A 67,528-nucleotide genomic window follows, 5' to 3' on the forward strand; every position below is an offset into this window, starting at 1 on the left:
TTAAGAAAATGAAATACAATTGATGAATGAGAGTTAGAAACAAATAAAAATAAGCGCCAATGTCTTGGCACAGATCTAGAATGGAGAATTGCTTGTCGGTGTCAATGGAGTGAATGGAAGGATGAGCTTCCCTCTCAGGCTTGTTCAACCGGTAGAAGGGATCTAATTACAGAGTTTTTCAGCGGGGATTTGGTAGAATTGCACTGAGACTCACCTCTCGACCTTGTCTCTTCTCTTCCCAGATTTCCTCCGATTAGCACTCTAATCAGCTCTCTCTCAATAGCCTCGTATCAATTACACCCCCATATCAAGTATGTTTTTCAGTGAATTCTCTAAGGGTATTTATAGGCTGAAGGCTTTGACTCCTTGACTTGTGGTCCCCACTTTATTGTTATGGAAAGTTCAAAAACGGTGAAATAAATATTCCTTCTGTTATGCAATCAATCCGTCGAATATGCACAATGGTTAGTTATATACATGTCACAATCCTCCGCGTTTGCGTTGCTCATTTGCATCTTTCGATCGTGTGTTCGCAAGCGGTGCTGTTTTTATTACCGCATGCAGTTGAAGTTCAGCTCTGTATAGACTATCACATTGCGCCGTCATTGCGTTAATCGTCTCTTCAGTATTGATTTGACAGGCACAAAGCAATGAAGATACATTGTTTAGTTTTTCTCTAAGCCTTGATCGCAAAACAGACTTGAAATATCCTTTTCTACCATCTTAATGGTCTTAATGGGTGTATTTGCGATAATTTATAATTATTGTATTTCTTAGCTAATTTTCATATAATCGACGCATATTTTTCTCTTTTGGCTGCAATATCTAAATAAGGCAGTATAAATAACTTGTATTTCTACAAGTTATCACGCAGGATTTTCGATTGCATGAATTGAATTATCTCTTAATTGAAAACGATTTTGACCTTGTTATCCCACTGGTTACCTTAATGCTCGCTGCCCACGTTCCCACGTTCAAACGTGAAATTGGTTAATTATTAAATAATTAATCAATTAATTAATTTAATAAATATAATCATATTATATTTATATCCTATAGTTTGATATCATATATCTATTATTGTATTTTTCCTATACTTGATATAAATCATATTTATATCTAATTTCCTCCAAAATAATGTATCTCATACATTTAGCCAATTATATCATATATAATTAGCCATTCCAATTATATCATATATAATTGTACTTCCTCTTGTCAATTTGAACATTTCAAATTAATCCAAACACTGGTTCTCGACTTTATCCAAGCTACCCAGGTGATCTAATGGACCTGTGGCTCGAAGCTCCAACGGTACGTGAATAGCTGACAAAACTCTTTAGCCACGAGATTCACCATTCGTTAACTGTCAGTGATTCCACTAAAGACTAACAACTGAACTCTTCTTACCACTATTTCTTTGTCCATTGGATATAACCAATCATGAGTACGATGACCCTTCATAGATGTTCATAAGTATAGCTGACCAATTTACCATTTTGTCCTTTGTAGTTACATCTCACTTCTTAAGTACCACTGATTCCTCTAATGAACAATACAACATGGCCCAACTATGTGGAAACACCTCTCCGGCCAAGAGAAGGTGTGTGGGCCACATTGTTCAAGCCCCGAAATCTGCCCTTAAGGGAGCCATCTATCTACTTACCCCTGGCTCGGGGAAGAAGTGAATTCCATCTTGTGTAGTTGAGTTCCCAGCTCCCAAATCAGACGTATCCTCAAAATGGTAAGTTTGAATCGGCGACTTGGCCACTTGCACCCATACAAATCAAATGACCGCCCTCAATGGCAGGAGTTCCCAACTCACTCAGGATTGAGGTCACATTACCTATGGTCATCCTAGTGAAGTGAAGTCTCTGTCATGAATGGTGTTATATAATGAGACGTTAACAGTTCGTGGTCAAGTCTTATACAAACTCTTTGTATAGGACGCCTCCACTCGCATGTCCCCAACATGAATGATCAGAATCAGATCATCTGTTGCAAGTCACAACACTTGTGACCATTCCACAAAGCAGGCCGCGTCCGTACCATTACCAGGATAAGGTTTCCCTCCTATATCCATATACTACATACTATTTTGGTTATCACTAAAGACATGATCTACTTGTATGTCACCACATACATGCTTGAGTTACATACAGATAACCAGGGATTTTATGTTTAGTGGTTTGTGGTAAAGTAACTAAAACAAGTAAATAAGCAAAACAATAAGATGTGAAGTAAATATCATATATTAACAATCACAAGTATTCATATATACTGTTTACAAACTACAGGACACGAGACTTTAGGGCATCAACCCCAACACAAACAACACTCGTCCCACGAATAGTAAGTAGACACCACCAGAAAGCTACCTTGGTATTCTCAGAGTGAGAATCCAGGAGATGTGGGCTCTGTATGAATTTGGTAGAGGGAAGAAGGAAGTATACGATCGAGTTACACGATCGAGTAAGTGGGAGAAATAGAAAGTATATCATATAGACAAAGGGTACTCGATCGTTTAGTAAACGAGGCACTCGTGTAGCTAACTTGCTCGTCGTTCACTCTTTCAAAAGGCTATCGTGTAGCTCTTTCGTTTCACTCAATCGATTGGTATGCAATAATGCGATTATTCAAAAAATGAAAACTCTTTTCATTTTATTCTTCAGTTATTAAAACTGAAAATAACCTCCCACTTCTACGGTTAATAAAGAAAAAAAAATAACCAACTAACAATTATCTCATAATTGTTTTTATTATAAATAAATATAATAACTAATTTATCATATTATATTTATAACCTATAGTTTTAATATCACATCATATGTAATATTTAAACCATAGTTCTTTTCTCTTTTATTTAACATAAATCATATTTATATTAATTCCTCCAATTAATGTATCTAATACATCAAATCAATTATATCACATATAATTGAACCAATTTAATTATATCATATATAATAATATTCCCTCTTGTTAATTTAAACGCTTCAAACTAACCTAAAAACTGATTCTCAACTTGAATCCATTGAGCTACCAGGGGGACCTTATGGACCTGTAGCTTGAAGCACCAACGGTACATGAATAACTTACCAAACTCTTTAATCACGATATCCACCATCCGATAACTGTCGGGCACTCCACTAAAGACCGACAGCTGCACTCTTCTCACAACAAATATATTTATGTGTCCATTAGATATAACCAATCAATAGTATGATAACCGTTCACAGATCACTCGTAAGTACAACTGGGTCAATTTACCATTTTGCCCCTGTAGTTACATCTAACTCCTTCAGTACCAATGAATTCTCTAATGAACAATACATCATAGTCCTACTATGAGTGAACACTTCTCAGGCCATGAGAAAGTGTATGGCACCACATTGTTCAAGTCCCGAAATCAACCCTTAAGGAAGAAATCTATCTACTTACCCCTGCTTCGGGGAAGGAGTGGATTACGTCTTGTATAATTGAGTTTCTAGCTCCCCAATCAGACGAATCCCCAAAATGGTAGGTTTGAATCGGCAATTTGACCACTCGCATCGATGTAAATCAAAGGATCGCCCTCATAGGCAGGAGTTTCCAACTCACTCAGGATTAAGGTCATGTTACCTATGGTCATCTTAGTGAAATGAAAGTCTCTGTTATGAACGGCGTTATATAACGAGACTAAAAATTTCGTGGTCCGGTATCATATAAACTTCTTTGTATAGGATACCCCCGCTCGCATGTCTCCACATGAATGATCAAAATCAGACCATTTGTAGCATTTTACAACACTTGTAATATCTACGAAGCGGGTCGTATCCGTAGTGTCGCCAGTATAAGGTTTCTCTCATTTATCCATATACTACAGACCATTTAGGTTATCACTTAAGGCATGATCCACTTATATGTCTCCACATACATGCTTAAGTTACAATGATAACCAGAGATCTTAGTTTATTGGTTTGTGGTTAATGCAACTAAAATATCTCATATTTTATAGACAATAGTGAAGAAAAAACTCATATTATTACATCACAAATGTTTGTTCATACACGTGTTTACAAACTACAGGACCCTACGAGATTTAGGGCATCAACCCCAACACCTTAGACAAATGAATTCCATTCCTAAAAGGTAATAAACCTCTCTTGAAATTTTTCATTTTATATCTAGACAACTTCTTGATTATATAAGATGCCTGAGATAAGGCTAGCGTTTTGTTCTTGCGATTTCGGACTATTTGTATTCCAAGAACATACTGTGCATCTCTCAAATCTTTCATTTGAAATTGTGATGCTATCCATTCCTTAACGTCAGCTAGAAATTCTACCTCATTCCCAATGAGTAAGATATCATCAACATACAATACCAGAAAAGCTACAGTCTTGTTGATAACTTTCTTGTAAACACAAGGTTTGTCAACGTTCTGTTCAAAGCCCTAAGATTTTATCGCAGTGTCAAATATTATATTCCAAGATTAAGATGCTTGTTTTAACCCATAAATGGATCTTGAAGCGATTAGACTCTTGCTTGATATTTCTTGCCTCTTGAAATTCAAACTTTCTCAAATGCATATAAAGAGTGTGTTCCTGAATGGATATCTAAAGAAGGAAGTGTATGTTGTTCAACCCAAAGGATTTGTAGAGCCTACACATCCTGACCATGTATATAAACTCAACAAGGCTCTTTATGGCCTCAAACAGGCACCCAGGGCCTGGTATGAACGATTAATCGAGTTTCTTGTGAATAACGACTACAATCGTGAAGGAGTTGATAAGACTCTTTTTGTGAAAAAAATCTCATGAAAATTTTGTGATTGTTCAAATTTATGTTGACGTTATTGTTTTTGGAGGGATGTCATAGAAGATAGTCAAGCTCTTTATGAGACAAATGCACGAAGAATTCGATATGAGCATGGTAGAAGAACTGTCCTATTTTTGGGGATTTCAAATAAAGCAACTAAATAAGGGAATCTTTATCTCTCAAAACAAATATGCCAAAAGTTTAGTGAAGAAATTCGGTTTGGAAAGTGCTAGGTCAAAATAACTCCAACATCAACTCATGCGAAAATGTCAAAAGATTCAGGTGGAGCTCTAGTCGATGAAAGCCTATACAAAAGCATCATTGGGAGCTTGCTCTATTTAATAGCCAACAGGCCAGACATTGCTTTTCTTGTTGATGTGTGTGCCATATATCAATCTTGTCCTAAAAACAGTCATTTTCTCAATGTAAAAAGATAATCAAGTATAAATGGCACAAGCGAATATGCTTTACTGTATATGTTTGACATAAGTAGCTCATTAGTTGGCTACTATAAGCTAATTGGGCAGGCAATTCAGAAGATAGAAAAAGTACTTCTGAAGATTGTTTCTTCTTGAGCAACAACTTGATTTCTTGGTTTAGTAAGAAACAAAATTGTGTTTTCGAGCAGAAGTTGAATACATTGCAGCTGGCAGTAGTTGTACTCAATTGATATGGATGAAGCAAATGTTACAAGAGTATGATATCCCACAAGATGTCATGACTCTTTATTATGACAACATGAGTGCGATCAATACAGCCAAAAATCCAGTTCAACACAGTCATATTAAACATATTGACATTAGACACCATTTTATTTGTGAGCTTCTGGAAAGTAAGCAGATCAAGTTAGATCATGTCAACATTTTTACCAAGACATTAGATGGTATCGTTTTAAGGCGTTGGGGGCAGTTTTGGGTCTTTGTGTCATGAAGGCATAACAATTAAACTCGTGGGCCGTTCAACTAAGGATCTCAGCCCATCAAGCTTGTAAGACCATGAAGACTAAGTGTTGAGACAATTAGAATTCAAATATGCATTCCTTAATAGAACTCTTTAGAAGAATATTTATATATATCAGCCGCAAGGGTATGTTGATTCAAATTTTTCAGATTATGTCTACAAACTCAATAAAGCTATTTATGGGCTCAAATAGGTGCCTAGAGCTTGAAACAACCCACTGAAAAGAAGCCTTAACCTCGTGGGTATTTAAAAATGCAAGATTTGATCTATATTTATTTATTTTTCGTAATGGGTTTTCATTAGTCCTATTACTTGAGTATATGGATGATGTGATAATAATAGGAAATGATGCCTCCCTGATAAATAAGTTAATTGAGGTGTAAAATTTTACATAAATTTCATGAGATATAAACTTAAAATTCTATATAAGGTTTATGAATAACTGCTTGTTTGATAATGAACCAGAAATACTCCGTCTTTGTTTTTTTTTTTTTTTTTTTGGCTAAACATGATGGTAATGAACTCATAATTAATTAAGAACGTTTTATGAATAATAAAGCATCAACCCAAGTAGGTGATAAAAAAAACTTTGTGAGAGACGCCGCCGCTTGCTGTAGACCTAGATGGGCTGCCGCTTGTTGTCTACGCATGTCGTTCGTCCTCACCGTGGGTAGGCATCGTTCGTTTAGGTCTCGCCAGGCTGAGGCGTCTACTATTTGTGTGAGGGAGCTTATGTTCATGCTGCTCGACCGAGGCTATCTTTTCGTGATAGACCGTCTTCATTGGGGGTTTCTTCTCCATCATTTCTCCCCATTGGTTCTTTACCGACTGACCGATGTTTTGTGCGGAAGTTTCGAGGTTTGTAGTAGACGGTGTATTCAGGTGCTGTTTGTGGGTGTTTTTTTTCGGATTTGGAGTTTTCTGTTGCGTGGTATTATGGTGTGGGTTCAACCATGGTGAGAGTTGGTGACAATGGTGCATAAGCGGTAGCCTTTAAGACTGAAGGAGAAGAATGGAGGTCGTGTTGCTCGACAACCCTTTCATCTACTTAGACTTGAAATCGAATCAGGTTTGGGTGCTCATCCTTCAAAGGTGGAGGATTTTGGGATGTCTAACAGTCGTTCTGAGGAGGATGAAGGGTCTGGTACGAGGAGAGTTTCCAGTGTTGGGATGGAGAGGCTGACAGTGGGTGATCCGGCGACGCTCGAAGGGTTGAAGAAGCCCCTGTCGTCTAACCTAGATTCGGTTGATCCGGGTGGAATGGGTTTTGGGTTAGTTGATGGGCAGAGGAGTTAAGGACAAGTTTGTGACAAGTGTGTCCGAGAGCCTTGAGGGTGTTGGGGGCCCGGAAGAAAACTAGGTTGTGAGGGGTGTTGAGGGAGCTGGGGAAAGAGTAGAAAGGCGTGAGGGCTTTGGTGGGTAGGTCATGTGGTGTTGGGCCAGAGATGGGAGGGCAGAAGTTAGGCCGTGAGGAGGTTTCACGAGCTGGGCCTTTTGGAAGCGAGGGACGTTTGGTAGACAAGCGGGATTTTCGTAAGCGAGAGAAGTCGTCTCTCAAAGCTAGTTCAGCTAAGGGGTTTAGTCCAAAGTCAGAACGATTGGAGGAACGGTGCGGTTCTGTTGGTTTCGGTTCCGACATGAAAGGGGAAAATTCGTTGGCGGCCCTTTTTGGGTCCAATTTAAGGGAAAATTTAGAGTTTATCCCCCCATTGGTTGAAAATGTTAAAGTTAGTTGGTGCATAACAAGGTGGTCGGTGTTTGTTTGTGGGAGAAATCTTTGATCGGATAGTTTGTGGATCTCAAACTCCCGTATTTTGTTATTTTTCGACTTATTCAGAGAAATTGGGATCGCGTGGAGATGCCAACTATTACCCTACTGGAGAACAGTTTGATTATCTTTAAATTTCAAAAGGCAGAGTCTCCAGATTGGGTGCTGGAGAATGGTCCGTGGCACTTGGGTGGCAAACCCATCTTATTACGTCAGTGGTCACCAAGTATTGTTCCTGAAACCTTTGTCTTTGACTCTGTTTCTATCTGGATAAAAATGGAGCGTGTTCCCCTGAAGTTGTGGATGAATAGAGGTTTAGTAGTGTTAGCTAGTGTCGTGGGTAAGTCTGTCTCATTTGATGTTGCAACTAGAGAGCGACGTCAGTTATCGTATGCGAGGTTTGTGTTCAGGTGGATGGTGATTCATTATTGCCTCCCTTCAGTCACTATTAGAATGCAAAGTTAGGAGTTTATTATTCCAGTAATGTATGAGTGGAAACCTCGTAGGTATACGTACTTTTGTTCTTTTGGGCATACTGAGGCTATGTGTGAGAAACAAGGTGTGGCAAAGGATCAGAAGTTGTGTATTGTGGAAGTTAATAAGGGGTGTTTGGGGGAGAATGGGGGTCTTCAGAATGTGAGGAAGGGGAAGGATTTGGTGTTGACGGGAAAGGAGTTAGCCTAGTGGTTGGGAATGGGGGTGCGGGGAGTATTGATGAGTTTACTATGGTTAGTCGTCGGCGGTGTGATAGAAGAGGTATAGGGCACAAAGGTGGCAGTGGGTCACCGGGTTCGGCTCCCTTGAGGAGTAGAGTAATTTATGGGTCCCCTGGAATTACCGGATTTGAAAAGCATGTTGATGAACATAATCAGTTTGTTGTGTGATGAGGAGGGAGACCCATTGGCACTGGCATTAGTGCAGGCAGGTCCTAATTCGTTGTCTGTTATAGATGGGATGTTCGGGAGTTCAGAAAAAAGCCCAGTGGGAGGTGGTAGGTGTGATGTATTACAAGGTTTATGATTTGGTGTTCCTTCAATGTTTGGGCAGGGGTGTACATAGTCCGGGTTGGGCCGGGTTGGAAGATTTTTGTAGACCAACCCAAAAATTCGGGTTGGCTAATAATGAACCCTATTAGTTCTTTTTTGAAGGGTCAACCCAACCCAAATTTCTAAGTTGGGCCGGGTTGGGTCACCGGTTCTGTTTTTTTTTTTAAAATTTGACTATTTTGTTTACTTTTATTTATATATATATATATATATATATATATATATATATATATATATATATTCGGGTTGGTTGGGTTACCGGGTTTTTGAACACCCCTATGTTCGAGAGTTGAATGACCCTGTCAACTGTAGGGTGGTGGCAGACTTTCTGGCTTCCTCCTCTGTTACATTCTGTTATTTGCTTGAGACGAGGGTTCGTCGTGAGAACTTTGGTATGGTGATGGGTAGGTTTGGTGATGTTTGAAGTTGTGTGTGTAACTACAGTGTGAAGGGAGTTGGGAGGATCTGGGTGATGTGGCGGAAGAGTGTCTATGCTTTTTTTATAGATGTCAGTGGAGATCAGTTCATTTATGGAACCTTGGTAGATATTGTATCTAAGGCTAGGGTATATATTGGTGTTGTGTATGCCTTTAATCACATGAGCAAGAGGAGGAACTTGTGGTCTTAGTTGATTGATGTGTGTGCCTCGTGGCAGCTTCCTGGAGTATTTTAGGGGGATTTTAATGCTATTCGTAGTAGTTTAGAGGATTTTGATGGTTGCTCTAGTTTGAGGGACATTGAAGAGTTTGATAGGGCATTATTGGAGGCGGATCTAGTGGAGTTGAGTGTGACGGTAACTGGTTTACTTAGACTAGTCAAATTTAGGGGAATGGTATCATGTGCCGGTTGGATCGCTGTTTATCTAATGAGGCGTGGAAGGTAGTGTTGCCGTATTCGGAGGTTAGGGTTGGTTAGTGGGGGATTTCTGACCATATCCCTCTTCTAGTTTCTACAGGGGAGACGAGGAGTAGGCCGCCTCCTACATTTCGCTATTTTTCTCATTGGGCGGAAGGTAATGGTTTTATTAATACTATCAGGTCAATGTCGAGAAGATCTGAGGATGTGTCTCCTATGGTTAGCTTTGTGCGAAATTTAAAGACAGTGAAGCGAGTTTTACGTGCTTCGTTTGGTAGGCGTATCTCTGTGTTATCTGATGAGGTGCGGGTGGCTAGACAGTTTATGGAGGCTGCTCAGGCTGAGGTAGAGAGGGTCCCTAACTCAGAATCGGTGTGTGCGGAGGCAGCTCGGGCCACTGAAGTGTTCTGATCAGTGGCTAGATTGGAGGAGGCGTTGCTCCGGCAGAAGGCCAGGGTGAGATGGTTAGAGTTAGGTGATATGAACACGACGTTTTTTCATCGTTGTGTTCACTCTCAATGCGGATGCAGTGGTTTATTTACGATTATGGATACTGAGGGGACTCGTCAGTTGGTGCATAACAAGGTGGCGGAGGTGGTGGTAGAGTTCTTTCGGGGTAGTTTGGGGTTTTAGCCTGTGGGGTATAAGGATCTTACGGCCCGGATTGGGGATATTGTGTAGTTTAGCTGGTTCCAGGAGGAGGTGGAGGCGCTTGGTCGCCTAGTGAGTTGGGATGAGATTCAGAAGGTTTTATTCTCGATGAAGTCTGGGAAGGCTCCTGGGCCTGATGAGTTTATGGTGGATTTTTACAACACTACTTGAAGTGTGGTTGGGGATGATTTATGTGATGTTGTTCTGAACTTTTTTTAGTCCTATTACCTGCCTGATGGAGTTAATTCTACTGTTATTACTCTTATCCCAAAGAGGCGAGGAGTTGAATGTATGGAGGAGTTTTGTCCTATTTTTTGTTGCAATGTTGTGTATAAATGTATCTTGAGGATTTTAGCTGAGAGATTGCGGTTGTGGTTGCCTTCTTTCATTAGTGGTAACCAATCTGCGTTTGTTTCTGGCAGGTCAATTTTCGATAACATTTTATTTTTTCGGGAGCTTGTGGGGGGCTATAAGGAGGGTAGAATGAAGTCGCATTGTGTGTTGAAGGTGGAACTTCAGAAGGCGTACGATTCGATCAATTGGGATTTTCTGTTTGGTGTGTTGTTGGGTTTAGGTACGCGCCTTTAGTTTATTAGTTGGGTAAGGGCATGTGTTACTTTGCCTACATTCTCTGTGATGATTAATGGTTCCCTTGAGGGGGTTTTTTTACTGGTAGGAAGGGGCTGAGGCAAGGGGACCCGTTGTTTTCTTTTTTGTTTGTGATGATGATGGAGGTCTTGTCCCATTTGTTAAATAAACGTCCTGTGTGGTTTAGGTTCCATAATCGGTGTGAGCATGTGGGCCTGACTCATTTGGTTTTTTCAGACGACTTGATGATCTTTTGTGTAGTTGAGAGAGATTCTAGGAGTTTGTGAGGCAAGTCCTGGCGAATTTTGTAGATCTGTCTGGGTTAGTTGCAAATGTTGGGAAGAGTTCCATGTTTGTTACAGGTGTGGAGTCAGATGAGGTAGAGGATCTAGCTGCGTTTATGGGATTCTCTCTTGGTTCGCTACCTGTTAGGTATCTGGGGTTACCTTTATTGGCTGGTCGATTGAGGGTTTTGGATTGTGTGTCTTTGATTTAGAGGATTACAGCTTGTATTAGAAGTTGGGCGACGAGGTCTCTCTCTTTTGCTGGGAGTTTACAGCTTATTAGGTCTATTTTACAGTCCTTTAAAAGTCTTTTAGTGTAGCATCTTCGTGTTGCCTGTGTGTGTAACTCATGAGGTTAATCGTCTGTTGCGTAGTTATTTATGGAAGGGCAATGCGATGAGTCGGGGTGGTGCGCGGGTGGCGTGGGACGAGGTGTGCTTGCTATTGGGAGATGGGGGGTTGGGTGTGAAATATGTGACTTCTTGGAACCAGGCTGCTATTATGAAGCTGTTATGGTTTCTCTTAATTAAATCAAAATCATTATGGGTGGCGTGAGTGGAGGCATATGTTTTGCGTGGGCGGTCTTTGTGGGCTGTTCGGAGTGAGGTTGGCAGGTCTTGGTGCTTAAGGGCTATCTTGCGTTGTAGAGATAGTTTAAAGCATTTGGTTCGTTTGAGGATCGACGATGGACGGTCTTGTTTTGGTGGGATTCTTGGCTGTCGAAGGGTGCGATCTTGGATTCATATGGGTCTACGATGGTTTATGATGCAGGGAGTAGTTTGGAGGTGCTGTTGTCAGAGTTCTTGGATGATGAGTAGGTTGGAGATGGCCTACAGTGTCTTGGGGTTGCTTAAGATCTGGGGTCTTATTCAGGCAGTGGTACCTAGGGTGAAGGGGGAGGATTAATTGGTTTGGGTTTCGGGTGCTAGTGGTTGGTTTATATCGATAGTGTGTGGGAAAGTATGCGACTTCGTTGTCCTGGGATATTTTGGGCTGGTATTTTGTGGGCGAGGGTTGGTATTCCGCGTCATTCCTTCTGTGCGTGGTTAGTTGTGAGGGACAGATTGGGTACGCGGATTGGTTAAGAAGCTGGGGTGTGTTGTTAGATGAGGGTGTCTTCTATGTGAGGGAGGTATGGAGTCATAGGATCATTTATTTTTTGAGTGTGGGTTTAGGAGAGAGATATGGTCTGATGTGTTGCGTTAGTTGGGTTCGTCGCATCGGGTGGCGGGTTGGGATGTCGAGTTAAGTTGGTTGTACCGAGTGAGGTCAGATAAGGGGGTGCGTAGTAAGTTGTTTCGTGTTTTCTAGTGTGCTTCCATCTACTACATCTGGCAGGAGCGTAATCGGCGGCTACTTAGAGGCCGACCGAGGACGGTGTCTACTCTGTTTCACCTTATGGTCTCTACGGTTCGTGCTCGAGCTGTTTCCTGGCGGATTAATCTTCTTGGTCTTATCTAGTGTGTTTACGAATGTTTTTCTTCTTTTTGAACTTGTCGTTGCTTTTTGTTTTGCTGTTGTCCCTAGTTGTGGGGTTTTGATTTCTTTTCTCTGGCTTTCTTCCTGATTGTTTGGGGGTTTATGCGTTTATGTTTTGATTGTGTTCTGGTCTTATCTTGTTGTCTTTGTTTGTGGTTTTGTTGTCTTGTCTTTGCTTGTGCTTTGTTGCTTTGATGCCTTGATCTTGGACTATGAGATCCCTCTTATTGTTGTATAATAATATCACATATTCTAAAAAAAATATCAACCCAATTATTTAAATGTAAGATATTTTCAACTACTCCATTATTAGAAAATACGGTGCCCATTTGTTTTGTGGGTCCCAATTATATTACAAAACACAAAACTTCACATACCTTCATTTATTCATTTTGTAGGTCAGTAATATAATTGGAATATTTATCCCAATTCATTTTTTAATTCAAACTTGAGCATACGTCCCTTGACTAACATATGTAGTTTAAATCTTCATTTCTTTTAAGAAATAAATCTTTTAATATTTCTTTAGAATATCTTGTACATGTATAATTACACAATAGAATAAGAAGGAACAAGAATTGATGGTGTTGTCTATATAGTCTAATGATTTGTTTTGAAATAAAAATTATACATTTACTTTTAAAAAAACATTTTTTAAACTTTTTTAATTAAGAACTTGAAAAAATCATTTCAAACCCATTATAAATTAGGTCTAATTTTACATATGTTAAATTATAAATTTGGTTCAAGGTAGATTGGAGAAAGTTAGGAATTTTATTAAATTATAAAACTATTTATGAGATTTATCAAATGAGGAGGATTAGATTCTAATTTAAAATTAAAGACTGGTTTTCAATAAATAAAAAAAATCCATAAAAACTTTTATTTATTCATGGACAAAAACTCAGTGCTCCATTATAAAATCATAAATTTGCAATCAGTGATTGTATAGATCTATAGTGATCGACATTTGTTTTAAAAAATAGTGCATTATTGTTTTTATTTAATTTTGAATATAAAAATAGTGAGAACAATTCTTTAAAAAAGTTCAAATTTCTAAACAAGTAAAATAACTATTTGTATCATTTCACGTGCATCATTCTTTATTCAGAAGAGATACACAGGGGCCCATACAGTCCATTATTATGATATGATATTTTATTTTATTGTTTTAAAATATTATTTTAGTTTACATATTTTAGAATTTGTCCAATTTTAATTATTATATTCTCATAGGTCTAGAATTTATATATCTGTATTTTGGATGTTTAAGTTGCTAAGTTCAAATTTTATAAATTTGTGCATATGATGTTTCTAGTTAATTCATTTTCATTTTATTATTTTTTAAGCACACCTGTAATGCTTGGAGTTTTGGGAAATGGAGTTTAGGGTTTGTTTTTGGATCATATATTTTAATTTTTTTAAAAATTTAAGTCATCATTTTACATATTTGTGCATGTGACCTTTCTAGTTAAGTCATTTTTACTCTAACACTTTTGATAAAAAAAATAATAATAATAATAATAATACTCATATGTCTGACAATTTTTTCTCAAAAGTGTTTTTATATATAAGTTTGTTTCATATCTTACTGGATAAAAAGGTGATTTTATTAATGTTAAATTACAATAAAGAACGACTACAAAATACTATGAACAAATAAGAACATTGGGAATTCAACGTTTGGATGGATACATACTTTTATGTCAAAAAAGGTGTTTTATTGACAATTTTGTGTGTCAACTTAAATATAAAGATTTATTGATGTTTTATAAATACTTTTAAATAAATAGTTATTTTTAAGATTTAAATTAAGGTTTTATTGATAGTTTTGTGTCACGAATGTCAACAAAACAAAAAATTCATGTATGAACAAAACCCAAATTTGTAATTGTCCTAATATAAAATAATGATCGTCAAGGTTGGTGGAGTGATTGTTGTCAGAGGTCATTGGAGTTGGTCATCAATAATGGCGATTGGATATTGCCGAAGTTGGTCATTGGAGGTGGTCGATGAAGTTGACTGTTCGGAGGTAGTCGTCGGAGTTGGTTATCGAAGGTGGTCACCGTAGTTGAGCAACGAGATATTGGTAGTGATGAAGGCTGACTACACTGTTGGTGGACATGGTATAAAATATCGGTGACATACGAAGTTGGCCTCCCAAAAAATGAGTTGAATTCATATCTCAACTCATCTCATCCCATCTCCTCAACCCAAACACCCCTTAAGGACTGTTTGGAGCACTGAGATGATATAGGATGTCGGGAGTTCTGATGTCTGTGTTTGGATGTGCAGAGTTGTTATGTCTGAGTTGATATGTCTGTGTTTTGATGTGCAAAATTGTTATGTCTGAGTTGATATGTCTGTGTTTTGGTGTGCAAAATTGTTATGTCTGAGTTGATATGTCTGTGTTTGGGTATGCAAAGTTGTTATGTCTGAGTTGACATGTCGGTATTTGGGTATGCAGAGTTATTATGTCACTGCTATATGGTTCATTTTTTGTACTCTATAATAATTTGCCTATATGAACACTATTTTTTTTTTTAAATCTTACAATCCAATTATTGTATCCATCCTATATGGAATACGACATTGATTGCATTTTTTTTATTCTTTCCAATCTCAAGATATGGTATACAGTTAAATTTTATATTATTCATTCTAAACTTCTCATAAAAAAAAAAGCCAAATGATTTTATAAAATAGTGTTAATTTCGACCAGATATGAAATTCATTAATTCATTCCACTGATAAAAAAAATCTAGACCGGTTATGAAATTCATTAAATTCATTCCCCTCAAAAAAATTTACATAATTTGATGGCCTTATACATGACCATTGTACAACTTGGTTAGAAATATTTTCATCCATATCTAAGGCCACATACCATGGGCCATTTGTACATGTCACAAAAAATCAATAAATATTTAAAACCTATGGAATAAGAGACTAGGGGAACTTACAAAAAGTAATAACAAACCAACTTGCAAACACCGAGAACGTAATTAGTTAGCCCTACCCAACAAATGCATGCAATACCTTTTCCTTAATGGTGGTGGAATAGCTAGAAAACCATATGTTCGTTGAATATCATTTACCAACAAATCTATGAGGGTCAACTAATCGTCCTCCTCTAAACCCTCAACGGTAGATCTATTCGATGACTTTTTGACACCTCTTGAGCTCTAATTCCTATTTCTCTTTCTGCCATTGTACAAGTTTCTTCATTTTACTTTCCTACACGTCCATTGTTGTGCGCACAATGTCAAGCATTTCAGATCTGAAGGGAGTCCTTTTGCGTTTCGTTCCTCTCGTATCGTTACTTGATCCAGTATGCCTATTGATGGGTGTATCTGGGAAAACCTCATCCATCCCATCAGCGATCGGTATGTTCATGTCATGTATACTTTCTTATTGCTCATTAACCTGTGATCCCAACCGAATATCCTCAAAATGTTCATATTTTGTAGATGATTGATTGTACAGGGTGTCGCTGCCTTCACTAGTGGCTCTATCTTTCCCAAATACGATTGAAAGCTCATCATAGGGGGGAATGGTTTGTGTCTCAAACCCTTCGCGTTGGGATGGGACTATAAACAAGAATGTATATTATGTTAGAACATAATATTATATTAGAAAGAGTTCACCATTGTAAGATAATTATACTACAATGTGTTCTCTTACTCGAACCCATACATCAAAAACCTCTTTCTCTACTTCCACACATTTGAACTCGTCGCTCTAACCAAATCCACTGTATGTGTTACTCAGCATCTCAACGATTGCACAATATTGTCGTTTTAAAAATCTAATCTTGCACTCTATTGTCGACAGTCTGATGGAACAGTTAGGAATTTTTTTTTCCATAAGTAGACATTGTAGCTGTTGTAGATAGTCATGCTTGAATGTTCAATTATCAGCTAGCCAACCTGTTTCTACCAAGTGCAATAATGACTCCACTAATCATGCATCTTCAACCTTTGTCCAAATGTGTTTTGTCATTTTCTCACGTCCTGCCATTTAACTACATACATACGTATAACCTAATAAAATAAATTGGGCACAGTTAGATAAACAAAGTTTGAGTACGAATAACATAGAACATGTTTCATCATTCACATGAACCAATTAACACAACATAAATTAAGGGTCATTCAATACAGTAGATTGTTTAACCGAAAGATAACATAGTATAAAAATAGGAGGAAGTTATTCATAGTAAAGCTAATTGAACAAGAAACTTTGTGCTCATGATGCTTGTTCTCATTCATCGAACATTCGCGTCACTAACTCATCCCTGAAACTGATCCATTCATCGGATGTTTCAATAAATTTTATATTTTCATCGTCGAGCTTGTTAAATGTAGAATCTTCGTCATTCGTTGTTCCGACATTGTAGTCTGGCCCATCTCTCTCATTATCAAGTTGTGCAGCAGGTAACATGTCGTTATTGTTCTACATTAGATCTTAACTGGGTTGTAGGGCTTCCCACGTAGTATCGCCCAATGACCTTTGAGTACGCCAAGTGCTTTTTTTATGCAATTTCTAGCGGATGAATGATTCATGTTGAAAAATTTCCGTGGATTAGTCGGTGCATTTCCAACACCACGCCATTCTGAAAGTTGGTGCCGCTATCCCTATATGGTGCCAAGAATCCCTCGGCATTGGGATATCTAGCATCACATAGGTAATAATAACCTAAGAATGTTATACAGAAAATTAGTTGGCAAACTATTTGCTCTTGAATCCAGACAATGGAATCACAAAAGTCTATACCTTTAGGAACCTTCAACCCGTGTGGTCGAGAAATTGCATCCCTAAGTACTCTAGAATCGGCTGCAAACCCTTTCCACCCTGGCAGCACAGATATGAACCTTGGTGAACAAACGACAATCACATTCGTGGCAATCTCACATTTCTAAGTATGATAGCGGGGATGATTAGCTGCACTTACATTGACCTTTATGTATATGTCATCCAGTGCACCCAGACAGTTCTATAGGGTAAATTAATCATCTCATCCTTAAATGCATATAAAAAAAGGTAAGAATTTACATTTCTTTTTATAAGTTGGTCAAAGGTATGTAAAATTGTTGCATTAGCCTTAGTTGGTCAAAAGTTCGTATTAGTTTCAAATTTTTACTGGGAGTTACTTAATTAAAGACATGATTATATATATATAAATTGTAATTAAAGTATGGTGTGGGAGAATCAAACCTCAAACCTTGAGGTCGATAGTACAAGCACTATGTCAGTTGAGCTACACTCTTGGCAAAAACATGATTATACTAATTAAATATTTCAAAGTCATATTGATTACTACAAATGAATAAATTAATTAAAGACATCATTATATGAATAGTTAATTAAATGAAGACATGATTATATTACAAATGATAGTTTAAAAAATATTTCAAAAATTTTTAATTAAACATGATTATATTAATTACTAAAATTGAATAAATTAATGAATAAATTGACTAGAATAGTGATAATTGACCATAATTTTTATATTGATAATTTATACTAAAATAATTAAAAAAAAATGATTAGTTAATTTGTATATTGATAATTTATACTAAAATAATTGAAAATGATTAGTTAATTTGTATATTGATAATTTAAACTAAAATAATTGAAAATGATTAGTTAATTTGTATTTTGATAATTTAAACTAAAATAATTAAAAATGATTAAATAATATAAAAATCATATTGAAGAGTATAAACAATTACTATGTCAAAGATATGATTCAATTTAGATTAATAATAATAATAATTAATGTGATTTTAACGATTGGATAACTTCCATTAACAAAAAGTCATATCGTTAATTTGAATTTATAAAATCAAATTATCGAAGGTCAATTTGAGTATTACAATTATGGACAGAATCGAAAGCATCTAAAATTTAAAAATCAATAAACAGACTATTACACCAATATTGAAAACACAAAAAAATGTCAAGTAGTGAAAAATTAATAAACAGTCAATAACACCAAAAAAATGTCAAATAGTCTATGTACACAATGAGGCATACCAACCTCAATGAGGCACACAAAAAAAAAAATACAACTACAATTTCAATGAGGCACACTAAACAAATTCAACTAAAATTGAATATAGGGGAATACAAAAAAAGAAAAAAGAAAAAAGTAACACACTAACCGCAAACTAATTGGATATTTCATATTAGTTTGGGTTGTATAACAAAACAAAAAACATAAGTTAGAAAAAATCTACAAATACTTAAAATGTAGGAAGAGAACTAGTTGGAATGGAGAAGTACCTATGTAACTTTTATGAAGTAGTATTTGGATGGAGAGTCCACGAGTTGCCGGCAATGAGGCACCCTACCACCCACCAAATAACGAAAAGTTAGGAAGTTAATAATATGAAAATAACAAAACCAAAAAATAGAAAGTAGAGAAGGAGAAACCAAATAAACAACTCACCAGATTAACAAACTAAATCTTGGACAATGGAGGCTCTCAGCAAATAAAGGACCAATGTGGTTATATAGGAAGAGAGGTGGTTGTTGAACATTAATAACAGCCCCAACAAATATTAAAAGAAAATAGTGTGACTGGCCTTAGAAATTAAATTCACATCATGTAAATAAATTCAAATCCAATTAATAAGTTGATTGAGTCATTAATGAAGTATGGGTAGTAGAGATATGCAAAAAAAAATAATGAATGATGGTGGGCAGTTTAATAAATGAAGTAATTAATAATGCATAATATTGAAAACGTGCAAAAAAATTAATAACTAGGACTAATACAATTCAAGGCATTAGGATTAGAACAACAAAATACAAAACAGAGAATTAGTAGGTAAATTAAACATGGCTAGAAAATCAAATATACAGAACAATAGAAAATGAAGGCATGAAAATGAAATTTTGAAGGGAAAGGCAGATACGAAGACAATAAGGGCATTAGGATTAGAACAACAAGATACAAAACAGAGAATTAGTAGGTAAAATAAACCTGGCTGGAAAATCAAATACACAGAACAATAAGAATGAAGGCATGAAAATGAAAATTTGAAGGGAAAGACAAAGAAGAAGATACAATAAGGGCATTAGGATTAGAACAATAAAATACAAAATAGAGAATTAGTAGGTAAATTAAACATGACTGGAAAATCAAATACACAGAACAACGGCAACGTAAATTTGAAGGGAAAAACAGAGAAGAAGACACAATAAGAGCATTAGGATTAGAACAACAAGATATAGAACAGAGAATTAGTAGGTAAATTAAACATGGTTGGAAAATCAACTACACAGAACAACAGAGAATGAAGGCATGAAAATGAAAATATGAAGGGAAAATGAAATACACAGAACATGACATGAAAAATGAAATACACAGAACATGTTTAGAGAAATTAATCATGGCATGAAAATAAAACAAACAGAACATGTTTAGAAAATGAAATATACATAACATGAAATACACAGAACATGTTTAGAAAATGAAATACCCAGAACATGTTTAGAAAAATTAATCATGGCATGAAAATCAAATACACAGAACAAAGGATCGAGGCATGAAATTGAAAATTTCAGGAGAAACAAAACAGATACTCATCATTGGTCGATCTAGCGTTTAGAAAACGAACCTGAAGTGGATAATGTTTTGTCCCACCAAGCTGCAATTCCTTCAACCAGTTCCTACCATGCATTTAACGATCGACCGAAACAACACCGAGGACCAAAAACAAGTCGTACAACGAATTATGGGTGAAAGAAGGACCGTCAAAGCGGCAAGGACATGGTTGAGTCCGAGATTGAAGCGACAAGGGAAAAAGGGAAAACACTAGATCGGTGAGAAAACAACAGATCTATGACGAAAACAACGAAAGCAGGTTGAGGACGAGATTGAGGAGAAGATTGAAGTGGCTAGGGTTTCAGACAATGGTTGAGAGAGACATGAGAGGGAAAGGGGAGAAGGAGATCTGAGGAAAACGGAGGAGGGAAAGGGCAGATTCGAGATCGAAAGGATGATTTCTGAGAGGGATTCACATGCGCGAAAGGGGAGACAAACAGATCTGTGACATACGAAAGAGGGAAGACAAAACAGTGACATATGAGGTTGAGGACGAGATTGAGGAGAACATTGAAGCGACTAAGGTTTCAGACGATAGTTGAGAGAGACGTGAAAGGGAAAGGGGAGAGTGAGACATTTGAGAAAGGGATTCCTTCGTCTGATGTGTGAGTGAGGAAATGGGAGAGGGAGAGGCAGACATCTAAGAAAGGGGAGAGGGAGAGACGCGTTAAGGGAAAGGGGAGAGGGAGAGACATTTGAGTGAGGGAAAGGGGACATATGAAAACCCCTCCAAATTTCCATTATTGTTTGCAAACCAATTGGGCTGGATTTTTAAAATTGGTGATATACAAACACAGGCCCCCAAACATGGATATGATATAGGATCTCACTGAGTTTAAAACTCGTATTGGACCCCAAATAAACCTTTATAATTTTAATCTATATAGTTTTAATGAATCTTAAGTTTGGTTATTCAAAATTAATTTTTTATATAATTAAATAATAATGATAATAATAATAATAATCATAATAATAATTTTTATGTAATTGTACAATGTGAATTTGTTCCAAAAATATATGACAGAAAGACTAATAGATAAAAATCGAAAAAATTAACAAATAAGTAAATGGTAAAAAAAAAATAAATTTAACAGTGGACTAAAATTAGCATTTAAAAGTAAGAGGATTAAAATTGGACAAGTTCAACCACCCTATTCTATATCCTCAATGTTAAAAAATATATATAGACCAACACATGTCTCCAATTCCACCCTTCAAAGAAAAATTTTCAAGAGATCACTCAACATAAGATTATTCAAAACTGAACATACTTAACTTTGAGTTTTCCTATAATTGAGTTTAACATTATTGGTATAAATGATAAGTATCATGTCTTTCAATTTTTTTCTTTAACTATACTTGCATATCTTTAAGTAGTCATCTCATTTGAACGTGATCTTAAATCATTCAATGTACTCTTTCTCTATTCGAGTGACATGAAAAATAGTCATTCAAAATTTAGAAACTGATCAACCATGTTACTTATCCCACTAAAACCTAATTTAATCAAATTAGTTTCAATCAACATTTCAATTAACTTAATCAATCTTTAAAAGAATTAAATGAACCTAATCTAAAAATGTGGGCATTACAACAACCATAATAATATTCATTTGTTAGTGAAAAAGAAAAGTCCCAAAATTTTAAAAGCAAAAAAACTAAATTAATCAATCTTTGTTCTTCTTTATTTATTTATTTATTTTCCGCGATGGGAGGAGGGAGAAGTAGAAAAAATGATTAAAAATAAATTTTGTTATAAAAAAACGACATGTTTAGTTTTCCGCTAATAGTTAAGGGAAACTGAGGATAGAGATCAAATACACTATTTTCGTAAATTTCATAGATTTAAATGTCAAGTTATAGAACTTTTTTGTTTTAGTTCATGGAACTAAAATCAACATGTAAAAAGTTTGTGGATCAAAATATATCGGTTAAATGTGTTAATTACCAAGAGATTTATGATTTTAATTTCTCTATATATGTACAACTTTTTTGTAATTGCAGGTGTGACAATCACATAGTAATCACGTAAAAATCAGATAGTAATCACATAACAATCATATAGTAATCATATAGCAATCAAATTTTCTAGCAGAAATTTTTTTGACATGTTTGATAAAAAAACAAAACTTAGGGACACACACCCAATTTTCAATTTTTTTTTAATTAAAGTTACAATTGCCCCATAATAAAATTGCTTTTCTTTATTTTTCATGAAAAAAAAAATAGTTGAACCCAAGGTTTAAAATCCTTTCCCATGATGAATATTTAAAATGTCCTCGAAATGAGAAAATAAATATCAATCTATACTCCTATATTTTGGAGGTGTATCGATTAAAATTCTAAACTAATAATCGTATTCATTTAAATCATGAACTTTGGTAAATGCAACTCTTTATATTTTTCAAGCTATCTTTTGTTTTTCTCTCTGTTTTCTTAATAATAAAGTCTCGTATGGTAATCATTTTATTTTTTATTTTTATTTCTGAACAAACACTACTCCCACCTCCAAAGTTCTTCATTTGTTTTTTTACCTTTTACCAATGGTTTAAAAAATCAAACCAAAATTTGAAAACTAAAAAAAGTAACTTTTGAAATTTTTTTTTTTGTTTTTAAAATTTAGATAAGAATTCAACTATCGTACTTAGAAAAAATACAAAATAAGGTAAGAAATGGAGAAGAGATAGACTTATTTTTTTAAAACAAAAACAAAAAAGAAATAGTTATCCAACGAGGATGAAGAGGAAATATGCTTATTTTTTAAAAACAAAAATAAAAATGAAATAATTATCAAACGATACCTAAAAGAGTGAAAAAAATCAAATTATCAACCACTAGGATGATAATTATTGTTATGCCTTTTCTTTTTGATATAGATTATATAATATTTTTCTTACGCACGTGTGCATTAAGATATTGTAACCCTTGATTTATTTAACAACATATTTAAAAAAAAATTAATGCAATCATATACTCTCCACCAATAAGTTTAAAAGTTCAAATAATCTATGCCACACATTGTTGAATTAAAATAAAAGATAATTTTAAAACACTTTTAAATTTGATTTGTAAAAATTTGGTATCTTTTCTTTTAATTTTGAAATTTTTAATCCTAAAGATTAATACGAAACAATTTAGTCTCTATAGTTTCAAATATGTAACCATCTAGATTTTATGGTGGAACTATACTAAGATTTAATGAAATTGCTCACATTCGTAGGCTAAAATAATATAAACCTCAAACACAAAATATTATTATCCATAAATTAATATAACCCATAAACTATAATAACCACTCATTATAATAATGAATTCAATCCATCAAAATAATCTGTTTGTTCTTTGTTTTTGGTTTTTAAAAATTGGGTTTGTGTTTTTGTTTTTGAAAACTGGATTTATTTTTGGTTTTTTAAAACTATTATATAGCAAAAAAAAAAAAAAAAAGTTAAAAGTCGGTTGTCTAGATTTTAAAAGTGTTTTAAAAACGTGGCTTAAATTTTAAAAATGTATTTTTAATCTAGACAACTGGCTTGATTTTCAAAAATTAAAAATAAAAAACGAAAACAGTATGGTACATTATCGAGTTCGTAATATTATACATGTTTTAAATAGAAGAGTGGAAAAACCATACAATTTTGTCTAGTGTCCATTCTCCCCAACGTGAAGACAAAACCTTTTGTTTACATTTGTAAGAAAGAAACATTGAGAACTGAACAATGGCTTCTCCTTCTTCTTCCTCTCCTGAACTTCCTCTCAAACCCATTCCCGGTGGCTATGGATTCTCTTTCCTCGGTCCGATCAAAGACCGTTACGACTACTTCTACTTCCAAGGCAAAGACGAATTCTTCCGTTCCCGAGTGACTAAATACGGCTCCACCGTCTTCCGCGCCAACATGCCGCCGGGCCCCTTCATCTCCTCCGATTCCAGAGTCGTCGTCCTTCTCGACGCCGTTAGTTTTCCGATCCTCTTCGACACTACCAAGGTCGAAAAACGCAACATTCTCGATGGAACTTACATGCCCTCCTTGTCCTTCACCGGCGGCATTCGCACCTGCGCTTACTTGGACCCATCGGAAACAGAGCACTCTGTTCTCAAAGGCCTTTTCCTCTCTTTTCTCGCCTCCCGCCATGACAGGATCATCCCTCTGTTCCGAAGCTCCTTGTCGGAGATGTTCGTTAAGCTTGAAGATAAACTCGCGGAGAAGAAGAAAATCGCCGATTTCAATCCGATTAGTGATTCCATGTCGTTTGATTACGTTTTCCGTCTATTCTCTGATGGAAATCCTGATCCGAAATTGGCCGCCGATGGACCTGGAATGTTCGATTTGTGGCTTGCCTTTCAGCTCGCCCCACTTGCTTCCATTGGAGTCCCGAATATTTTCTCAATTTTTGAAGATCTCATCATTCATACTATTCCCCTGCCTTTCTTTCCAGTCAAAAGTGGTTACAGGTAGAATTTAATGGGGTAATTTCTCTTAGATTTCGGAATGTCCTTGAATTTTTTAAGTTCATTTCTAGAGTTTGGTTTTACAGGAAGCTTTACAAAGCGTTTTACTCCTCCTCTGGATCATTTCTAGACGAAGCAGAGAAACAAGGGATAGACAGAGAGAAAGCGTGTCACAATCTAGTGTTTCTCGCCGGATTCAACGCATACGGCGGAATGAAAGTGCTTTTTCCAACTATACTGAAATGGGTCGGCACCGCCGGCGAGGATCTCCACAGGAAGCTCGCCGACGAAGTCAGGACCACCGTGAAGGAAGAAGGCGGACTGACATTCGGCGCCTTGGAGAAAATGAGTCTGCTGAAATCCGTCGTGTATGAAGCTCTGAGGATCGAGCCGCCGGTGCCGTTCCAGTACGGGAAAGCGAAGGAGGACATAGTGATTCACAGCCATGATTCTGCTTTCAAGATCAAGAAAGGAGAGACGATTTTCGGGTATCAGCCGTTTGCCACTAAAGATCCGAAGATTTTTAAGGATGCGGAGAAGTTCGTCGGCGATAGGTTCGAAGGAGAAGAAGGGGAGAAGCTTTTGAAGTATGTTTACTGGTCAAACGAGCGGGAGACGGTGGAGCCGACGGCGGAGAACAAGCAGTGTCCGGGGAAGAATCTGGTGGTGCTGATGGGCAGGATTATTCTGGTGGAATTCTTCCTCCGTTATGATACGTTTACTGTCGACGTTGCAGATTTGCCGCTCGGTCCTGCGGTGAAGTTCAAGTCCTTAACCAAAGCCACCGTTAAGGTTTAAATTATGTTCTTTCATTTAAATTACAGGTAACTTAATTAATTATGTTCTTTCATCTTTTAAATTTCTAAATTTTCACTTTAAGGATTTTGTTGAAAAATAAAGGGTAAATTGAAAAAATCATCTTGACGTATGTCGTAATTACACTTTATCTTTTAAACTTTTTATTTGAAAAATTGAACACTCAAAATTATATAAATATTGTATAAATTATAACATTTGTATAAGTTTAAGTTAAAAAATGATATAATCATTATTATTTTGGCTAAAATATAGAGAGAAAAAAAATAAGAAACTTTGTATTTGGTTAAATAATACCTATATTCTTTTAAAAGTGTCACTATTTATTATTATTTTTTAAATATTTCGAAAATATTATTGAAATAGTAATATGTTAAATTATTGAACTAAAATTGAGATAAAATGAGTGATGGCTTGTAGATTCTAATGTCTATCTAAATTTCTTATAATTTTCTACCATGAATATACTTTTAATCCTTCATATATATATTTTTTTTAGAAATGAGGAAGGATCAAGGTTCTGTTTGTAAATAATGTAGAACATGAGTATTCAAGCCATCTATTAAAACAACAACAATATCTACATTTTTAATTACATGATTGCATGTCTTAAGAACAATATGTCCTACATTTCTTACAAACCTATAAGTAGTCTAGTGATTCTTAGTATTACTATTTGATTCCATATATTTTTAACTAAGGCATAAGTATAGTTCATATATTTAGGAAAAAAAATCTATGTATAGCAACATATTAGATTTTGTTAAATTTGACGTTTGAAATTTCAATTTTAATCGGTTAATAAATCGTGTATATTTCTAATTCAAAATTTATAATGTAATAATCAGAAGAATGGGAATAATAATAAAGATTAAGTTGAACATATTTCAAAAATTATAATTTCTACGAATAAAAAAAATTATCACTGTCTAAATATATATATATATATATATATAGGCATTTTTATGTATGGTTTTTTTTTTTTTTTTTTATGTTCCATTGTTTAATATATTTAAGCGTTTATTGATGATTGCAGAATAAATCATGATTGGCTGATTCACGCGGGCTGTCGTGGACTTGAGCATACATGATTGAGTGGTTGGGATATAAATTAGAAAGTAAGTTCCTCGTGCTCCACGTGTCCTATCTTAATGGAGATCTCATTTTAATTTAATCATATATGATGTAGAGGATCTTATTTCTAATTATTTGTTTTTGTGAATTTTCTAATATTTAAACTAAATAAATACTATCTTCTTCTCTTCTTTTTGTTGTTAAATCATCTTCTTCTAGGAAAATCTTTTTTCAGAAATATCAACAATATCACCATGTTTTAGGGTTGTCTCACCTAATCATGAATTTAATCGTATCAGTTTAAATCTTAAACTTTTATCAATATATCAAGTTACACATTCTTTTAGATTTAATTCGTAAAATATTGTAAAAAACTTATAATTGTTTCATTTAAATGTTTTAAATAGTCATAAATGAATCAATTGATACAATTTATTAAGATTACTTTGAAAATCTACAATGCATCAACTTTTACAGAAGTGTAGACTCCTTCAAATATCATATTAATAAAATAGACCGTCTTAAAAGAAAGTCCTAATGGATAGTCTATATTGATTCATTTATGAAATTTTAAATATTTTATTGAACAAATAATAAATCTTACAGATCTCTGTCCAAGTGAAATTTAATGAATGATATAAATAAATCTACTTAGGAATTTGAATATAATCGATACTTAAGATTCTAATTAATACAAGTTTAGAATTTAAAGGTATAAATTGATATTTTTTTAAAATCAACGCTAATGAAATATATGGTTCTTTTAGAGGAAACCTACCATAAAAGAAAAATATATATATTAGTAGATTTTGATTAGTCGGATTGACAATTCAAAAAACTCAAATAAAGTTTCCAACCCAACTCAACCTTAAGATTCGAGTAGTAAAAACTAAATATCTATGATATTTATTACAAACTTTAGACAAATACAAACGATCATAATAATTTTGAAACAAAAATATTAACAATTCATGAATTCATTAACTCAAAGTAACACAACCTTAAACAAAGAGAGAAAAATGTATATATATATATATATATAATTAGAGTTGGGTTAGGTCAACTCAAAATTTTTAGTTAGCCAATCCGAGACCCAATCTAACTAAACAAAAGTAGAAAAAGTTCTCAACTCAATCCAACCTTTTATATATATATATATATATATATATAATTAGAGTTGGATTAGGTCAACTCAAAATTTTTAGTTAGCCAATCCAAGACCCAATCTAACTAAACAAAAGTAGAAAAAGTTCTCAACTCAATCCAACCTTAATTCGGATAGTTCGAATTCTCGAATTTTTTAGAACACTCATAGTGTAATTAATTGTTTACTGAATATAATATAAATAAATCATGATGTCATGAAAGTCGGTACAAGTTCTTAGTCAGAAGAGATAAGTTTTGTTTTGTGTGTTTCAAAGCACTTTTTTTTTTTCTTTCGAAAGATTGATAGTAACGAGAATTAATTTGATATCCTTAAAATTAAATTCTATTGTGTTGGATTGAGATTGGCATAATGTGATTTATATATTATTAATTATTTAGAACTTAATATATTTTAGGATGGTTTACTTATTCAAAACTAATTATTTTTTTAAACTATATGCTTTTCAGTGAGAAAATTTTAATTTAAACTTTTAATTTGATCTAAATAGCCATACATGAATAAATTGTGAAATTTGTATCCCAACTAATAAAAATTTTCGTTTATTATTATTATTATTATTTAAGAAAGTGTAGCTAGCTAAAAGCATTTGGCTAGATGAGACTAGTATTGTGGGCCTTAATTTTCCTAGTAGTACAAAAGGATCGAATATGTGTTTAAGTTATGTTTAAGACAATTTATTGTTAATTTGATTTTTTTACTTGATTAATTTTGGGCTAATGTTGTATTATTGATTTATTTATTGAAATACATTTTCTTAAAACTAGAAACTAACCATAGCAAAAGTCTTCATTAAGAATAATAGAGGACAACTAGTGTAAACGTTTTCCCAATAAGCATCATGAGTTTCCTTCTCAGAGGAAGGAACCTGGAGATAAAAAAAAAAAATAAAAAAATATTTACAACAACATGCGTCAGAGAATAGATAACAAAATTACTAGAATGATTACAATAACCAAAAGAAACCTTACCAAAACGCTTGGCAAGTGCAACAATAGCATCTATCAGGTTCTTTGTCTCTCAACATCTGAATCATTTAGGACTTGAATATTATACGTTGAGTCTGATTCCACTAGTAGAGATTGGCACACCTCCCCTTTCAACAGGAGAAGGAAATAAAGGCCAACCCGAATAGTCTCCCCTTTCAACGTCTTGATATAGGTCACTCCCTATCGAATCTTTTGAACCCAATACAGATAGGAGAGTTTTGAGAGTCACAAATCATCCACCTCTGCACCGAGAGCCATTTGCATTGAGCTTCTACCAACCACTTGGAAAAAGAAGATCATCTTTCCTGATTCACCTGGTTCTCGAACTTCACTAGGTCAGCCTTCTCAGTATCTCAACCGAATTAACAAGAAGATGAGGTCAATATGATTTTAATGATTTTAACATATATAGTTGAGCAAAAGAATTTTCAAGACTCAAAGAATGTAGATATCATGTTAGAGATGGATGATCACCACATCTGACCTAATTTGTTTCTCTTGTATTTTTTTTTTCTAGAATTTAGCATGAGTATGTGTTGATATTTTCCTTATTTATTTATTATGATTTTTTTTTACCAAATATGAAGGTGGGGAATTGAAAAAAAAAACTTTGAGATTGATAGTATAGATTCATATGGTTGAGTTTATGTGCATGTTGGAATTGCAATCGAATTGTTAAGCTATTATGCACAACTAAATTTAGAAAAATGCTTAGATGCATCTCGGGTAATACTTATCTTTGTCAAAAAGTCTTCTTATTTCCTTTTGATGTAAGTGATGAAAGTGAGATGCATAAAGATAATGTACATCCTGGGATGCACCAAAATATTACCCCTAATTTTATGGTTCTATTTTTTATTTTAGATAGTCATCCTTTTGTAAACACTTTGTAAATCAAATCCCAAAAAAATTAAAAATAATGATTTTTAAACCTCAATCAGACTCTTAACACCAATTTTAATTCCAAAACTAATTTCAAATCAATCCATCTTATTCTAAATCTAATTTATATTAAAATTAATCTCGAATATTAATTTTTACTTCTCTATTTTATTATTTATTTCAAAAATTTATTCTTTTAAATATTGAATTTTTTAGTATATGTATACTTGGTCCATAAATTTTCAAAATGTATTTTTCTTGTCCCTAAATTTTTAAGAATAAGTTTGATAAATTACTGAAGTACTATTTTAAATAATTATATGAATTTTAAAATTTTATCTCTTCTTTAAAATTATTTTTCTAGTTTAAAGGCAATGTCATATATCATCTATTTCGTTTATATAAAAAAGAAAAAAGAAAAAAACTCTTGAAATCTTTTAAACCTACTTTTACAAACTATAAAGATTATATTTGAAAAAATTTAAAGATTAAATACACCTATTCTTCATGAAGTAGTTTTTTTTTTTTTTTTTTTTCAATTTATTTCGATTTTAGAAGAACATCAAGTTGGACCAATAAAACAAGTCATATTATCTTCGACGATGAAAGTTCATAAAATTAAAGGTTCACTAAGTTATGTTGTGTCAATGTTTCTAGGAATCACATTTTCTCAGAACTTTTAAAACATGAATTATTAATGTTTTCTTTTTTTGTCGTTTTCCTCACGAATTTAAAGAAATAAATATTTTCAACGTGTCCAAAATGACTTTTACCATTGATATTTCAGTTGAGCAATAAATGATGCATTTAAGGTGCATTTGTCTTCCTCATCTCACTGTATTCCTAGATTGAATGAATGAATAAATAAATAAATAAAAATATTTAAAAAAGAAAGTAAATTATGATTGAATAATTAAATAAATAGTATTGTTTTTCTAATACAATAGAGTTAGGGAGATTTGAACAACAAAATTCGTGATCGCTAACACATTTATATATCAATTGAGATATGCTTATTTTGGTAGTAAAAATGTGTCTAAACTATATTTAAAAACTAGAATTCCTAAAAAAAATATGCTTTTACACTACTACAAAACTGGGCTTTAATGTCGGTTTAAAATTGACATTATAAGGGTACAATGTCTGTTGGAAATCGACATCAAAGATCGTGTTATAAAAGGTCAACCGGCATTATAGTTGACCAAAATTTCAATGCCAATTATCTCAACCAATATTGTACACTATATTCTATGTTGAGTTTTTAGCAATTTTTTTTTCAATAATTGTCCGATTTTTTTTAATACCTCATTTTTTAAAATGTCCAATCTTGTTAGTCAAAGAGTTAAAAGAAAAACCAACATTAAATGTCTCGTTTTGTGTTAGAAATGTTCGTCAACGTATTTTATTAAAAAATATATTAAAATTTTTTTTTGCTATAGTGTGCATGTTATAATATATGCATGTTTACTGTTATGCGTGACAAACAAAAAATATTTCTCTTCCACTTATAAATGCACAAAACCCAAACTTAAAATATAATAATAGACACAACAATACACTCTACCACAAAACTAAATACAAAATTACCTTTAATACAATAACACACTTCCATAGAACTACAAAAGAACACTTTTATAGATAGATAATAATCTATCCATCCACAAACAACAATTAATACTTCGGATTCATTCTATAAGTACTTATCAAATATCAATAAACCACTAAAAGAAATTCGGGCTTTAATTTCGGTTGGAAAAAGTGAAATCGGATGTATAATGTCGGTTTTTTTTTTAAAAAAAAAAACTGATCTTTAATGTCGGTTTTAAACCGACATTGAAGATGGGCTTTAATGTCGGTTTAAAACCGACATTAAAGGTGTAATATTTTTTTTTTCTTATTTTATTAAATAATATATCCCTAAATCACTTGCGCGCTCCTTCTCTTGCCCAAACCCTTCTCTGTCGGCCGTCACGAAACCTTACCTCGCCCAATCCCTAAACCTTTCCCTCGCCGTCCGTCGATCATTATCAACTTTCTTCGCTCGCCGTCGATCGTTCTTCAGCTTTCTTCGCTCGCCGCCGATCGTTCTTCAGCTTTCTTATTGTTTTAGAGGTACGACTTGAAATCATCCACCTCTCTAACTATTGGTGTGTTGTGTCTGATTGTTGTTTTGATTGTTGTTCTGATTTGGGTTGTTCTGATTTAGCTTTGATGATATAGTTGCTTCTTCTGAATTGCTAACTTACAAAAACAAAGAGTAATCCACATACAAAAGGTAGAGAACTAACCTTCACTCAATACACAGCGAGGAAATCTAGTTGTGTCCCTTGTTCACTGCGTTTTCTAAACTTATTTTTTGTTTACCAGTTCTATAACTATAACTTATGTTGTAGTGATGGGGAGAGAGGGAGAGAGGGATTTTGACTTTTCTTGATTGGAATTTATTATTGTATGGACAGGTCATTACAGCTACCCCTAGACAAATCGAGAGTTTAATACGTCTAAGCGAAGCTCTTGCTCAAATACGTTGCTTAGAATGGGTTAGTGAAGCTGCTTTTTTCCTTTTTCATTGTAATAGATCAAAGTCAGTATAACAAGACAAAAGTTCTAATGCATTTAGGTTGAAAAGGGCGATGTTCTTGAGTCATTCTGGCTTCTAAAAGTTGCAATGATCTGCAATAGATCATTCTATAGGTAGCTGTTTGGCGATGCCTCTAAATCTCTTTAGATCCTTTATAGTTTCACTTCCATATAGTTGGAATGCCATGAATTTGTTATTTAGCGCTCCAAATGACCTGCATGAAGTTGTATATGCATTTATGTTATTTACGAGTTTGGCCCTAGGGCTTAAAGAGGTGCATTATATATAAATCAAATAACCCTAGAGTCACCTAATATGATATTTCTCTCCAATAATGAATTGCTCTCCCTCTGTCTAGCTAATACGCTATAAGTGAACTGCGCAAATCTTTATGTCGATTTCTTTACTGTTTACAACTTTACATTTTCTTGATTTCTTGGATTAACGATTACTCATATACTAACTTCAATTTTTCTTCTTTGCAATAAACTTTCAGGAACTATTGACATGGATCTGATTACCATGGGAGTATCGGCAAGAAAAAGAATGCGAAGGGAGAGTTTATTATCGGTAACTTGTAACATTATTATGAAGAAAATGCAGCTTGGAGGACCCTCCATGCATCTGGTCGAGGTCTGCCGCTAACTTTTACTGTGTGCAGTAACTTTACTTGTTAAGTTGAAGTTAAATTCTAAATCTTTCCAATTCTTCTGTAGTTGCTGGATGAGCTGAAGAAGAAAAATCCTAATAATGAAGTCCATCTCGACAACGTATATTAAATCTCTTAATCTCTCAAACCCTCCCAAATTTATAGACAAAAAAAATTGTGTTTATGTTTTGAATTCTCTTCGAAGCAAGGTTCAAGAAGATTTTCATGGAGTTATAAATATGTAAGTGTAATTGAACTTTCTTAACTCTTAATTGAAATATTTATGTTTAACTAATATTTTCAAACTATTTAGTGGATTGAAAACATGGCAAGCCAAGCACGATCTCCAACACTATCGGTCTTCTCCAAAATGGAAACCTGTAAAGGTAAATTTGTATTCATTTTTTAACAATTTATGTTCATTCGATTTCTTTATAACAATTTAACAATTGTTTTCAACTTCTTTATATGCAGTGCCCTTGTCAATTAGATTTTGTAGGATGCCGGTACTATGTGCAAAAGTATATACACAAAATAGTGCATAATCCTACTACTCCCATTACCAGCCTCGTACGTAAATTATTTATCCTTCTCTGGCCACCTTCCCCATCTCCAACATCTTCTTCTTTTCCAACGATGGTAGGCCACACTAACGCAAATATTCTTCCAATACACATTGATAGCACTAGTGTGCGACGGCTAGTGATTGAGGACCCTGCAACCCTAAAACCCTACCGTCTCAGTATAGTGATGACATTAGCAGTCAATGGTGATAAATTCTTTATCAACATTATTTAGGACTCTCACAGTAGCTTACAACAAAGTTTTCCTTCTATTGGACAAGGATTAAGCAAATTCGGACACCAACTAACAAGGATTTGAGTTCTTTTGGATTCAGAATAGTTTCAAAACTCTTCGAATACTTTTCAGCAAGAATATGAGACTATTTTGTTTAGACTTGATTCAAAGTGTCCAAATTGAGATTTAAAATTGCTTTGGGAGTCTTCCAAATAGTTTAGAAGTTCTTTTATACGCATTGTGTAAGTGGAATTCTACTTCTGGAATCTATTTTTTGTGTGCTAGCATGTTTCGGGCTTCTATTGTAATTTATATATTATTTATGGCTACATATTGATCATCTTGAATCATGTGTTTGGGCTAAATAATAGCATGTTATGATGTCATGTAGTAGTGTAATAGCTTATGTGTGAATGAGTTATTAAGTGATATGGTGCATATGACTTTGTTGACTTGTTGAGAATGTTTGGTTGTGCATATGATTATGTTGGAGGCATGTTGTTACTTTATGTGTTTTGACATGAGATATGGTTTAGGATTATATGGTAGAAATCATGCATTGGTGAGATTTTGTGAGAAGGAGGTTGAGAACCTTGTGAACTTGTAAAGAAAATGTCTCAATGTTGGAGGCATGTTGATGTGTTTTGGCATGAAATTTTTGTTCTTATGTTTACACCTCTCAACTGTTTATGTAAATGCCTCAATGAAAGCCAGCTATGGTTTCACTTCAATATGTCTCTCTGCTTCTAGATTTTGGCCTTTTTATGTGTCATGGCCTTTGAAATTTGATTTGATTAATGGTTTTGTTGTATATGATACGTTTTGGCCTTTTTATGTGTCTATGGCCTTTTGTGATAACATCCTTAAGAAAGGTAGGAGTGAGAAACTGAGTGATGAAGCAATTAAGGAGACACATGAGAAGGTAATTTTTATTGCGATTTGGTGTATCTCATTTGGATGTGTTTTTACTGTGTACTGGAAGTTTGCTGCTGTAGTTGGGAGAAATCTACAATTTGGATGTGGGGGTAGTTGTTAGCCTAAGCATACTGAAAAATAATAAGTGTTATCTCCTGGACTGTGGTGCTGAAAAATTTGTTTGGGTAGGAAGAGTGACAAGTAGAGGAGCGAAAAGCAACAATTCAAGTATGGCGACTGATGAAACCATCGGGGTCCTAATGGTTTTCATTCTCTAGGTATGGCGAATCAATGGCAGTGCCAAAACTCCATTGCTTGCAGATGATATTGGTAAATTTTATAGTGGAGACTGCTACATCATTCTTTACATCTACCACTCTGGTGAGAGGAAAAAAGATTATTTCTTGTGCTTTTGGTTTGGAAAGGATAGCATCGAGGTTAGTTAGCATTTAAGGTTTATTTTGAGAAAATCTAACTATTGTAAGTTACATACTTAAACTTAGAATGTGGTGGTACACTTGCCAATTCAGTTGAATAACTAGTGCTGATTCTCTAAGAAAGGGAATAATGGAAGATGGTTTCCTTGATCTAATGAAAGTACTCTTGATTCCTGTAAAAGAATAATTGCTTGTAAACAAGTGTAGGGATGTTTTCTCATTCCTTACATTTTCATATCATGACATATTTAAGTGAATTTGTACATAAACATATGTGTTTATTGCTGTTAAATCATTTTTTATTATTTCAAACCTTAGAAAGATCAAAAGATGGCTACACGGTTGACGAATAGAATGTCCAACTCGCTGAAAGAGAGGCCTGTTTAGGTACCATGAACATAAAGTATACGTGATAAATAGTTTTTATCTTTGGGAATTTCCTTATCATATGCTTTTTTCTTTTGGCAGGGTCGTATATTTCAAGGCAAAGAGCCACCCCAATTTATTGCCCTCTTTCAACCTTTTGTGGTGCTCAAGGAGGTAGTCTTATAAAGCTTCTTTCTTAACTCATCTCTTTTGATTAGAATCACGTTGTAGTTTCTTTTACAAGGTTCTGATGTGGAACTGAGAGGGTCCTTGAGAGACACAGATATAACCATCATTTTCTTAATGAATTCTAGTGTAGGGTGGCTTGAGCTCTAGTTACAAGAAACTCATACCAGATAAAGCTTTGGCTAATGAAACTTACACGGAAGATTCTGTTGCCCTTATTAGGATATCACAAACATCCATTCACAACAATAAAACAGTGCAAGTTGAAGTTGTACGTAATAGTAATTTTGATCATTTTCTTTCTATGTTAAGTGCGATTCATGCTTTTTAAAATGCCTTTCAATCTTGCCTCTTGAGGTTTGAAATATATGTGTGCATACATATTTAAGCTGACTGGAAATAATGTTATAACATTGTCATTGGGTCATGTTTCATGTTTATGCTGAAAGCTTGTACTAATTTGAGCCATTGCAAGTCTTATGGTAATGTCTCAACTTATGATTATCTAGGTTGCAACCTCACTGAACTCTACTGAGTGTTTTATCCTGCAATCTGGCTCTTCTGTTTTCTCTTGGCATGGAAACCAAAGTACATTCAAGTAGCAACAGTTAGCTGAAAAAAGTTGCAGAGTTTCTAAGGGTAAGGTCTCAAATATTTTATCCATTTATATATATATATATATATATATATATATATATATATATATATATATATATATATGAATGGATACAATCTTCCGTTGCATGTGTTATGCTTACGCCCAAACCTTTATTGTTTGTGATCCTTTGAACAACAGTGGTCAGACAAAGATGCCTATTACCAGACACTACTGAAGCTGGGGTGTCTGTTCAAGAAGAATTATGAAGGGATCCATACTTACCAAGTGGAGAGGGACAGGAAACTCATAATGTTTATAAAACCCTAATCTTTGTATTACTTGTAATTTGTGTTTTCAAGGCATGAATTATTGTACGCCTTTTAAATTATAATTCTATAGCAGATTTTGCGGATTAAATATAATAGATTTACAATCCATACATGAATAATATGTCATAGCCATAGCGTTCGATGATGATGTGTCATGTTATACTTTATTACCGAAAAAATGGATTTGGCAAGGAAACTTTAAAAAACGGACAATAATTGATCAAACGAACAGATTTAGGCTTTAATGTCGGTTAAGATTTTTTTTTTAAAAAAAACAAGCTTTAATGTCGGTTGCAATCGACAGGCTTTAATCACTAAAGACCTTTAATGTCGGTTACACCGACATTGAAGGCTGTGTTATTGGTGTTATTGAAGCCCTTTAATGTCGATTTAAAATCGACATTAAAGGCAACCGGCATTAAAGGATTTTAATAACACTATCTTTAATGTCGGTTGGCAACCGACATTAAAGCCCTTGTATATCGATAACACATTTCCATAGAACAATAATTAAAATTATCATGTGATCACTCATATGGAACCACTCGTGCCTCCAAAACTACAATCAGAAATACCAAATACTTCTATAATATTAATAATCATTTGTCCCTTCACAAATCAATTAGTACTTCCATGAGTACTTACACCAAATACCCATAAAAAAAAAAAAAAAAAAAAAAAAAAAAAATCTATACACAAATCTACCAACAAAATGATCATGGTTAGATAATAATTCATCTATCCACAAACAACGATTAGTACTTCTGATTCATTTTAAACTTGCATATTTTACTCAAAACTCATCAAGATTCATTCTAAACTAGTATTTACATTATATTAAGACAAAAAAACAATAAGTGTAGTCTTACACAAATCGGCCTACAAAACTTGCCCATTATGTTCGAATTACATCAACCTCTTCTTGGGTATATGCATTTTTGTATTGAACTACAAAAAGAAGAAGAAGAAAAAAAAGATAAACTAAACATAAGTTTACATCATTTATTCAATTGTAGCTAGCATATAAAAATAAATAATTTACATACGAGGCTACTAATGGGAGTACTAAGGTTATACACTATTTCGTGTATATACTTTTGCACATAGTACCCACACCCTATAAAATCTAATTGACGGGGGTACTGCATGTAAAGAAATTGAAAACACTAATTCTTATGTCTAAATGAAAATAATTTGTTACAGTATGAATGCAAATTTACCTTTATAGGTTTCCATTTTGAAGAAGACCATTGGTGTTGGAGATCGTGCTTGGCTTGCCATGTTTTCAATCTACTAAATAGTTTGAAAACATTAAAATAACATAAATACTTGAATTAAGAGTTAAAGAAAGTTCAATTATACTTAATTGACTGAGAAAAAGATGAGTCCATTCTCCTAAAACATGTCAGGAAGAGATGAATGTACATACGATTCATATAACATATAATGTCTCCATAAGAGAGACAAAATCCTCTAGGGGAAATTGGAAACTAAAGCTGAGAAGGTGGAGCTGTGAAGAACATTAAGTGTTGCATATGTAAATATGGATCATAAATGGTAAGTTTCTAATGACTTTCATAGTAGACTAGTTCGTGGTTTCCACCCTTTTTTCTTGGGTAATATTTCTTACACCAATGAAATATATGTTTCCTCACCATTCTTAAAAAGAAAATGCCCCTTTGACCAAATAGAGACTAAGCTCAAACATAAAAAACTGCACAAAATTTTAATATATATCGACTTGGAAGGAACAACTCTCATTTGGTCTAGAGAATGAATACCGAAGTTTATCCTGTTTCCCTAATTGAATATAAGGGAACATTAATGTTTAAGCATTTAATTCTTTTAAGTTCTATACTTCTCGAAGGGATGAAAGCCCCAACGTAGCAGAAATCACAAAACCAGAACTCTCTATTAATTTGAGATTTTTGAAATACCCATACACTAGAAAATTCCAAAGAATAATACAGAGCCAACAAAGAAATTGCCTATTGTAAAAGTACTCTAGGTTAAGCATGGAAAAAATTAATTCTAGAGAGAAAGAGAGAGGAAACCTTTACCTTTGTAGAACCCAATAAAAAAAATTCTCCAATTGATTTCACGAAATCAACACCACCACAAGTGTTACCTCCCTATCCTCTGAGAATTCTTTGAGAGCTCTGGTTTGTGGGAACCAATTGAATTAGGAAAGGAGAAGAGAATTTAGGAGAGAAGCAAAAGGTACAGAACTCTTCTATGTGTTTCTCAGATAAAAAAACTCACTCCCTAAAATACGTTTTTACAGATTTTGATTAAGGAGAGAGAGAAAGAGTGAAATGTGGGAATCATCTCACTTTTTTGTAGGGAGCTAATTCTTAATTAAAATTAAATAAATAGATAAATTTAATAATTAATATTTAATTGAATCTTATTTAATTAATGATTTCATTTAAATCATATTTAAATGAAACATCTCTCACATAACCTATAGTTTTAATTCAATTAATTAAATTAAATTAAATAATATAATTATTTGGTTCTCCAATTAAATAATTACTAAATTAAATATCAAATATTTAATTTGGCCTACATTTGAATCATATTCAATTGTATTTCACTCATAACCTATAGCTTTTAGTTTTAATATGAATCCAATTCATATTAAATTGATATTTGAACTCCTTCATCTTCCATAAATTAATTTTGAATCATATCCAAAATTAAATTTATATTATAAAGTTTAATTAAAATATATACTTTATATTATAATATACCATTATACGCTATAATCTTTCGTTAAGTGAATTTGAACATTTTAAACTCTATTCAAGACATAGTTACCTCAATTTCCTTTAGGAGCTAGGAATGAGACCTCATAGACTTACAGATTAGAAGCTCTAACGATATGAGATTAATTCGCTGAACTCATTAACCAAATTAATTAATATCCGTTAATTGTGGGTACACTCCACTAAAGACCCACAGTTGCACTCTTCTCACAGCAAATATATTTTTATGTCTAGGATATAGATTGATAACAACAAGTTAGTCCTTCATGAGTGTTCGTAACACTAGCTAGGTCAAATTACCATTTTACCCTTGGATTACCTCTATATCCTTAAGTACCAATGCTTCTCTAATAAACAACTTGTTTATGGTCCAACCATTAAACAGAAACTTCTCTTAAACCAGTAAAAGAGTGGGACCTTTTGTTCAAGTACAGGAGACACTACTTAAGGAAACACTCATCTACTTACCCTAATGTTGAGAAGAAGTGAAATCCATCTTGTATTATTATGTTCCTAGCTCCTTACTCGACCATGTCCAAAAAATGGTAGGCTTATTGAGTCGATGAATTGGCCACTCTCAGTCATACAAATCAAAGGACAATCCTTCGTGAACAGGAGTTCATAACATACTTAGGATTAAGACTAAGTTGCCTAGGTTATCCTGTTGAAATAGAAATCTATCTAGTCAACGATGTTACATCTAGTGATTACTATTTTGCGATTTGGTCTTATGCAAACTCATTACATAGGATATCCCCACTCACATGTTTCTTGCACAAACGCGTTGGATCATTGCATTTGTATCAAATAAAAAGTAGGTTGTATCCATAGCGTCATCAGGATAAGGTATCTAACCTTATCCATATACTATAGACACTTTAGGTTGTATCTTGAACATCGATCCATGCATGTCTCCACATACAGTTCAATACTCATAAGATAGCTTAAAATGTTAGTTTATTAGATTTAGGGTTATTAAGACAAAACACATACAACACAATCAATAACACTTATTGAAATAACAACAATCTCTTTATTGATGACGGTCAATTATTTACATTTACTATCTACGGATTTTAAGGCATAAAACCCAACAAACTTTGATTTGAACTAAAGTTCTAGTATGTGGAATGTACATAATATCAAAATCCAAAACAACAGAAATGATAAATAAATACAATAAATTTCATTGAGGTAACATATATAGGCTAAATAATGTCATATAAATTGAAAAATAATAAAATAAATAGATTATTTAGAACGCATCTTTTCTCCATATTGGTATGGGTTATCAACCTTTCTATCCATGGCATAACATTTTATGGTGTAGGGATCTTGATCTTTAAGGTGGTCATTGGTGGATTGGAGATGGTCGATCGATCAATATATATTTGGATCAACAGATTTCTAAAAAATCTGCCTTCAAGCTTCTTTCTTTAACGTGACCTCTTACTGTGTCTCCGATAGGTAGTCTTATCAATGAAATGCCTTGGAATCGGGCTTTGATTAATGATTTATTTTATACAGTAGATGTTGAGTGTAAGGATCAAAGCCCTAACACAGTGGAAGAAACAGAACCTTTTCTCAAAATTAATTTAAAAATAATAAAATACAAATACACTGGGAAATATAAAATATTACAGAGAAAAAAAAAACTCAGCCTATTGTAAAATTAAATCTAGGTTAAACATGTTATAGAAAAAATTCTTCAAAGAAAGGAAATAGCTACTCATATTCGTTGACGACTCAGACGAAATGGTCAATTCTTCTTTGAGTTAGAATTCCACGAACACCACCAATAGACTACCTCCCTATTCTCTAAGAATTGAGGTATATAGGTTTGCGGGAACCAAAAGAACAAAATTGGGAAAAGGATGAGAGAATTTTTTTAGAGAGAATTGAGTACAGAACAATTCTATATGTTGAAACCAATCACTGCAAAAACTTCGTTTGCAGGATTTTCAACCAGAATGAGGGAGAGAGAAAGATAAAAAATGTGGCAGAGTCCACTTATAAGATAACTCCCCTATGTGGAATGATTTAATTAATTAATTTAATCAATAAAATAAAATATTTAATTAATTTAGTTTAATTTAATTAATGATTTTATTTAAATTGATATAAATGAAACATCTCTCACATAACCTATAGTTTTAATTCAATTAATTAAATTAAATTAAATATTTATTTAATTTTTCAATTAAATAATTATCAAATTAAATATCAAATGTTTAATTTAGCCTACATTTGAATCACATTTAGTTATATTTCTCTTGTAACTTATAGTTTTAATGTGCATCTAATACACATTAATTTTAACCTGTAGTTTTAATATGAACCCGATTCATATTAAGTTATATTTGAACTCCTTCAAATATTTAATTCTCCCATAAATTAATTTTGAATCATATCCAAAATTAAATTTATAATATAAAGATTAATTAAAATATAAATTTTATATTATAATGTATCATTATACATTATATTATTTCCCTAGGCGAATGTGAATATTTCAAACTCTATTCAAGACATAGTTACCTCAATTCCCTTCACGTGATAGGAAGGGGACCTCACCCTCCTCGAGCTGGTGGAAGGAACTAATTCTCCATAAAGAAGAATAAACATGATTAGTGGCTCCCGAATAAAGTATCAAGACATTATGGTCATTTTCCACTAAACAAGTTTCTAGAACCAATAAATTATATTTACCTTCATTTTCTTTCTTCTTCTCGGCAAGGTACTTGAGGCAATTACATATCCCGTGACCATCCACATTGCAGTGGAAGCACTTATCCTTGTCAGCCACCTTGGCCTTACTCTTGCCTTTCCTAGCAGCGGGAGCCTTCTCCTTCCCTCCTTTCTTTTTCTGGATCTTCTTAGAACTAGATGACAATAAGGGAATAGACTTAGTTCTAGAGGATGATGTTGGGATTGATGTCCTAATTCTCCCAAAGTCTCATAGTTTGTAATATATACACATTGTCATGAATAAAATAAGAGTTATTTTATATGTCATTTACTCATATCCAATAAACAAAGCTCCATGGTTATTATATGCAAACTTAAGCATGTATATGAGATATACGAGGGGATCATGCCTTAAGTGATAACGTAAATGGGTATGTAGTATAAGGATTAAGGAGAGATACCTGATCCTGGTGACACTACGGATACGACCCACTTTGTAGAAGTTTGCAAATGTTGTGAACTACTACAGATGGTATATCCTAACCATTCATGTGGAGACATGTGAGCGGCGATGTGATTAGGCATGCAAATAAAATAAATAATTTTTAATTAAAAAAATAAAAATGAACTAGAAAACTAGAGTTGAGTTCAGGAGTCGTTTGTGTATGAGAAAAATGTTAGCCCCCACAACACCTATTAAAAAAAACGGTGGCCAAATTTTAAATCTCGAATAAAAAATTATTTTTTGAAGAAAGTCATTTGGGAAGAAAAAAAGTCTTATTTTACCCTTCATTACTTCAATATTTGAAATAATGATCCCTAAAATAAGTGGATAAATTCCATTGATTAGGCTATATTAAAATTAAGTAAAAAATCTTCACCTCAAGAATGTGAGAAATTATTACCATTTCTCAAAACTCGTCATAGGAATATTCTTTAAATAAATGAGTTTTTTAAAAGCATTAATTAAATTCATTTTTTCTTGATCAAATCTTGGACACCCAAACATGTAATCTCTGACCTCAAGAATTCTAGGAGATAGAACTCCCAAATTTCCTAGATTCCATAGTAGGATTTTTAAGTAAAAAGTTTTTTCTTACAGAAAACACATTATTAGAAAACTTTTTGAAATAATATATTAATTTTTAAATGTTCAAAAACGGCCCAAGAATGTAATTTAAAGAAAAAAAAATGATGACTTAAAAAAGGTTTTAGAAAAGATTTTAAAAAAACTTAAATAAATTTAAATTAGAAATCAAATAGAATTTGATATGAACATTCCACGAGTAAAAACATAACTTAAAAAACATGATAATAAGTTAAGTAAACATAAAATAACATATTAAGATTTTAATAAAAAAAAAAATATTAGATGTTGATTTCAGACTTCTAAAGAATCGATTACTCACCCCAAGAATTCTAAAAAATCAGACTCTCAAATTTCCTAAATTCTATTGTTAGATTTAAAAAAAAAAAACACATAAAATTAAGGAGATTGGAATAGTACATTTTAATTATAACGTAACATTGATACGTGACATGTAAACCCCAAATTCTAAGTTTCCTAGATAAGCATGTTAAGCCAAAGGAATGTTATATTAAATATTTGATAGTGGAGATCCATGTTTATTTACAGGAATTATGGAGGAAAAGAAGGAAAAACACATTAAATGAAGGAGCTCACTAATTAGTTTTGGCTGGAAGCACTAAATGTGGGGTGATGTGGCGGTTTAATCATTGAACTTGGAGGCGGTAGGAAGATTAAAAGGAAGCAAAACTTCAGAAGCTTGGTTTCGACAAATGGCACGAGCAAAGTAAGTGAAATCGGTGCCATTTGAAAGCTGGGAGAATCTAGTTTTCAAGTTGTTTTGCTGAAGAAAGATCTCAGGAGGAGAAGAACAAAAAGTGCAGAATTTGCAAAAAAGACAGATTCTCGGATTAATCAGGGCTCGAGATGAAAATTGGAAGCTACAGACCAAATTACAAGGAATTTTCGGCTGATATTTTAAGATAAGAAATTAACTCAATTCTAAAAAAGTTTGTAGAAGGAAGTTTCTTGAAAAGAGTTCTGGATTTTGAGTTATGAATTTTTGAAGTTGAAACAGAAAATTTATGCGAAGCAGGCAGCTGCTTGAGAAGATCAAGCAAACAGCTCACCGTAGAGGGTTAGAGCGAGATAAGAAGGATGAGGATCTCGCTCAGGATGATAATCTCGCTGATTTTTGTGCTAAATCTCACTCAAGAAGGAAATCTCGCTGGAACTTTGGGCTGAATCTCGTTGGTGTGGAAGCAAATCTAGCTAGAGGTGGTAAGTCTTGCTAGTGAAATACTTGATCTCGCTCATGAGGATCTCGCCCATGAGGATATCGCTCATGAAGATCTCGCCCATGAAGATCTTGCTCATGAGGATCTCACTTATAAGGATCTCGCTCATGAGGATGAACTCGCTCATAATGATTATCTCGCTAGTAATGCTGATTTTGTTGGTGAAAGTTTCATTAGTAAATGAACTATCTGAGGTGTTTTGCTGAGAATTCTAAGGAATTTAAACAGGAATTATGTCCTTTCAGGCCAAGAAGAGCTAGGAGAGGCGTATAAACCGTTAAGAGCCCCGACGAGCTGTGAGTGAATAAATGAACTTAAAGCTTTCAATACTTATGCATATAAGACCATGTAAGTTACAGTAATGTTGATGATGAATTTATACTTCCTCAAGCAACAAATATTTAATGAATAGCTTAGTGTATCTTCTCCAGCTTGTATATGTTTTAACGCAGGCCAAGGTATGTTGTGAATTTATTACAAAAGTTGAGTTTCTAATGTTGAAGCATGCATTCTGGAGGAAGGTTATGATAGAATGAGTCCTTGTATAAATGGCATGCAATGAAATTTAATTTTATGCTAGGAAATAACCCGGTACTGAAGGACACGGAGAAGGTATCTGGGTAATAATACCTAAGGTATTGACGGTACTTAGAAAACTCCACGTGCATGTAGGTAGTTCTGAATGAGAGGCCGAAGTATGGGTCTCTTGGCCGGTAACAGATGTTGGAAGCTAGAGCAATGTAGGCTCGTTCTCAACTAAGGAATAATGATGTCTAATGATGTCTAAGAATGGTTGTCAATGTTTATGTTTAGAGAAAATGCTTAAGATGCTCATCGGTATATTTACATGTTTATAATGATATAATGCATGGTGTAATATAATTTTGTAGTCACTCACTAGGCTACTAGCTCACAGATTTTCTATGTATTTCTTGCCAGGTAGCGGTCAGATTCCTCAAGGTTGATCCTGCTGCTGCTTGCCATTGAAAGGCCCAGCTTGTTAAGAAGAACTTAGGTTGATTATCTGTTTATGTACACATGTTTTGAGAGGGACTAGGGCTTTGTTAGTGATGTTTAGGCCTAACTGTGAATATTTTTTCCGTAGATGTTATGTCAGGACTATTTGCATGTGTTTATATAATCTTATGTAGAACCTTATGGAAGCATGCTATATGCGTACATTATTAATGTTTAACAGGTTGGTATTTAGGTTAGAAGGTTAAGGGGGTGAGTGTTGGCAGTAGGGCTAGTAACTACCACTGTCATATCCTTTTCCAGATTAAGAGGGTAATTTGGGAAGGGGTGTAATATGACATAGCAACGTAATAAATAATCTATCAAATATATCAATTTTAGAACCATATTAAAAAGAATAATAATGATTGAATGGCTTAAAATCAATATACATAAAAAGAATGTAATGAGAAGTAAGAACTTAATATTAAATAAATAAAAAATAAGAAGAAGATAAAAGTAAAAAATAAGAAAATTAAAAAAAAGGACAGAAAAGTTGGCTGCACTGTCAGTGGCAGACTGCCACTAACATTTAAAAAAAATTAAAAATCAAACTATTGGGCGGCAAACAGCCACTCAATTCAACATTCACACCCAAAAATCAAATTTAAATAATAATAATAACTTTGAAAATAGTGGAGGAATTCTGATGTCTGGAGAATTCTGATAGAGTATAAACAATCGAGTATGATCGAGTATTTTCAAGTATTGAGATGATATACGATACACGGAAGAAATATGATGGTGAAATATAAAACACATCCCGAAAATGGACCCACAAACAATTAAAATCAATGATATAGGATAATGGACCTTCAAACACAGATGATATAGAATGTGGAGATATATCATCTCATGTTGGACCCCAAATAGTCCCATAATCTTTTTTTAAACAAAGACTTATCATCATTACTTACCCATAACAATAATAACAATTACAGTAAACAACAATTACAATAAACTCAAATCAATTTATTTATTTATGTAAATATTTAAAACCATTTAATAAAACCACCATTTATCTCAAAATTTTTCTAAGAAAACCTTTTTTATTTCTCTAAGCTTATGTCTTTTCTTTCTCTACTCAAACTTTTTTTAAAAAAACTCTCTCTCATCTTTATCTTTAACTTCTCTATTGATTTTTTTTTTAGCACAAATGAGAAGTGTTCTTGTAGAGATATGCTGCTCTCTCTTTCTTTTAATCCTCCATTTTTTTCTACCTCACATGTATTTTTTTTCACACAAAGAAGAGTAAAAGAAGCTATGAAAATGAAGAAGAGGATAAAAATAAATAGGGAAACATTTAATATTAGCTAGATCTAAAGCAAGCGCACATTAAATAAAAAATAGAAATAAGAAGAAGAAGAAATAATACAAAGAATAGTAAATTTTCTGTAAGTCTTTCTTACGGTTTTTCTTTTTAATCTTTCTAGTTGTGTCCTTTCTTAGAGTTTCTTCTCTTGACTTCCAAACTCAAACGTAGTTATGGTTGACTCTCCTAAACCTACAAAGAAGAGGAAGTCCCTAAGAAAATAAAAGACAGTAGTAAAAGAAAAAAATGGGGGAAATAAAAAAAAAAAAAAAAAAAAAAACTGACAGGAAAATTTTAAAAAAAATAAAGAAAGTAATGATAGTAATAAGAATGAAAATTTCTATAGATGAACAAGAATATAAATAGCAAACAATTAATGACAATATTGAGAGCATATTTTCAATTTAAGACATGAGTATCAACATAAAAAGGAGAAAAATTAAGTTGTAAAATAAAATAACATAATAAATCTATAAATAGGGCATAAATATAAAAGTATAATGAGAAAATAAAATAAAATAAAATAAAATAAAAATATTAATGAAAAAAAAAAAAGAAAAAAGATAACATGACAGAAATAAAAATAAAGCAAATCATAATATGTTTGCTACTTCCTTCCCCATTTTTATAGATATGAAGAAGACAAAGTTAAAGGGGGAAGGTTTGTATGCTTTTCTCATGTTGAAGGTTGTTTTAGCTCCTTCAATTTTAAGAACTAACTAGAGAGAAGGAGAATTTGAAGCTTGTTGTTTGGCAATCTCACTGGTTTCTCTTTGTATTCTTCTGGGGTTTGCACTCTGTAGTTTTTTTTTTCTTCTTATAAACGTTTTTTTTTTCTTTATTGTAGGAGATAGTGTAATAACTCGGTTTTTTTTCCTTTTTGAAGAACTTTGTTTATAAAGGGGAAAAGTTTGCCATTATGTATATAAACTTCTTTTGTCCTAGATTTTAAATTTGAAATGTTTCCCAAATGTAAATAAGCCAAAATGTGGATGAAAAATGGAAAGTTTTGATTTTGTTACTCTAAAAATAGATGCATCAATAACTTCTCTCATTTCAAACATTCCCTCATGTATTAGTTCTTGAAGAAAAACCAAAGGAGAAATAACAACAAGTATATAAAATAATGAAAAATGTACCTGCTAAGTAACAAAATTAATCCAGACAAAATATGTGGCTACACTTCTCAAAGTATTTATCTTTCTCAAAGAAAGTATTGTCTTCAAATTTTCGAACACTCTGGATTTTTGGTAGCTACGCTTAATTCTTGTCCTATGGCGAATTTAAAATTATTGGCTGAAGGTGAATTTTTAGATGTTGATGTAGCTTCTAGCTATCGTTGTCTTGTTGGTCGTTTATTGTACTTATAAATTTCCCGTCCAGATATATGTTTTGTTGTTCATAGGTTGAGTCAGTAAATATCTAAGCCTTGTACTTCTCATTTACAAATTGTTCATAATCTTTTGAGATATCTCAAAGGGAGTATTGGACAAGGGATTTCGATTAAGAGTACTAATACCTTTCAATTGAAAGCTTTTGTTGATTCTGATTAGGCAACATGTGTAGATACCAGACGATCTATTACAGGTTTTTGTATCTTTCTTAGGGAGTCTTTAATCTCTTGGAAGCCTAAGAAACAAGCCACAATTTCTCATTCTTCAGCTGAAGCGGAATATCAAGCTTTGGTTAATGTCTCTAGTGAGTTAACTTGGTTATCTAGTCCTCTTCATGATCTTCAAGTTACTTCTCCCTCTCCTGCTTTGGTATATTGTGATAATCAGGCTGCTATTTCTATTGCTTCAAATCTTATATTTCATAAAAGGACAAAGTATAAACGAAATAGATTTTCATTTTGTTCGTGACATGGTGGTTTGTGATGCTCTTAAACTGTTGCCTATACGATCTGCTTCCTAGTTAGCTGACATATTCACCAAGGTTCTTTCATCCACTACACTTCAATATTTTATGTCCAAGATGAGTATTCTCAACATTTATCGTTTGGTTGCTTAATATGTCCATCTTGAAGGGGGTATTAGATAATTACTTATGTAATTAGCTTGGTTTACATTATGTTACTCTAAACTATGCTGGTTACTTTAGTTAACCATAGCTATTGGTTAACCCGATGTATTTATATTTGAAGGGTTTCTTAATTTCAATAAAATGAGAAATCATGTTTCCCCTTCTATCGTGAAACTTTAGACTATTTTTTCTCTCTTACTTTTCTCCCATTTTCTCCTTTTTCTAGTTTTTTTGTCAAAAAAAAAATCTTTATTTATATGTATTTTTTTCTCTCCAAAATCCTTCTTCCTCTTTCTAAGATTGTTTCCCTCTCTAAAACTTTTGTCCTTCCTCTATGATCGAAATGTTTAATAACTTTTGTGATTCTTCTTCTTGGTCCTCTTCGACCAACAGTACGACAACTCTAAAAGTTCTCTTTCAAACTTTTATCCTTCTTCAAGATATTGTGGAGACATCAATAGATAGTCGAGGTACGCTTCTGATAAGCGTTATCCTGAAGACAATTACGTACTTTACACGAACTGTAAATAGACTACTGTGATCATCCTGAACAGACTACTGTGATCATCCTAGCAGGATGCAATGACTAACTTTGGTAGAACCACAATCTCAAACTACTCAAATTTAGCAGAAATCTTAAATACTTGCTCTCAACCCAACTCAATACCAAAAGAAATAAAGAAATGACAGAACTCTTTGATTTGCTCACAAATGAAGAATCAAGTTTTCTATTTATAGACTAATAACTTGGAATACGATGCAATAAATAAAGAACCAAGTTTTCTATTTATAGGCTATCAACTTAATAACTCTCCAAAATATAAAATAAAATCAAATAAATACAAAATTGAAACTCAACTTAACACAATTGAGTTGTTACTTAATCAAAATCAAACATAATTCATCCAAATTCAAGAAACTACAAATTTAACTTTCATACATGTTAAATTTAGACCATTTATTATGATTACTTTTAAAAATCATGCATGTGTCAATTCTCAAATATATGTAGTCTTCTTCAAATGTCAGTTTTACAAAATAGACGATCGTCAAAGAAAATTATAATTGAGAGTTTAAATTAATATATTTATAAAAATTTATAAATTTAACTGATACAATTATAAGTTTTAAGTCAATTTTTGAAATGAGTTGAGTACACTGACCCGGCATGCTTTAAAAAATTTAATATATTTTTATTTCATTTGGTCACAATTGGGGGCTAATACAAACTTCTCCTCCCATGTGCCCTTTCAAGGCTTCATCTAGTTTCATTATTAATGTTTTTTTTAAATGTGTATTATTGTGTACTAGAATGAAGTTGTGTTTTGTTTGGAGTAAATACAAAGAGATTTAGGTAGCTAGGATTTACATAGTGGAATTGAAAGTTGATTTTTAAAGAAGTGGTTAGGTAGGAATCACTTTTAAATCATCTCTACAGTTAAATTATACTAGTGATATGTTTGAAAGGATTAAAATCACTTTATCATTTTTAAAATCGTTCAAAAAATGTTTAATTATTCCAAATCAATTCTAATGATATGAAAATTACATTAAAATGTAAAATTAAACATTAAATTGATTTTGAGTGATTAAAAGTATAGATAAGGTGATTTTAAGTATGATAAAAGTAATTTTTAATAAAGTGTATTTTTGCAGGGTGAAGATTATCTAGAGAGGTGATTCTGAAATTAAGAGAAATTTGTTTTTTTTAAAAAAAATTGTTTAATATTTTAAACTTTTTTAATTACATTTTATTAAAACTTATTAAATTAATATTTCTTTTTTTTAGTTTAGGTATTATATTTTGCTGCACTTGATAAAATTATTGGTATTATGAAATTTTCTTTAATATTTTAAAGAAAATTTTTTATTCACTTTTAATACTTTTCATACCTTTTTTAAATAATATTTTTCATACCTTTAAAAAATTATGAAGTGAAATTTTATAAACAACTTTAATAGAGATGAAAAAATAACAAAATTTAATTAATTATAATTATTTAATAGAAATTAACTTTAAAGAATGAAAGTGAATATTAGAAAAAAAAAATCGAAATTAAAAATATAAATCTTGAGATATAGAGATCAAATTTAAGAAAATCTTTAGACTATGCATTGATTTTTTTATTATTTATTTTTTTTAGGTTGACTTTCCCTTATACCTAAATTTGCCTTGTTAAATGTGAATGCAAAGTCCCATCGAACCCTTAACCTATTTGAGGAGTCATTTGGTTTAAGGATTTCTAGATGCCTGGGAATAAAAAATGTCCAAAAATCAAAGATATCTGTGTTTGGTTGTGCATGGAATCTATTAGAATTTTAGGAACAAAAATTGTATTTATGTTTAATTTATGAAATTAAGCATGGAAATCTTATTATAATTGTAATAGATTAAAAATTTAAAGAATAAATAATATTCAATATATCAATAAAAAATTAATTTATTACGAATCAATAATAATTTTATTATAAATATTTGAATATTATAATTATAAATATAAATATTCAATATTTTAATTATAATTATAAATATTATAATAATTTTATAATTAAAATTAACCAGTTAATGTTGTTTGCACGAAATTTCAAGAGAAATTTATTTCATGGAACTTGAACTTTGTATTTATATTAATTTTGTGGAAAATGAATACAATGTCTAATACATAATATTTTGATGGTTCAAAATAAACTATAGTCTTTAAGCTAGTTGATCTTTTTGAATGATCGGCTTTTGGGTTTGTTGATTTTCTTTGATGATCGGCATTTGAGCTTGTTGATCTTCTTAGATGATCGGCTTTTGGGCTTGATGATTTTCTTAGATGATCGGCCTTTGGGCTTGATGATTTTCTTGGACAATCGACCTTTCGGCTTATTGATCTTCTTGGATGATCGGCCCTTAGGTTTGTTGATCTTCTTTAACGATCGACCTTTAGGCTTGTCAATCTTCTTGGATGATCAGTGCTCGCACAAGGCTTCTGGAGAAACTTGTTTCATGGAGTTGAACTTGAGTTGGTGTTGAAACTGATGCTGATTTGATGCGATGTGGTTCGATCTCAAGTACTTGATCCTTTGATTCTCTCTCAGTTGAATGTGTACGCTTGATGTATAGAAGCGAGGCATGTGAATGTTCTTAAGCTTTGAGTCTTGGAAGAATGTTTGTATCTTCAAAGGACTTTAGTCTTCAAGGTAGTCAGATTGCTTGTATCTTCAAAGGACTTCGGTCTTCAGAACTTTGATATATTTTCTGATCTTCAAAGATTTGGAGGAGTTATGTTCTTCAGATCCTTGGAACTTCAAATTTCAAATTTTTAGAGAGATTTTACCTTCAATTCCTCCTCCCCTAAATGAAGAGATAATGCTTCTATTTATAGTAGTTTCTCATGGGCCTTATATGGGCTTGGGCCTAATTACTTTATTGGGTCAAAATTGGGTTTGGGCTAAAGTTGGGCTTGGGCCCATTTGTTGTTAGGCCGAAATACTGGGCTTGAGCTTATCTTTAATTTAGCCCAAAATTTCACCATGCATTTGAATTGGGTTGTGCCCAAGCGACTTTAATTATTCGGCCCAATCCAACTTATAATTTTTCCAATAGGCTCGGGATTTCATTGATGATGTGGCAACTCGTGATTCGTCGAAATTTCTCATTCAACAAATACATTTTATGAACGTCATACTAATTATAATCTAACACATAATTATTTTTATTTTTAATAAACTCAAGATTAGTAATTTTATTTTAATTAAATAATATAAGTAAATATATTTAAATGGACAATATATTATATAAAAGATGAAGAAAATGAGATAAAAATATGATAAATTAATAAAGAATACTAAAAAGTATTTTGTAAATATGATAAGTTAATAATGAAAGGAGTAATAAAATATAATCATAATTAATAATTAACTTCTTATAAATAATCAGTGATGATTATATGTTCAATGATCAAATTAAAATTAATCTCCATAAATTACTTGATTATTAAAAAACAATAAAGTAATAAATTATTATTATTGAAAATGAAGTTTAATACTAACTAAATTTAACTAATCCTAGTTTACTAATTAAATATATTTAAGATATTATTAGTTAATAAATTAATAATTTATGTAAAAAATAATTCCATTCATTTAATAAATTTTTATTATAAAAATAAGTCAAGTAAATATTTTAATATATCATTATTAATTTATTAAAATAAATATTTATATCATTTTTGTTAAATTAATATTAATTAATTAATTAATTAGCTAACTATATTCAAAGTGAAATTATATGTAAAATGAAAAACAGATAGAGAGGGGAAATGAGAAAACTCATAGTTTTGGAAGGGAATAGAAAACTCTTATATGTGGGAAATGTAAATGTCTTAAAATAACTTATTGTCCGGCAATGAAGTGAAAACTGTGAAACAAATATGAAAATTTGATATCTATGTCAATTTTCTTGCAGAAAATTTCCCAACCAAACGGCCCCAAAGGTTTTCTATGGGATTTAGATAGACATTTAATATATTGCCCCAGAAGTTTGTTTCACATATTCCACTTTTTAAAATTTAAAATATTATTATTCATGGAATTTTAAGAAAGTTTCTAATACCCTCTATGTTGTTGGGATTTTTATACTTGGGAAATGAACCATCTTGATTAATTAATAAATTAATACCATTTAATCATTATTTTCATTTTAATTCATTATTAAATATATTAATTAGAATTAATAAATGTCAACTAATATATCTATCATTAATATCCTATGTTATCTTAACTATTTAATATAAAAATTTATTATTAATTTTAATATTCTAAATAATTTAATTATTTTTTGTAACTAAATTAAATAACTTAATTAACATTTATGACAAAAAATATTAATTAATTTATATTTTAAATGATTAAATAATTAATTAATATAACAATACATTAAATCATGTTAAATTTAACTTATAATTATATTACTTGTCATCTTACATTTAATTAAGTAATTATTTAGTTTTGATTTTTAAATAAAAACTTAATAAATCAAACACATATATTTAACTTTCAAATATTAATTATCCTTCATATCTAGAGACATAATATCCTAAAATTTAAAACTGAAACAAAATTTCATATATTAAATATCCATACTAATGAAATAAAATCTCCAAACGGACCCTTAGAAATAATTTAAGACAAAGACACACACATAACTTTAACAAAAAGTTTTCAAACATGTTTTCTAAATATCATTCATTAAAACTCTGTCCTCGTAATTTACCCTAAACTTTTGAAATTTTTTTCGCACAATATAAATTTATAGTTTGAGTCAAATAAACTCTTAGGGTGTATTTGGTATATGATAAAAGTAAAAAGTTGAGTTGAGTTGAGTTGGTAATTATTATCTGGAGAGTTAAATTATCTGGGGAGTTAAATTGTCTGTGTTTGTTTGCAGAGTTGAGTTGAGTTGGTAATTATTGTCTGTGTTTGTTGTACAGAGTTGAGTTGAATTGGTAATTATTATCTGTGTTTGTTATGCAGAGTTGAGTTGAGTTGAGTTGGGGATCTGATGTAGTTTTTTGTGAATGAGATTAGTTCTATTTTTTTCTGTTTGTTTTTTTTTTCATTCTTTTATTTTTTTAGTTTTATGCTTTGCTATTGTTGATTAATTTTCAAATATACACGTATTTTCTCAAATCATTTATGACATAAACTGGACAATCTCAATTTTTTTCTCAATTTGTAGAACATAATAGATTATTTTTCATATATTCTTTTCAAAAACTGTAATAATTCTAATTCTCTTCAATCGGTAAAACATATTCACAAAATATATTTCATATTGCTGCTCAATTAATTGGTATATTGTATATTGTATATTATATATATATATATATATATATATTGAATGTTTGTATATATATTGAAGGTAATTATCTCAATTACTAATTAGTATGTTGTATGTATATATATTGAATCTTGCTAACTTAACTTTATTATTTCACATATCATACAGTTTATTTTATATAATATGGATAGTATATTTGGAATTGAAATTGTACATAGAATAATTACCTTTCATTTGATTATGATGGTGAGAATATGATGTAGTACAGTAACATTTTTCATAAGATCACAAGAAAAATATGAACTGACCGAACATGTGGCTGTTTCCAAAAAAAAATCACAAAATATATGTTCTTTTCGATACTTATAATATTCGGGTCATAATACAAACACAAAAATTACATGTCATGACGTATGCAAAAGTTATCATTCTTTTCGACATGAGTCCATTATCCATTTGCTGTTATCCAAAAGAACTATAAATAAAATATAGGGGTGTGGTCAGTCTACATGTTTCTTCCTAGTAAACGGAGGTAGTACCTCTTCCGTGTATGTTCTGGTACTGCAAGGAAACAATCTATCTTCTGAATGTCTGTTAAAAAGAGGTCAATAAGGGTGACCTGATCATCCTCATCCAGGCCATCAATGCTGTATATGGCATTTACTACTTCCTTCCGACGCCCGAACTCCAACCCATACTTCTCCTTTTGCCACGATGCAAGTCTACCCATGTGTGTGCTCTGCATTTCAACAGTCGATCTCATGATGTCGATCATTTCATATTGGAATGATGGCCTCTTCCTTTTACTGCCTCAAGATGACTCGGCAGGTACACTCGCTCTACCTGTAGATTGCTCTGCTGGCTCTTCATCTATTTCATCTTGATTTAATGGTGATTCTGTCTAGCGAACCTTAGGTGTGTGATAGTCCTGTGATCCAAGTCGAATCTCATCTTCAAACACTCTGAATGCATTCGTGGCCATCATGTATGGGTCCTCACTTGATTGCCCTACTGCTTTGTCTTTCCCAAATACGGTAGAAAGATCATCGTAATGTGGGAATGGCTTGTTCCACATCCCTTTTGCATTGGGATGACTCTGCATTGATACACATACACATTATTAATAACGTACCTGTACGTTTTTTTTCTAGAATCTTACCTGAACCCAAAGATCGAAAATCTCCCTCTCAACCTGGACATATTTGAACTTCTCGTTCCAGCAGAACCCCGACTGACTTAACATCTCGGATACTGCTTGTATTGTTTCTTCAGACTCCTCACCTTGCACTCAATGGTGTTATGATTCAGTGCGCATCCGGGCACTTTCTCATGCAGAATTCGCACCAAGTGTTGTAGGTATCCTGGTCGAAACGTCCCATTGTCGGACCTCCAATCGGTCTCCACCAACTTAGCGTCTTCCACCTTCGACCGTACATGTTTAGACATCTTACCATTACCTGCCATTATGCTACATGCATACATTTGTTGAATGAAAAGATGCTATAAATTAAACACATGCACAAACAAAGGATAAACTACTGAAATTATATGTTCCAATTTAACTTGTTCACACAGAGTCTTGATACAAAACATTTTTACGACATACTTGGAATGTTCCATAATTAAATTTCATTCAGTAGTAAAAGAAAAGTAAACAATGAACATTGAATAATCAGGATCTTTGCCATTGAGTAAACATTTCGACCGCTAAGTCATCCCTGAACTTGGTCCATTCCTCCGATGATTCAACAAATTCAATATGATCCCCATCAAGACCAACTGATGCAGAATTCTCCTCATCAGGCACATCAAGCATTGCACTGATTCTCATCTCCCTTGTGATCAAGTTGTGAATAAGGTAACATGCAGTTATTGTTCGACATTGGACTTGTATTCAATGGAATGATTTTCTCCTAAGAATAGCCCACCGCCCCTTTAGCAACCCAAACGCTTGCTCGATAACGTTCCTTACTGAAGAATGTTTCATGTTGAAAAATTCTCTTGCAGTTGTCGGTGTGTTTCCTGCTCCACGCCAATCGGAGAGATAGTATCGTTCCTCTTTGTATGGCGCTAAGAATCCTTCAGCGTTGGGGTATCCAGCATCACATAGGTAATAGTATCCTGTACACGTTTCGAAATGTCATGCACATGTGTTGTGGCATGTACGCATGTTTAAATAACGTATACGATTATTATAATACCCTTTGGAACCCTCAATCCATACGGTTGCGAAACCGCATCCCTAAGAACCCTTGAATTGGCTACAGACCCTTCCCACCCTGGCAAAACGAAGACGAACTCCCCATTTTGATCACACACCGCAAGAACGTTTGTGGCGATCTCTCCCTTTCTCGTCCTATATCGAGGTCGATCGACGACACTAATATTCACTTTAATGTATGTGCCATCTAGTGCACCTAGACATTTCTGTTTCTCTCAAGTGATCAGAATGAATTAAAAAAAAAAAAATCTATCGTTGCATGCATATTTATGACGTATTCATATAAAAAACTAAGTACTTTTTGTACCTGAAACCACTTCCATCTTCCATCGATGCATGTATTTGTGATCGGTTCTGGTTTTCTTAACAAAACAATGTGAAGTTGTAAGACTGCCCTAAGAACTGTGTTGAAATATCTCGAAACTGTCTCACCAGATCTTGAAAAGTTTCTGCATACCATTCAATTCTTGACATAGTGTGCAAGAATGTGTAGGAATATCACAACCATCTCTTCGACGTCCATACATCTTGTTGGTTCCAAACAACCAGTCAACCGTAGCATATTACATAGAATCGTAAAGGTACATCTATCCATTCGGGTGCTTTCACGACATGCCAAGTCACTCTCGTAAATTAAGCGAAAGAAGGTCAACTGCCTAATGCAGTGCCTAGCATCTGTCGGTTGTCTCTCTATCCTTCAATAGTTGTTCAATAACATGGTTAGTGTTATGAACAACTGTATTTGAGAGTACAAAATAATTCTCATGATCGAAAAGAGGTCTTCAATAGTATCCACCTTTATAGAGAAATGAACGTATTATTAGATAAAAGAGGTCTTCAATAACGTAGCAGCCACGTTGGTAGTAAAGTCAAGTAAATAGAAATACTAAAAAAACAATGAGGATCTCGCTCATAAAGATCCTCATGAGCGAGATCCTCCCCATGAGCGAGATCCTCATTGTTTTTCACCCATTGAAATGAACGTATTATAAAAAAGTTACATAACAGTACTATTTTACCCATAATTCATCAAAAATTTGAGAAGTATCAAATTAAAAAATATAATGTCGCCAACCATTAATAAAAAAATTTGTGAACTAGTATTCCCAAACAAATGTGACCAACAATTAACAAATAACATATTTTCATAAAAAAAATTAAAAAAATAAGTCCTAAAAAAAGGGAGATACTCCGAACCTAACAAACCTCCTCAAACTAATTACGAATGATTTGTGCAATTAGTTTGGACCCTATAAGAAACACAAAATATGATAGTTAGATTAGAAATAAAATAAAATAAATTGAACTAAGGAGTAACCAACAAAAAAATAAATTGAACTAAAGAGTAAACAACAAAAGCATATCTTTTTTAAGGTTTAACACCCATAGTGGAGAAAGATAGTGGAAATATAAAAAGTATGAGTGGGAAATCATCTATAAATAGAGGAGGAAGAAAGGAGTGGTTGTTGGAGAGAGTTGGGTGCATTGGAGAAAAAAGTGGTTGCTGAGAGAGTTTGGTGCATTTATTATTAAAGAGTGAAATTAATTTAACCTCATTAATTAAAGAGTGAACTTAATTTGAATGTTAATTGAAAGTAAGTAGCAGCCACGTTGGTAGTAAAGTCAAGTAAATAGAAATACTAAAAAAACAATGAGGATCTCGCTCCTCCATCAACGAGATTAAGCATTTCTTTCTTAGCGATGCTCACCTTACCAGCAAGATTCAGCCCACATTTCTAGCGAGATTCCCTTCTAGAGCGAGATCCTCATCATAAAATTAGATCATTCATTATGATTACTTTTAAAAACCATACATGAATTAAATTTCATACGTGTGTAACTTCTTCAAATGTCAGTTTTACAAAATGGATGATTAGAGAAAATGCATGAATAATCTTTCGAAGAAATTATGACTAAGAGTCTAAATTGAATTTTGAAACAAAATATGATGAAAAGTATAATAGAGTTATGACTCATTGGGTACACACGCCCAGTGACCCACCATGTTCTAAAATATCTAAGACAATTTATTTCATTTGGTCACATTTGGTCCCAATTTATTTCATTTGGTCACAATTGGGGGGATATACATTTGGTCACAAATGCATGAATAATCTTTCAAGACTTCAAAATGTGTATTATTGTACTAGGAATGAAGTTGTGTCTTGTTTGGAGTAAATGCGGAGAGAATTAGATAGCTAGGATTTTAAATAGTGAACTTCAAAGTTGATTTTTTCGGAAGTGGTTTCATAGGAATTTCTTTTAAATCATCTCTATACTAAGCTATGTTTATAATTGTATTTTTTTATCAAGGTTTAAATGATCAAAATCACTTCTATACTTAATTCCTGTTCAATCGCTTGAGATTCTCAAGCAACAGAATTTATAATAATATTTTAAATTTTCTTAATTACATTTTATTAAAACTTATTAAATATATTTCTTATTTATTGTTTTAGTTTTTGGTATTTTGAGGGAAAAATAAAACTTATTAAATTAATAATTAGTATGGTATGAAATGCATGATTTATAATTTCAAGATTTATTTAATGTATGTGATATGTTAAATATATGAAATTGGAGACATTAATTAGAAAATATAATTAGTTATATTTATTAATGTATATGAATATGCTTGGTTGATTTTCATAATATTATTAAATGTTATATTTAATTGAAAATCAATATGCATTGAGCATGACACATCCATAACTTAATATAATGGTTATATTAAAGTTATGAAATGCTTGTAATATGGTTTAATTTTTTTAATTAGAATATGATTGTAATTAATTAAAATCATAATGAGCATGTTATAGGACTAATCATTAAAATTTTAATAGTTATAAAAATTAATGATTAGCAACCATTGACCTATAACAAATAGTTGCATGCAAACATAGGATCTTAGGAAAATATGTTAATTTTAAATTGTTTAAAATAATCAGACCGAAGATAACATTTCTAATTAGGTTAAAATAATTACTTAGTTTCTTTTAAAATAGTTTTAAAATTAACTAAGTAGGACAAATAGGATTAAGGTTATAAGGGAACTCAACCGATACAATTTTGTCTAGACTGGAGGTATAGTTGACGGTTTACGTAACACCTCCTAACTGGAAACTGGATCAGAATCTCAGTTGAATTAACCGAGGTCCTATGCATGCAATGTTACTAGGTAAATTAAATGGAAATACATCTAGAACTTTAGTATAGAGATATTATTATAAGAGTTATAATAGGCATAAACTTACATAGATTTATTAGTCAGAATTTAGCTAAGTATAACAAAATCCTAAAATAATTAGAACATTTTAGTGGGAGAAAATGGTATATAAGATGTATCATTTTTACACTTTCACGTCCCTAAGAGTTCACACCGTGAGATTCATGCTCGACTTCGTGTCACCCTGGGCACAGCCTCCCTTTGGAAAGTGTTTGAATGGGTCAATATCAAGGTGCATAGAGGAAATGTTCAGAGTAAATGGGAGAAGGTCACTAGTCAATGTATTCTACGGTTTCCTTCATTAGGTTGCACCATGAGATTCTTATGATCCGCCTGCGTGTCGTTCTAGAACGGTCATCCCTTTGGAAGGCTTGATCATAGGTTTCGGAACAATGCAAACTCCATAAATAGATAGGATTTCTTAGGTTAATTTTCAAAAGTTGTCTTTCCTAATTGTAAGTTGTTAAAGCGTACCTTTGAAATTCGAAAATGAAAGGGTCACACTTACATGATAAATTAAACGAGTTAATGAATCATTGATCAAATCAAATGAGTTAATGAATCCTTGACCAAATAAACAGTAGCTAAGAGTTATAGGAATAAGAGTTATTTTGGAATTAGTATTAGTTGAGATAGTCTCAATTCAGGGGAGGGATAGATGATCACCCTTCAATGGTTGTTGTCCTAAACATTTGATGTATCGTTGCAAAATCAAATCAATAGTTTATTTAGGGTTCTATGATTGTCTGGTTTTGCTAAACTGATTGGATGTTTTGTGTGATGGGTTAAGGCAAAGATAACTAAAATAGTCATTTGTTTGTTTGTTTTTCAACATGTCTTTCTCAATTATTGCTTTACTTACAAACGAGAAATTAACCGGCGAAAATTACGCGATATGGAAATCAAACTTGAATACGATTCTTGTTATCAATGATCTGCGGTTTGTCTTAACTAAAGAGTGTCCTTAAGTTCCCACTTAAAATGCACTCCTAAATGTTAGGGATGCATATGACCGATGGACAAAGGCCAATGAAATGGCTCGAGTCTATATCTTGGTGAGTTTTTCTAATGTACTCAACAAGAAGCATGAGGCCATGCTCACTGCTCGTGGGATCGGGAGTCCCTTCAAGGTATGTTTAGGCAATCGTCCATTCAGATCCAGCATAAGGTCCTTAAATACGTTTATAATGCACTTATGAAGGAAGGTCATTCAGTTAGAGAACAATAGTTTAGTTCAACGTGGCTGGAATAGACGGGGCTGTCATTGACGAGCAAAGTTAGGTGTCTTTTATTCTGGAATCTCTTCTGAAGAGCTTTCTTCAATTCCACAGCAATGCGGTTATGAATAAAATCCAGTACACCATAATGACTCTCTTGAATGAGTTGCAGACTTACCGGTCTCTTATGAAAGGTAAGGGACCGGTAGAAAGAGAGGCAAATATTGCCATTTCAGAAAGTTGCATAAGGGTTCATCCTCAAGAACTAAGTTTGTATCCTCATCTTCTAGTCTTAAGAAGGTCCAGAAGAAGAAAAAAGGAAAGGAGAAGGCTCCCTCTTCTAGGAAAAGTAAGGGAAAGGCCAAGGAGGTCGAAAAGGGCAAGTGCTTTAACTGCAATGTGAAAGGTCATTGAAACTGGAATTGCCCAAAGTACCTTGCTGAGAAAAAGAAAGAAAAGGCAGGTAAATGTGATTTACTTGTTTTAGAAACATGTTTAGTGAAAAATGACCAAAATGCATGAACATTTGATTCAGAAGTCAGTGATCATGTTTGTTATTCTTTACAGGGAACTAGTTCCTTCCAATAGCTTATTGAGAGTGAAATGATGCTCAAAGTTGGAACTGAAGACGCCAATTCAGCTCGCACAGTAGAAGTTGCAAAGTTGTTTTTTGGAAATAGAAAACCTGTATATTATTCCTAAAATGAAAAGGAACTTAGTATCTATTTTCTACTTAATCAAACATAATTATTCAGTATTTTTTTTACAAGTAATGAAGTGTTCATTTCAAAAAATAGGGTACATATTTTTTCGACTAAATTAGAAAACAACTTGTATATGTTAAGACCAACCTAAACAAACATACTTTTAAATCATGAGATGTTTAAGACTGCTAATACTCAAACTAAAAGGCAAAGAATTTCTCCAAGTAACAATAATACTTATCTTTGACACTTAAGATTAGGTCACATTAATCTCGATAGGATAGGGAGATTGGAAAAGAATGAACTTCTAAGTAAATTAGAAAATGATTCATTACCTCCATGTGAATATTTCCTTGAGTGTAAAATGACTAAAAGACCTTTTAGTGGAAAAGGTTATAGAGCCAAAAAGCCCTTAAAGCTCATACATTCAGATATTTATAGTCCAATGAATGTAAAAGCTCGAGGAGGATATGAATACTTCATCTCTATTATAGATGATTATTTGAGGTATTGTTACTTATACCTAATAGAACATAAGTTTGAAACCTTTGAAAAGTTCAAGAAGTATAAGGCAGAAGTTGAAAATCTGTTAAGTAAGACTATTAAGACACTTCGATCTGATCGAGATGGAGAGTATATGGATTTAAGATTTCAAGACTATATGATAGAACATCGAATTCAATCTCAACACTCAGTTCCTGGTACACCTCAACAAAACGGTGTATTAGAAAGGATAAATAGAACCTTATTAGACATGGTTCGTTCTATGATGAGCTATGCTTAATTGCCTAGCTAGTTTTGGGGGTGTGCAGTAAAGAATGCAGTTCATATCTTGAACAATGTTTCATTGAAGAGTGTTTCTGAAACACCTTTCGAGTTATGGAGGGGGCGTATGTTGGGTTTGAAGGAAATCTTATCAAAGAGTACCTTTGAGCGAAAGCAAGATCGTTCCAAACTTATTGTGACAGAAATACTGCATTCACTAACAAACATACAAGTTATGCATCTAAGAATAAATTGCGGCATGCTTTATACTTTAAACAACAAAGGAACAAGATACATACCAGTTGAACAACTCTTCTTCGCTTTAAACCTCACTTTCGTTAACCCAGCCAATCTCGCTGTCGTCGAGATCACCAAGCCTATCGTCCACCAAATCTTGTTGTCGTCTACAATCAAATGGACTCCTCACGAACAAGGCAACAATGGAGGACACAACCACTCAGAAACCTCGATATTCTCGGAGTGAGAACCCATGAGGTGTGGGCTCTGTTGGATTTGGTAGAAGGAAAGGGGAAGGAATGATCGTTTACCACAACCAAGCAAGTGGGAGATATCGAAAGTTTTATCATATGGACGGGTGCTTGATCGTTTAATAAAAGGTGCACAATCATGTAGTAATCTGGGGCTGATCATATAGACGATCGTTTAGTAAAACACTCGGGCACGCGATCGCTTAGAAAAAAACTAGACGATCACTTAGGTTGTTGGGATTGGTGTCCTAATTCTTCCAAAGTTTCGTTGTTTTGTAAAGATACACATTGTTCAATGAATAAAATAAGTGTTATTTAATTTTGGCATTTACTCATATCCAATAAACAAAGCTCCTTGATTATCTTATGTGAACTTAATCATGTATATGGGATATACATGTAGATCATGCCTTAAGTGATAACCTAAATTGGTTTGTAGTATAAGGATTAAGGTAGGATACCTGATCTTGGTGACACTATAGATACAGCCCGCTTTGTAGAGGTTTGCAAGTGTTGTATACTACTACAGATGATTAATCCGGATCATTCATGTGGAGACGTGGAGCGGGGGTGTTCTATACAAAGAGTTTGTATAATACCTGAACCATGAGATGACTAAACTCTATATATAACGCTGTTGATACTAGAGACTTGCATCTCACCTAAACGACCATAGGTGACATGACCTCAATCCTGAGTGTTTTGTGAACTTCTGCCTTTGAGGATGATTCTTTGATTAGTATGGGTGAGAGTGGCCAGATTGCCAACTCAACATGCCTAACTTTTTGGGGACTTGTCTGATCTGGGAGCTAGGAACTCAATTCACAATATGGAATTCACTTCTTTCCCGAAGCAGAGATAAGTAGAGAGATTGCTCCCTTAAGGGCTGATTCCGGGGCTTGAACATAGTGACTACAACTTCTCTTTGGAAGAGAAGACTCAATCATAGTAGGACTATGATTTATGTTCATTAGAGAGATCAGTAGTACTTAAGGAGACAGATGTAACTACAGGGGCATAACGGTGGCCCAGCTATACTTACGAGCGATCTGTGAAGTGTTGTCACACTGCTGATTGGTTAAGATGGACACATAATATATCTGTAGTGAGAAGAGTTCAGCTATCGGTCTTTAGTGGAGTGTCTGGCAGTTAACGAATGGTGGATCCCGTGATAAAAGAGTTTAGTTAGTTATTCACGTACCGTTGGAGTTTCGGATCTATAGGTCTATGAGGTCCCCTTGGTAGCTTGGATTCATGTTGAAGGATCAAGTTCTTGGTGTTGATTTGAAATGTTCAAATTGACAAGAGAAATTTTGATTATATATGATATAATCGGAATGATGTATGAGATACATCTAGTGGAGGATTAATGTAAATGAGATTTACATTAAGTACCATGGAATAGAAAAAGAACTATGGTTTATATGTTTCATGAGATGAAATATTAAAACTATAGGTTATAAATATAGTATGATAAGTTGGTTATCATTTATATTTATAATAATATTAATTATTAGATAATTAATATTTTTTTCTTTTAAATAACTAAATGTAGTGGGTGGTTATTGATCATGGTAACCATGAGTTTAAAAGGAAATCGGTTTCCTATTTTGAAAAGGAAGTTTTCACAAAAGTCTTGAAAAAAAAATTAGTTATCTCTCCGACGAATGGAGACTCGCGGAAGTCGTCAAGTAAATATAGATTTACTAAACGACGGCTGGGCTAGGTAAACGATTGTGCAAGTGCTAGCTAAACGATCGTGCAGTTTTTACCAAACGATCACATAGCTTTGATAAACGAACGTTGGCACAAAGTAAATGATCGTGTAGAATCGACCGAGCTAAACGATCGCATAGCTTTTGCTAGACGATCGCATAGATTTATCTAAACGATTGGGCATCGACCTATGTGATAGGTCTCCGTCTTCTCCCACTTGCCCAGTCGTGTACACGATCTGTCTTTCCTCCATTCGTTTTCCTCACACCATGTCTAAACAGAGCCCACCCTTTAGATTCTTACACCAAGAATACCAAGGTCGCCTTGTTGGTGGTGTCAGACTCAACTCGACATCGTCGTGGTTTTTGGAGGCCGTTCGTGGTGCTTTGGAGGAGTCCAATCGTGGTGTTGCAGAGGAGATCATTGAGGACGAGCGCAAAGTGTTCATGTTGTGTTCATGCAGTGTCGCAATCGTGTAGATCGAGTGTTCCTGGTCGCTGTTGTTTGAGCGGTCGTGCATCAGAGCATGGAGACGCGTCTGCCTTTGTTAGTACAGTTTTTCCCTCTGTACATTTGATGTCTATACTGTAATTTCTCTGTATTATTTGCATAAACGCTTGTATGGAAGTTGACTTTAAATATATGTTGATTCATGATTGTAATTTAGAATTTTCTTGCTTCCGCTGCTCACGAAAATCTCGAGTGTCGATTTCCTTCAATAATACTATGTGATCGTTTAGGAAAAGCGCGCATGTACACGATTGTTTAGTAAACTTTGAATTGTCCTGTATGCTCTCGTTTGCTAGGCGATGGGCAGTGTACTAATTAGGGAGCGATTATCTGATATCATTGCAAAATGAAAACCATTTTCATTTTATCCTTCAGTTACGAAAACTGATTACAATCTCCCACTATCTCATTCGATTACGGAGAAAAAACTGCCAACAATTATCTAATAATTGTTTAATTAAAAAATAAATATAATCATATTATATTTATAACCTATGGTTTAATATCATATCATATGCAATATATGAACCATAGTCCCTTTCTCCTCCATTAGATATAAATCATATTTATATTCTTCTCCTCCAATTAATGTATCTCATACATCATGTCAACCATATCATATATAATTGACTAGTTCAATCATATCATATATAATTGAACTCCCTTTTTGTCAATTTGAATACTTCAAACTGACCCAAAAACTGATTCTCAACTTGGATCCATTGAGCTACCAAGGGGACCTTATGAACCTATGGCTCAAAGCTCCAACGGTATGTGAATAGCTGACTAAACTCTTTAGCCACGAGATCCACCATCCGTTAACTGTCAGGCATTCCGCTAAAGATTGACAGTTACACTCTTCTCATCATAGGTATATTTATGTGTCCATCGGATATAATCAATCAACAGTATGTTAGGGATGATGCCCTTAACTCTCGTTGGGTTCTATAGTTTGTAAACACTGTATTGAACAAACGCTTCTGATGTAATAATATATGATATTTTTCTTCACTTTTGTCTATGAAACATTGGATGTTTTAATTGTTTACCACAAACCAATAAACTAAGATCCCTGGTTGTCATTGTAACTTAAGCATGTATGTGGAGACATACAGGTGGATCATGCCTTAAGTGATAACCAAAATGGTCTGTAGTATATGGATATTGGAGAAATACCTTATTCTGGTAATGCTACGGATCCGGCCTGCTTTGTAGAATAGTTACAAGTGTTGTGACTTACTACAGATGGTCTGATCCTTATCATTCATGTGGAGACATGCAAGCGGGGCGTTCTATACAAAGGAGTTTATATAAGACTGGACCACGAAGTGTTATAGTCTTGTTATATAATGCCATTCATGACAGAGACTTCACTTCACTAGGATGACCATAGGTAACATGACCATAATCCTGAGTGAGTTGGGAACTCCTGCCTTTGAGGGTGGTCCTTTAATTTGCATGGGTGTGAGTGGCCAGATCGCTGAGTCAAACCTACCACTTTGGGGATTCGTCTTATTTGGGAGCTAGGAACTCAATTACACAAGATGAAATCCACTCATTCCCTGAAGCAAGGGTAAGTAGATAGATTGCCCTTTTAAGGGCGGATTCCGGGGCCTGAACGATGTGGCACCACACACCTTCTCATGGCCCGAGAGGTGTACACACATAGTAGGACTATGTTGTATTGTTCATTAGAGAGATCAGGGTACTTAAGAAGTTAGATGTAATTATAGGGGAAAAACGATAAACTGGCCCAGTTGTACTTACAAGCATCTGTGAAGGGTTATCGTACTGTTGATTGGTTAGATCCGATGGACACAGAAATATATATGTGGTGAGAAGAGTGCAGCTATCGGACTTTAGTGAAATGTCTGATAGTTAACGAATGGTGGATCTCGTGGCTAAAGAGTTTAATCAACTATTCACATACCGCTAGAGTTTCGATTATAGGCCCATAAGGTCCCCTTGGTAGCTTAATGGATTCAAGTTGAGAATCAGTTTTTGGGTCAATTTGAAGTGTTTAAATTGACAAGAGGGAGTTTTATTACATATGATATGATTAAACTGGTCAATTATATATGATATGGTTGACATTATGTATGAGATACATGAATTGGAGAAAAATGTTATTATATGATTTATATCTAGTGGAGAAGAAAAGGATTGTGGTTCATATGTTGCATATGATGTGATATTAAACCATCGGTTATAAATATAATATAATTATATTTATTTTTTAATTTAACAATTATGGGATAATTGTTTGCAATTTTTTCTCCGTAACCGAATGAGATAGTGGGAGGTTGCATTCAGTTTCGTAACTTAAGGATAAAATGAAAATGGTTTTCATTTTGCAAAGAGATCAGATATTCACTCACCGATTAGTACATTGTCCATCGCCTAGCAAACCGAGAGCATAACCGACTGCTCAGAGTTTACTAAACGAT

At 33.2% G+C, this 67,528-nt stretch overlaps 1 protein-coding gene and 1 long non-coding RNA gene across 5 annotated transcripts; both read left to right on the forward strand.

Moving 5' to 3' along the window:
- The first annotated feature begins 23,657 nt into the window (after nucleotides 1–23,657).
- On the forward strand, nucleotides 23,658–26,574 carry LOC120077097 (allene oxide synthase 3-like). Its single transcript, XM_039030967.2, has 3 exons — nucleotides 23,658–24,496; nucleotides 24,580–25,317; nucleotides 26,346–26,574. The coding sequence occupies exons 1-2, from the start codon at nucleotides 23,763–23,765 to the stop codon at nucleotides 25,289–25,291; spliced, it is 1,446 nt and encodes a 481-aa protein (XP_038886895.1). The 5' UTR covers nucleotides 23,658–23,762; the 3' UTR covers nucleotides 25,292–25,317; nucleotides 26,346–26,574.
- Nucleotides 26,575–31,878: 5,304 nt separating this feature from the next.
- LOC120077098 (uncharacterized) lies at nucleotides 31,879–36,408 on the forward strand. Of its 4 annotated transcripts, none has more exons than XR_016529790.1 (9): nucleotides 31,879–31,959; nucleotides 32,497–32,633; nucleotides 32,717–32,890; nucleotides 32,963–34,799; nucleotides 35,118–35,186; nucleotides 35,268–35,339; nucleotides 35,480–35,622; nucleotides 35,861–35,990; nucleotides 36,148–36,408. It is a non-coding gene; the product is annotated as an uncharacterized LOC120077098 (long non-coding RNA). The 4 variants fall into 4 exon arrangements; XR_016529788.1 differs by having other exon boundaries at nucleotides 32,963–33,035; nucleotides 33,124–35,186; XR_005481731.2 differs by having other exon boundaries at nucleotides 32,963–35,186.
- The last annotated feature ends 31,120 nt before the right edge of the window (nucleotides 36,409–67,528 follow it).

This window comes from Benincasa hispida, chromosome 5 (genome assembly GCF_027475165.1).
Source record: "Benincasa hispida cultivar pf3 chromosome 5, pf3_genome.v1.1, whole genome shotgun sequence".
Lineage (NCBI taxonomy): Eukaryota > Viridiplantae > Streptophyta > Magnoliopsida > Cucurbitales > Cucurbitaceae > Benincasa > Benincasa hispida.

Coding starts and splice junctions, on each gene's coding strand:
- LOC120077097 (XM_039030967.2), top strand. CDS start 23,763: ATGGCTTCTCCTTCTTCTTCCTCTCCTGAACTTCCTCTCAAACCCATT. Junction 24,497..24,579: donor CCAGTCAAAAGTGGTTACAG/GTAGAATTTAAT, acceptor TTGGTTTTACAG/GAAGCTTTACAAAGCGTTTT.